At 37.3% G+C, this 71,697-nt stretch overlaps 3 protein-coding genes across 3 annotated transcripts in view; all 3 read right to left on the bottom strand.

The window, feature by feature from the left end:
• Window positions 1-12,363: 12,363 nt before the first annotated feature.
• LOC107749984 (uncharacterized protein KIAA1107-like) lies at window positions 12,364-42,158 on the bottom strand. Its single transcript, XM_016565229.1, has 20 exons — window positions 42,001-42,158; window positions 40,430-40,588; window positions 37,823-38,002; window positions 37,522-37,655; window positions 37,217-37,334; window positions 32,331-32,420; window positions 31,357-31,437; window positions 31,123-31,236; window positions 29,124-29,213; window positions 26,000-26,102; window positions 25,228-25,410; window positions 24,984-25,148; window positions 23,069-23,198; window positions 22,011-22,072; window positions 20,118-20,703; window positions 19,166-19,253; window positions 18,945-19,057; window positions 16,986-18,857; window positions 12,705-13,649; window positions 12,364-12,441 (listed from the first exon to the last, which is right to left on the bottom strand). The coding sequence occupies exons 2-19, from the start codon at window positions 40,531-40,533 to the stop codon at window positions 13,114-13,116; spliced, it is 4,749 nt and encodes a 1,582-aa protein (XP_016420715.1). The 5' UTR covers window positions 40,534-40,588; window positions 42,001-42,158; the 3' UTR covers window positions 12,364-12,441; window positions 12,705-13,113.
• Window positions 42,159-46,605: 4,447 nt separating this feature from the next.
• On the bottom strand, window positions 46,606-58,293 carry LOC107749983 (epoxide hydrolase 4-like). The gene is made up of 7 exons (XM_016565228.1): window positions 57,771-58,293; window positions 55,273-55,358; window positions 54,133-54,290; window positions 51,193-51,321; window positions 50,138-50,241; window positions 48,714-48,862; window positions 46,606-47,497 (listed from the first exon to the last, which is right to left on the bottom strand). The coding sequence occupies exons 1-7, from the start codon at window positions 58,011-58,013 to the stop codon at window positions 47,254-47,256; spliced, it is 1,113 nt and encodes a 370-aa protein (XP_016420714.1). The 5' UTR covers window positions 58,014-58,293; the 3' UTR covers window positions 46,606-47,253.
• Window positions 58,294-62,256: 3,963 nt separating this feature from the next.
• The window catches only part of LOC107749988 (bromodomain testis-specific protein-like), a 21,336-nt gene continuing 11,895 nt past the window's right edge, over window positions 62,257-71,697 (bottom strand). The window contains exons 6-22 of the mRNA XM_016565233.1: window positions 71,569-71,697; window positions 71,352-71,480; window positions 71,055-71,264; window positions 70,402-70,577; window positions 69,872-70,146; window positions 69,331-69,420; window positions 69,114-69,242; window positions 67,683-67,744; window positions 67,372-67,534; window positions 67,027-67,152; window positions 66,820-66,924; window positions 66,474-66,562; window positions 63,839-63,950; window positions 63,676-63,743; window positions 63,397-63,590; window positions 62,936-63,119; window positions 62,257-62,265 (exon numbers count right to left, since the gene is read on the bottom strand). The exon at window positions 71,569-71,697 is cut by the window's right edge and continues 237 nt beyond it. Of these exons, the coding sequence (XP_016420719.1) occupies window positions 62,257-62,265; window positions 62,936-63,119; window positions 63,397-63,590; window positions 63,676-63,743; window positions 63,839-63,950; window positions 66,474-66,562; window positions 66,820-66,924; window positions 67,027-67,152; window positions 67,372-67,534; window positions 67,683-67,744; window positions 69,114-69,242; window positions 69,331-69,420; window positions 69,872-70,146; window positions 70,402-70,577; window positions 71,055-71,264; window positions 71,352-71,480; window positions 71,569-71,697 (2,250 nt within the window). The remainder of the gene's footprint in view (window positions 62,266-62,935; window positions 63,120-63,396; window positions 63,591-63,675; window positions 63,744-63,838; window positions 63,951-66,473; window positions 66,563-66,819; window positions 66,925-67,026; window positions 67,153-67,371; window positions 67,535-67,682; window positions 67,745-69,113; window positions 69,243-69,330; window positions 69,421-69,871; window positions 70,147-70,401; window positions 70,578-71,054; window positions 71,265-71,351; window positions 71,481-71,568) is intronic.

The raw sequence follows: 71,697 nt of genomic DNA, 5'->3' as shown, positions 1-71,697 counted from the left end.
CTCCTGCATTTTCATTTCCTGTTGCTGATTTCTGGGATCTTACGGTACAGCCATACAAATGCCACCAGACTTCATGGCAGGAGAATAGTGCTATGCCACGTCTCACTCACACGACTGCCATTCAGACATGTGCGAACAGATAATGTGCTTCAATCAGCTAGTACTAGAAAAGGAAAGCACACTAAATTTTCATCGATTTAGGTAATTGATTCTCTTTTTTTGAGGTATCCTGACAAACAAAATAGGATTGTACTTGCTCTTTGAAGGGGTCATATGATGCCCATTTTCCACAAGTTGATATGGTTCTTTAGGGTCTTAATGAAAAGTCTGTAACATAGTTTGGTTAAAATTTCTCAATGAAAAGCGAGGTGTGCTCTGATTGGCCAGCTATCAAGTGCATTGTGATTGGCCGAATTCCTGAATTCACAATTCGGGCTTGCGGCAACCACATGTGATGACCCCGGGCTGGACTCCGCTGCCCGCTGGACTCCGGCGATCCACAGCGCGAAGTTGATGTATTTCCTCAGCGACCAGCACGGATCAGCTCCAGGCATGACGAAGCGGACATCGTCCTCTTTTGGAAGGCCAAACAAAGTAGTTTCGCTTTCACAACAAAACACACAGCGTCTTCACGACATGGCAGCAGCAACAATACTACAGCGAGAATAAAAGTTACGCCTTCTTTCTTTGCCTGAACATTTGGGCGGCGTTATGCAAATCTTCCCACATCGTGACATAGACATGTGGGGGCATGTTAGAACGAGCCGTTTTAGGTAGGTGTGGTTGACTCTTAACTTTTATAAAGAATATCTCTTTGGATTAGAGACTTTAGTCTTTGCAACTTTACAGATCTTCTTTATGCACCAAGAGCTTGTAACACTCCAAAGAGAAAGGAAAAATTTAAATCGCATCATATGACCCCTTTAAAACATCTGTGAATAATATTACAATGCATTGCAGTCTGTTTACAACAAAGCAAACCATACTAACTTAATGTAAACAGTTATCAAATGGGCTGGGAAAAGGATGCTCATATGACAGATATGAGCATCGATGCTAATTTGTTTCGATGCTAATCTGAAAGACACAAGTCCTGTGCTCCTAGGAGAGCACAAAATCTCTTTTCTTGGACTGCTATGGAACAATTGTGAGTCTAATTTGAAGAAAACATGTAACAATAGCCTGATTGTGATCATATGAAGTCACATAACCAAAATGCCTTGTGTCTAAAATTTATAGTTGTCTTGGGTGTTTAGAAATAACCACACGGCAGTCATTCTGTGTTCTGACTATAAGTAGAAATTACAAAGTCATACAACAAACATGCTCATATACTGGCCACAAAGAGCATTTCAACACTTAAGCCCCCACTTATGTATAACGTCATCACATTACATTAAAAAAATTAACCAAGTGGCATTTGCAAACAAATGATTATGCTTCTCTGATCAAACTATTCTTAGCCATTTTTTGCAATGACATCTAACAGGCTTAAAGTCATTTTAGTGGATGTATGAAGCAAGACACAGGTGAAGGTTAAAATGCTTTGCTGTTAAAAAAAAAAAAAGATAGTTTCCACAGAATACACATAAGAAGCATGTAAGATATTTCAAGTTACAAAATAGAGCATACACTTAATCTGAGTCCTTTAGATTCACATTAAATGATGTTGCATATCAGATATACTTTAGTGCTCTCCTCCACTGAAAATGCAGTCTTTCACAATGAGTAAATTTCTTGCATGTTTCCTGTGTGATTTTCAACATGTATCAGCGTGAATGTGGTGTCTGGTGCTGCTGATAGTACATGGAGGTTTTGAATGAGTGAAGAGGTGGTTCTAAGCAGTCTAGGTTTTTTTTGTATCTCTCATTCCTTCATTGTTTCCAGGTCCTCCTCTGAATGTTTAATCTCATTCTCTTAAAGCCAAAAGACAAGGTCATTTACGCATTTTTTCCTCCTCTGCAATACATTCAAATCCTGATCTTAATCCACATGGCAAGACCACGTGCAAAAACAAGTACTCTTAACATTATTATTACTATGATGACCATACAACATTTTAAGGAGAACATTATGAGTGTAACATTTAAAAAAAAAAAAAAGGTTAAACCCATGTTTTTTGTTTTTTGAAGTTGGGTTTAACGCATAAAGTTAGATTTGCAAATGGAACAAAAAACAATTATCCAAACAAATGTTAAACATCAGATCAAAACCTTTAATGATAAGCAAATTCTAAAATATTAACAAATTTATAGACAGAGTTCCTAAACATATTTTTCTGAGACAATATGCCACATTGCAAATCTAACAGATAAGGTGTATCAGTAAGAAGAAAATGGTCTAAGAGAGTGAGAATATTAAGTCAATTAAGTATTAAGTGCAAGAATCCAAGTCATTCTTAGAAACTATAAGATGGGAATGATAACAGATGAAAAACCTCCTTGACTTCAGTGGAAAAGGCCAAACTGAACACTGCCGCCCTGCTGGCCAACATGAATATATGCAATGAGAACAACAGCAAGGTTTGGACTGAAGTAAAGAGCCATTCTCACATGGTAATAAATAAATAAAGAAATACATAAAGAAATGTTTAGGTTTATCTTTGTAAAACCGTTACCTGAGAATGATCCAAGTTACTATGCCCATCCAGCTATTACAGATGCCAGTATACTGTAACTTTCCATTCTCTGAGCAGTGACCTGAGAGGTTTTATAATGTAATTAGAGAGTTTGGTTTGACTAAAGCACCTAGGATTCTAGTACACATTAAGAATATATTTGATGAAATTCACTCACACAGGCCATATGGATAGATTTCTGTACTATTGATGCTTATCAGCCAACAGATACATTGCTATTCTAAGATTCATAATAACCTGCCAGAGGGAAGAAACCTGAAATAGGCATAATGCAATTTGTGCTGTACTAAAGATTCAATCAAAATTTATGTAGCCCAGAAGATTATAGTAGTTTGGATTCACCAGTCCAGTGTTCTCACTGCCCTGTAAATGACCTCGACAGTTTGAGCCCATCTGAGCACAAATCATATGCAAATTTTCAACAATTAAAAGACTAAATAAATAAATCATAACTGTTGAGTCTTGTTGAGAACTTGAAATCATTTAATTTTATTCTTGTCTTAAGCATAAAACATTTTTTATGTATTTAAAACACTGACGTTATATATGTTTAAACAAAAAATGTCAATTGGGTATAAGAACAATTATCTTAAAGATGTATTTGCTAAAAACAAGTCTTAAAGTACAATTTTAAGATTATATATTTTGAGAATGTTTAGATATTTTTATTGGAAAATGATTTTTAAATACAGTGTAATATCCTACCATAAATACATGACATATAACAAGATTCATAATAACCTGCCAGAGGGAAGAAACCTGAAATAGGCATAATGCAATTTGTGCTGTACTAAAGATTCAATCAAAATTTATGTAGCCCAGAAGATTATAGTAGTTTGGATTCACCAGTCCAGTGTTCTCACTGCCCTGTAAATGACCTCGACAGTTTGAGCCCATCTGAGCACAAATCATATGCAAATTTTCAACAATTAAAAGACTAAATAAATAAATCATAACTGTTGAGTCTTGTTGAGAACTTGAAATCATTTAATTTTATTCTTGTCTTAAGCATAAAACATTTTTTATGTATTTAAAACACTGACGTTATATATGTTTAAACAAAAAATGTCAATTGGGTATAAGAACAATTATCTTAAAGATGTATTTGCTAAAAACAAGTCTTAAAGTAAAATTTTAAGATTATATATTTTGAGAATGTTTAGATATTTTTATTGGAAAATGATTTTTAAATACAGTGTAATATTCTACCATAAATACATGACATATAACAAATTAAGAATTTGTTTCCCATTTTAAATAACATGTACAATATTTAACTGAAACAAGAGAATGAATTAATCAAATGTGGCCACAAATTAATAAGTTGTGGGAACAAATTCCAAATGTGTGGCCACAATATTTATTTTTTCTTCTGCATGTCATGTGTGGACCTAAATGTATTTTTAGTATGTATAGGAAATGTTTAGGGTCATATTGAACTGTGTAATAAAGTAATCATGGCTTAAAGGTAGACTATTTTTGTTTATGTTACCCTGAGCACTATGGGAATCTACTTTGATGTATACTGACACCTTGTGGTGTGGATGTATGCAAAAGCAACAGTTTTCAGTTACCAACACCATTGTAGAAATGCACTTTTCAATGTCAGCCTGCTTCTTTTCAAAGCCAAGATTAATTTAGTCCACAAGCAAAGGTGTTCTATCTCAATATGTTGGCCCACATGAGGTCACCCTCTTTACACATTCAGAAAAAAAGGTACAAAAGCTGTCACTAGGACGGTATCTTTTCAAAATGTACACTTTTGTACTCTTTTTTTTTTTACCCCTAAAATATACATATTAGTGCATTAGAGGTATATAGTAATACCTAAATAATACATACTAGTACCTTTTAAAAGGGTACAGCCCCAGTGACAGATTTTGTACCTTTGCCACTGATGACTGAAGCAATGACTGGCAACTTCAGTAGACTTTAAACATATTTAATAGGGGTAAAATACTGTACATAAGGCGAACTGAGGACAGATCAGTGGTGTTATACCTCGCTAGCAAGGCTGGCATGAGGACGCAAAGTCTGAGAGAACTACACTCAAAGCGTAAGATCTGAAAAGCAGATTGAGAATTGAATCTTATTCTAAAGCTCCCGAAAGCAACATGAAAAAGTGATCTTTAGGATCTGGGGAGGATATCCACAACTGAAATGGATATAATGTTTCTGTTTTCTTTTCATAAAGTACAACCTGGAGGACATATCAATATTTGAATGAACAAAATCATAGAGTGCCCACACACACACATTCTTCAAAGTTCACCTGCATTAGTGAATGGGTGATTAATATTAATGTTGTTATCATCATGTAGAAGTTCACAGGAATAATCATTATAATAAATTAAATAATAAAAGCAGATGAACCTATGAATATAAGGGAATAAAGCATCCATATCATGAAATGTTGGACCTTGCAGATACCAAACAACTCACATACAAGTCATTGCACAGTCTGTGGCCTTACAAAACAAATCCTGTGAAGAAAAATAAACCAAACTAAACACTTGCCTGAAGCCATCATGCATAAATTGGCACAATAAATGTGTCAGATGTGACAGGGTGTGAAATTTATTTTACAAGTTAACAAGGTATTCAATGGATGTCTATATACTTGTCTATATATAATTGAAAATTATGGTTTAAGGCTGCATTACGCTAACAACAGGAAATAAAAACAGGATGCTTCCAGAGACATCAGAGTTCTCATCAACCAAAATGGTAGAACTGCTTCTATCTTTGGAGAGTAAAAACATGCCTTGTAAAGAATTGTGGCATGCTTTAATCATTTAACATAGATATTACAACAGCATCTGGCTGCACAGGACTGTATATGAGCCAATGTGAAAAATGTCATCATTCTGGATGTGCAGTCTAATATATATTTCAGATGAACAATGCTTAAAAGTCCTTATGATGAGATGAATGGATGTGGTAGTTCTGCTGCGAGCGTCGCAGTATGTTGCGCAGCTCCTGCAGGTGGTCAAGCGTGCCCACGAGCTCACCGCGAACCGTCTTCATCTGACTCTCCAGCAGCTGTGTGCGGTGGAGGGAGTTACGACGGTCTCGCTTGCTGCGCTGGACCTTCTGCTCCAGATCAGACACTAAGACCAGAGCATATAGACAAATGACTCTCAACATTCATTCTTCATTCATAACGATTCATTTGTCAACAATTCAACAATTGTCACAAAACCATGAAATATAGCCTTATATATATATATATATATATAAAATGTGTTACCTTTAAAAAGACGTAACGACCTTTTTAACTATACACACTCCTAAAAATAAAGGTTTCAAAAGTTTCACAGATGCCAGAAGTACCTTTTTTTTGTTCCACAATGAACCTCAGTGAACAGTGAAAAAATGAAAATAAATACATAAATAGAACCTATGTTTCCCCACTATAAAGATCCATTTGTGGAATGTACATAAGAAGTAAAATAATATTAGAAATCAGACAACTTAGAACTGCTGAGTCTTAAAGAGAACGTTTTGAATTCATTATCCATTTGTGTTTTTTTCTTTTTTTTAACACAGAAAATTTTTTTTATAAAAAAAATAAAATAAAGTGTTTAAAACACTGACGTTTTATGTTTAAAATGAGAAAACATTCAATTGGGCAAGAACAATAAGTCTTGTAGAGAACGTTTTGAATTCATTACCCATTTGTGTGTTTGTCTTTTTTTAAACACAGAAAAAATACAAAATAAAAAAGTTTTTAAAACACTGAAGTTTTATGTTTAAAATAAAAAAAACAAACAAAAAACAACAAGTCAATTGAAGAACAATAAGCTTAATTCCAGATATATTCTCTGTAAACAAGTCATATAATTGTTGAAGTAACATATAATATAAAAATAAAATAGATACATACAATTTCCAACAAAAAAATAATATTTAATAATTTCATAATTAGGTTACATTGTAAGTTTTCCTTTTTTCATCAAGTTTTTCTTTTCTATTATAGATTTTATCTGAAAGAGAAAGACTATTAAGTCTTGTCATTTTGGTTACCAAATATTTCTTGTTTTAAAGTCTAGATTTTTTATTTTGTATTTTTTTACTGTAAAACAAGCAAGAAGTATAAGTAAATTGCAGATCATTATTGTGAATTGGTAATGCAGATTACCAAACATTAAATCTGAAGATTCAGATACAGACCCAAAGTGTCGCCACAGGCGTTACTTTCTGATTCCGTCTCTGTCTTCTTCTCCAGCAGGCTTTTGGTTTCTTGTAGCATCTTTTCCATATGAACCAGCTGAGAGGCATTGTCTCCGCTGGCCCTGCGGACGAGCAGCCGTTCTCTCTCTCTCTCACTCAACTCTTTCTTACACTTACTCATCTTCTCAAAAGCACACGGTCAAACACTTGACAATGCTAGCAGAAAGAAGATGACTCCAGATGGCTTAAAACTGAATTTTGACCATCCAAACCCTGATTTTCCTGCTACTTTGAAAACAAAATATTACAAGAAAGACAAATCTGTGAAGTTCAACCAAACACTACCTTGTCATTCTGTTTCCTGTAATAGTCTCCCATTGTGTTTTTTTTCTAATGCTTGCCTATTTCCCCTGTCTTTTAGTTAATCTAAACAAGTATTCTGTATCAACCGAAGCAGTTCTATAACTGTAAATAGTCTCTCTGCTAGAAAGGAGAAGATGGTCGTCTTTTATACTTGTTATCGAGAGCAAACTCAGCCTGCAGGCAAACAAACAAAGAGTGAATAGAGAGCTATGGCAGTCATGAGACCAGCCTGATTCACAGCCATCAGCAACGTGGCCTTTTACACTTCGCCACGCACTAATGGACAATACAGCCAGGCATTCTGCGTAACTCAACATTAAAAACAGTTTAGTCAATACCAAGATGTTCCTGCTAAATGTGATTTTTACACAACAGTGCAGGTGTGTCTCTCACATGGCTTATGGAGATCTGAACACACATAAGGATCTGCCTGAGGGCATCACGGCGCAGAGCACAGCAGCTCTTCACGTCAATAGGAATAAAAATAAATGTCTTAACCATAGGCTATTTATTAAAGAAGCCCTAGCTCTGTCAGGAGCACTTCCTTCCCTGTTCGATCTCTTATTGAGGACAGTTTAGTCAGTCTTGTGATGAGTCACGAACACTTTGTTGGTAGCATGAATGCTCAGCAGGAGACAGAGGATGGGTGTCCTTCTCACATGCTGGCACAAGAGTTTCCATATCTGGGACAGCATCACCTATAGGCTTAATGCAGGCGACTGATGAATAATGCAGTTTAATAAGCATGATTCAGGGATCAGATTATGGAGCTCTGCTATACTTTTGGTAATGTGAACATGAAGGTTATATTTACTTACTGTGGTGACAGTAGGGATGTAATGATTAACGATTAACCGCGAGCCGGTTGAAAATCGATTAAAATATGTGACGATTCAAATCGGTTGAGATGCTGAACAAATCGCGATTCATTTAGGGGTAGTTTATGAATCCATGTCTGAGGGGAACTTGCTGTCTTTAGAAAAGTTTAGATGCAGGGCTCTACAGTGCGACCATTTCAGTTGCATTTGCGACTGAAAACTACTGCGTGCTACTATTAAATTTTTAGGAGCACCAGTGCGACTGACCCGATCATCATCATACTTGTGATTGCGCTCAGGGGAGCTCCAATGGTTTCTACTGTTTTTGCAGCGTTGAGTAATGTATCACAGACTAAAATTTCAATTTAGTTTTGTTATTTACATTTACATTATATTTAAATTTTGTTATTTAGCAAACAATTTTATCCAAAGCAACTAACAAATGAGGACAATAGAAGCAATCAAAACCAACAAAAGAGCAATAATATGCAAGTGCTTTATTAGTATATTATTATAGTGTTATATTTTAATTTCACAAAGAAATGTGCAGCATTTTGTCCAAGCAATAATAAAAGGACACATTTAATTTATAAATTTTCTTAAATTTCATTTTGTAAAAAAAAAAATAATAAAAAAAAATCGTGAATCGAATCGATTCGTGAAATCAAAATCGTGAATCGAATCGAATCGTGAGTTGAGTGAATCGTTACATCCCTATTAGACAGCATTGTTATTGTTAACTAACTAAATATAATTTTTTGGTAATAAAATAAAACTTTAAATGAAAAAATCCAATCAAAATTAGACATGTTGCCTTGGCAGCTAACTAAAACAAAACAGCTGAAGTTTAAGTCGAAACTAAAACTGAATTAAAGCTATACAGAATCATTAACAAATAAAACTGACAAAAGCAAATATCAAAATGACCAAAACTCAAATTAAAATGAAAACTGAAAATATTTAAATAAAAGCTAATTAAAATATGAATAAATACTATAATAATATATAATACTAAAATAAGATTGCAAGTAGATATTTGACATTTCTGTTTTAAAATTTCAACATAGTGTGAACAATGTTGGGTTTCACGTGTGTGATCTCATTTATTTAAAAACAACAACAATTTTTATATTAAATAGGTTTATTTTATACAAATAAATAAATGAATAATTAAGTATTTTTATTGCAGATTAAATATTTGATATTTACTTAACATACATTATCATACAAATGTATTAATTACAAAATATGCACATTTAGTAATAGTCAAAATATTTTAGCCCTGCCAGAACTGTAGGTTATTCTGGGTTTTTCTGATATGTATAGCATTTATGTAGGCGATGTGTGCTTGTGGCTTACAGTTATGTGACTGAAACACACATGGACATAAATGTATCTCCTAATATGATCAAATATCATACTAATTTACATAAAATAACATACTTTATGATCACATTAATATTGATGTTCATAAGCAAACAAAATGTTGAGAGAGCGAACCAACAAAACACTTTATTCATTTCGTTACACCCACTGAACCCACACTTGACTCTTCAGCTGAACACTGGGAGCATTATAACATCACAAATGAGATCTACTGATTAAAAAAGACTAATTTTGACTCAGGGCCTCAGGCTTGTGCTTCCTTGTAAAAAGCTGCTTTTATTTACTTTGATCATCTTGTTATATTAGGTTAGTTAAAACAGACATACAAGGCAAAATATGTTGAGATGTAAACCTGTAGAAAAAGAAATCAAAACAAATATATAATCTTGGGAGTTTTAAATTGACGTCATGTGTCCAATATGACAGTTTCTTCATTGCATCCCACACACTTAATTTCTCATCATTGTCAACATCACAGCTGAAATATCGTTCTCTGGGAGAACTTGGAGGATTTATGGGCTGGTTTATTATTTTGGCATTTGGCAACTTTATGAAGGACTTTGTGTGGCTATTTCTCTCACAGGAAATGAGGAATAAATAAGGATGTCCACTTTTCTGCAGCTGCTGCAGGCCTGACCTTCAGCCCATCTGCTTGAAATTCCTCCTGACAGCAAAACAATGTGGACTCCAGAAACTTCACTTGCAATTAAAAAGACAAATGAGTTTAGCTGAACGGCAGCAGGTGTCGCAGTCCTGAAGGGGATTACTTAGTTTTACACGAGAACAGATGAGCCGAAGATTATGTAACTTGTACTAACAGACTCCTCAGTTACTCCTTGTTACGTTTGTTAATGACCCTTGTCATATTAGAGAGGTGTCATTATATTACATTCAAAATGTACGTTTTTTTTCTCTCAAAAGAAAATAATAGATAAAAAGCTAATGGATGACATTTCTGTTCTAATTGCATATAATCAGTAGTACAATATTCCAGCATTTTACACTGAAACCCACTGTGTAAACGATTCCACTGATAATCATTATTAAGCTTTTCTCATCAAGAAGAGCATTTTTACCATCGTGGATAAAGGTATATCTTTTACTGAAAAAGTACCTTGCAAAATTACATGGGAAAGTCTCAATGGATCTCCTAACATAACATTCCGAGCCATTACACTACATTTTGGTTAAGCACATGGATTTTTTTCCATAACCAGAGCATTTTTTTTCCAAATGGTTTGTCACAGTCTGCCATTCTTGTGGTTTCCCTCTTTAACTGTGAGGAGCAAATATCTCCACTAGATGGAGACAAAGATAGAAAAGACCACCACAAGCTAATCACAGGTTCATTTTAACCTTAATTATAAAATAAACACCGATTCCAACATTAAACAGAAATTTCTGGGGGAGTCCTTAGTCGAAAAAGCGCCATTGAAATTAATAAGAATGCTAGCTTTCTATGAGTATTACAGACCTCCTTTGTAGAGCTGTCGTCTATTTCTATGTAAGGTGCACCGGTCCAGTTTCTCCAGCAGTGTTTGGCTTAGAAGCAAGTTCGAGCAGATCCAGACAAAAGCACATTAACACAAATTCGGTAGGAGACATTCCAGCAACTCTTACTCTCCTTGTCACGCTGACCTGATTATGCTGGGAGTAATTAGCTGTATAGTGGCAGATCCTGTTTAATGTTTTGTTTATTGTCAGCCGGCCCAGATTTTTGTGGTTTGGCACCTCCTGTAACAAATGAAGTGAATTAGAACCGCACAGTTTCCAACACTCATTTCAAGGATTATGTAGAAAAAGGATACAGAATCAGAACTGTTGATATGGAAAACCTTATAGTTTGTTGTAGACTTCCTGGAGAAGCAGGGTTTTGAGGACGAAGTGCTGGCCTGCTCAGCTCTACATAGTGTGTTTGTGTGTGCTTAATTCTTCTTCTTAAGACACTTTACTTTTACTTTGCAAGGGCACAGATGAATGATTTTCCCTTCGGTGCTTCCTGTCAGCCTCGGCACTGGAGAACAGACTAATTTATAGCATGGGCAACCTTTCTTCTGTCCTTAAAAGTCTAGTGTCCTTATTTAACTGTTCAGAAGATACAGAAATACATACGCCTTCAATTATCAAAAAAATCTATCTATCTATCTATCCTTAAAATAAAAATCGTACAGAGAGGCATCTAGAATGGAAGTGAATGGGGTCAGTCCATAAATGTTAAAATACGGTTTCAACCATAATTGTTACCATAATTTTAGTTTGGGAAAAAATATCACTACCGTTTCTGTGTAAAGTTATATCCAATTTTACAAATTTGCTGCCTAAAATGACCGCATAATTCAAAAGAACAGTTTTTCAACTTCTACAAATAATACATGTGCAAAATACAGTTGCAAGAAAAAGTATGTGAACCCATTTGAATTGGTTGGTTTTCTGCATTAGTATCATTACTGATCTTCTAGTATAGACAAACACAATGTGCTTATGCTTACAACAGACAAACAACAATTATAATATTTCATGTCTTTACTGAACACATTCATAGTGATGTGGAAAAGATAAGTGAACTTTACTTTAGTAAGTAAACTTTTTGTTCTTGAGTCCATTGTTTGTTCTAAGCAGTTAAACTGCCCAGTGTTCTTCAGAAAAATCCTTCAGATCCTGCACATTGTTTTGCTTCCAGCTTATTCTGCATATTTAAACAACAGTAACTAAGATTTTAAGATCTTTTTTTTTTTTTCAAACTGAGGACAACCGATGGACTAATAATACACAACTATTACAAAGGTTGAAAAAAGTGTAAACTTTTTGAACATGAAGATCAGGTCGAATTGTACTTATTTTGTCTTCTTTGAAATGTAAGAATCTTCTGTAGCTTCTGAAAAAATGATGTTTAAAGAAAATTAGAAAAAAAGTTATAGAAAAACAGAAATTCCAGTACTTTTTCTTGCCATTCCAAAATAACATCAGTGCTTTTATAAAATCATTAGATTTGCATTTCTGCATTTTAATCCTCTAAAACTCGGCCTTATTTACTGTACTTCCATTCTAAGTGCCTGCAATAACCTTTAGTTAAAATATTTTTAAAAAGGACAGCAAAATTCAAACAACACAGCTTTTATTGTCTTAAATACAACAATGGATGCATACCAGAATAACTTACTAAAAGTTATAGAAAAACAGAAATTCCAGTACTTTTTCTTGCCATTCCAAAATAACATCAGTGCTTTTATAAAATCATTAGATTTGCATTTCTGCATTTTAATCCTCTAAAACTCGGCCTTATTTACTGTACTTCTAAGTTAATTCTAAATATTTTTAAAAAGGACAGCAAAATTCAAACAACACAGCTTTTATTGTCTTAAATACAACAATGGATGTAAACCAGAACAACTTACTCTCTACACTCTGTTCAAAACGTTTTAGAAGCGTCATCATTCAGAGACAAAAAGAGCAACAAGAAAATGCATTTTTGGTATTCTACAAAGATTCAAGCAACACCCATCAAGTAAACAATAGAGCTTCGAAAACTGCCCACATGCAAAACAACTGCAAAGAGGTCATTGTTACAGTCCTTGATATAGTACCTTGTACAATGAGAACAAAATGACATGTGACTTCGGTCAACTTAAGCTTCAACTGATCAGTCTTTCTCCCCAAAATAAATAAGCACAGAAAGGATGCAGTAATCCAAAGAGTCCCATCAAAACATTGGCTGTATTCCAGTCCAGGAGGCCATCAGTGATGTGTCTCCAACTCCACGATGGTCCACTCGCCCTGTGGAGATGCAGCGTCCTCTGGAGAGAAGCTGGTCACAGTGATGCTGGTGGTGGAGTCCTCCAGTGGAGAAATAAGCTCGGCCCAGCGCTTAAATGTGTCCTTTTCGTGATACAAGTAGTCCTGTTCATTCAAACAGTCTCGAGACAAGGACAGCGTCTGCTTGATCAGATACTGTGCAAGGTTTAAATCCTCTGGGACTGAGTTTATGATGCCCAGATTAGATTCTTGGTCAGACAGTAGCTGTCGAAGCAGACTCCAGTCTTTCTCTGCAAACTTACTGTCTTCGCTGTCCACTTCCTCTTTAACGTCCTCTGTCTCTACTCCTTTACCCTCCTGACGTGACTCCTCCTGTTGGGGATCATTGCTTCTGTCAGCATCCATGCTTTGTTCGAGGGCTTCTCCCAGGTCCATCTCGTAAATGGGGGACAGGGCTTTAGATGGCCGCCGGTCATGTGTGCAGGTTTGATCCAATGTGTCACAACCATCAAATTCCCCTAAAAATAATTGACAATACTGCACAATGACCAAGTGTTTTATCCTTACGTGGGCTTTTTTAATTTTCTTGAAGACATGCGTTGTTTCTAGCTCCACACGATGTACAAAATCACCCCTAGTGCAACTGTGTCCTACGTGATGCAGTTAAGCTTGAAATAAGACTAGATGAAAAAAATATATACTTTGTCTTAGGCAGTTTTCACTTTTCATTGTCATTAATCAAGATCTGATTCAATGATACATGCATTACAATTAAGCAGATGTGCAAATCCAAAGTTTTCCATAGGTCAACTCTTGACTTTCCATGGCCTATCCATGGAGCAACTTCTGAATTTAGGATAAGGATGGACAGCTGCCATAAAGGTGATGCACAGAAGAAAGCCTACACTGAATGTGTCTCTCTTGTTCACAAGTGCTGTAACAGTAAAATGCATGTTTTGCCAGCCACTGTATCTCCAGCATAACTTAAGTTTGGTTCACATACAAAAGATATGAATTCTCTAGTTCTAATCAAACTGAGCATTTGTTGTCCTTAAATATACACATCGAAATGCAAGCAAGCACTTAACGCTTTTTAGTTTATACTTCTTAACTTAAAGATACACTGAAACTATGAAGGACACACTGGCAGAAGAGTGCTTATTGCTTTACTTATCAAGATATGGTTCTTATAAAGATAAAACTCCCCAAAAAACATTAACAGTGATCAGAATCATGATACAAGTGTGAAAAAAGAGAGACATGAGGAGGACCTTGAGATTGTTTATCTAGAAACACAACATACAGAAGAAAAATACTAATTCTACAGACATACACTGAATTAAATGAAATCTGCAACATAAAAATCTGGAGTTGAGAAAAAGTTACCTACTACAGAACTACGGATGGTGTGATATATTGTGAATGAGAAATAAAACGAATTAAAAAAACACACACAAAAATGGATACAAACATGGAATTTCATAAATGAACAAAATCAATATTGAAACCTAGTATTGGCATGCAAGATTTCCTGGTTTGGGTGACTTAACAGACAGTCTTGAAAAATAAGACCGCAACAGACTCAACATTGATATTGAGTATAAAAAACATCTAGGTTGTTCTAACACATTCAAAGCATCATGGTCTCTGCAGAAGGTGTGGTCCGTTATGTGCAGTATTAAAAGGAAGCTTAGCTCACTGTATATTTGTGCATATACACTGTGCACACAATTATTAGGCAAGTTGTATTTTTGAGGATTAATTTAGTTATTGTACAACTACAGTGCTCTTGGTCAATCCAAAATGTTAACAAACCCTCAAACCTGAACATTTAAGTAGTAAAAGTGAAGTTTTGGCGTTCTTAAGAGAATATCTACATGTACACCGTTATTAGGCAACTATTAGTGTGCAGAATTATTATGCAACTAAATGAAAAGCAAAGATCTCACTTGTTTATTTTCACCTGTTAAAGTGAGAATAATAAACAAACTCAAATTTACAAATAAACATTTCTGAAATTTCAAAAAGAAAACCTCAGTGACCAATATAGCCACCCTTCTTTTCGATAACAGTCACAAGCCTTCCATTCACGGAGTCAGTCAGTTTCTTGATCTGGTCAGAATCAACTTTGTGTGCAGCCGCAACCACAGCCTCCCAGACACTGTTCAGAGAGGTGTACTGTTTACCTTCACTGTAAATTTCCTGCTTAAGAAGGGCCCAAAAGTTCTCAATAGGGTTTAAGTCAGGTGAAGAAGGGGGCCATGTCATTAGTTTTTCATCTTTAAGGCCTTTACTGGCCAGCCACGCAGTGGAGTACTTTGATGCATGTGATGGAGCGTTGTCTTGCATAAAAATCAAAGTCTTCTTGAAAGATGCAGACTTTTTCCTGTACCACTGCTTGAAGAAAGTGTCTTCTAAAAATTGGCAGTAGGTCTGAGAGTTGATTTTGAGTCCATTTTCAACCCGAAAAGGTCCAACTAGCTCATCTTTAATAATACCTGCCCATACCAGTACCCCACCTCCACCTTGCTGGCGTCTGAGTCGAAGTGGAGCTCTGTGTCCGTTACTGATCCAACCACGGGCCCATCCATCTGGTCCGTCAAGAGTCACTCTCATCTCATCGGTCCACAAAACCTTTGAAAAATCTGTCTTCAGATATTTCTTGGCCCATTCTTGACGTTTCAACTTATGTGTCTTGTTCAGAGGTGGTCGGGTTTCAGCCTTTCTTACCTTGGCCATGTCTCTGAGAACTGAACACCTCCTACTTCTTGACACTCCAGGTAGGTTGCAGTTGTGGAATATGGCAGCACTGGAGGATAATGGGTTCCTGGTAGCTTCATGTTTGATTCTTCTCAAATCTTTGGCGGTTAATTTGCGTCTTTTCTTCTCGACACGTTTCTTGCGACCCTGTTGACTATTTGCTACAAAACGTTTGATGGTTCTGTGATCACGCCCCAATATCTTAGATATTTCAAGAGTGCTGCATCCCTGTGAAAGACTTTTTACAATTTTTGACTTTTCAGAGTCAGTTAAATCTCTTTTTTGGCCCATTTTTCCTGAGGAGAAGAATCTGCCTAATAATTATGCACACCTTGATATAGGGTGTTGATCTCCTTAGGCCACACCCTCCCTCGTTACATACATACACATCACCTGATATGCATTAAATCCAATAAGCATTCAAGTTTATACAGCTTGGACTTGGAAATTATGGATAAAATGATGATATGGTCAAAATCATCACTTGCCTAATAATTGTGCACACAGTGTATATATATATTTTTTTTCTATGTATATATTTGCTGGCCAAGTCACATGGAGCTTGTCTTTTGCATAAAGATCACTTATGGAAGAGTCAACATATAAATGACTTGGCCTATGAGGAAGAAGCTTATTATTTAGTATGGATAATGACAAACAAAAACGACTGAGTACTTAAGTGCACTGGTACAACTGTGACTGCCCAGCCATGCCACATAACAGATGGTCTGACTCAGCATACTTCACCACACGCAGATAGATATTTTACTGTAAATATTAAGCTTGTAAACTTGTTAGTTGAGTTATTTAGGGCATAGCGCCTCAGAGAAGGCAATTTATTTGTGTGTATAGCTTATTGAAATATTAGATTGCAAAGGATAGACATCTAAATAAGAGAATTAAAGGAAGGGGGAAAGGAGGCAGTAGTGTGCTACTATCTAAATCAACGAGCTATCAAGATTTAGCCCATTGAAGATGATTGAGGTCAAAGGAATTGTCTGAATATTTAAGTTGAATGGGTCAGGATAGGAGACTGTGAGTAAATGTTTCTGAGGCTGCGGTCAGGGGAGATGGGCTCTAATGTTATACATTACCTGCTGGAGAGTGTGCGGGTGAGCTCGCAGTCAGCTGCGGCTCAGGTAAGTCTAGCCCCAAGTCAGCTTTTCTGCTGTCTATATGTTTGGACTGGAGATTGTCATACTGTCCCACCAGCCGGAGGTCCAGGTGACTAGGGCGCTCCTGAGCAGGAATGTCTCTGGTGTCTTTGTCTTGCACAGGGGCATCTGATTGATTACATGCACAATTCTCCTGTGGAGATCCCTGGATCTCTGTCAGGAATACTGCAGGTTTGGGCTCCTGTTCATTTTCCTGGTGGTTGGAGATATGGTTGGCCCTCACTGTGCTTGTGGACTGCTGGGAGCGGTAGTCTGTCTGAGAATTGTGAGGTTCACCATCAAAGACATCACCATGTGCAAAGGAATCACTTGACTGGTGTGTCGGAGTCTGGGCACCTCCTTCTTCACATCCAAGTTCCTCGCACTCATCCACCGAGAGTAAAACAGAGCGACGGAAGTTAGAAGCTGACTGGTACTCTGGTTGCTCATTCTCTTGTTCCGCAGGATCTTCAAATGCAAGATTGACAATACCTTGAAACTGTGGAGGTGGCTCGGCAATTGGGGGAGCCATTCCCCTCTGTAACACCTCAACTTCTGATCTTTCATCTTCAGTCTCCTCCTCTTCTTCCTCTTCCTCTTCTTCTTCAGAGGAGAAAAGTTGGTGGTCCTGCATGCCCTTAAAGTTTTTTAATGTAGTATCCATTTCACAAGGTTCCTCCTCCACTGGCAACTCATCCTTTCTAATCCAAGAACGTGGCCTTTGACGCCCTACCTCTTCTTCACTTGTAGTTTCTGCCTCTCGTCCTCTGAGCCGTACCTCCACACGTAGTCCAGCCCCACTCTCGTACATCTTGAGCTCCTCAGGTGTGCTGGTGTCACTGCTGCTGCGACCCAGGAAGTCAGGGCAACGCATGGTCCCACACTTTGAAGCGCCACACTCATGGGAACAGCAGTCGTCATCTTGCGAGCCACCAGCATCATAATCCTCTGACCGTGGCTTTATGTCATCAGAAGAAGTAGTGGCACTGCCAGTCTCTGACTCTGGGCTAACTTGGGGATGAAGCCCATTCCATGAGTCCTCTAGGGGTGTCTCAATGCTCCCTAGACTGCAAGGTGTATCAGGAGGGAGGTCTGAGTCCTTTGAGGAGTTCATGGAATTGAGGACTTGTTCTGGTCCAGTGACATGGGGTGGAATGCCATGGTCTGTGGCCAGTTTACTTAGGCTTATCTCACTCTGCCCAGAAGTACATGTATGCATGTCCGGAGTTACTGACTGAGTCTTCACTTCTGTGCTTCTTAATTTACTCACTAGATCACTGCTTTTCTCCATATCTTGAACCTTAGCGGAAGTTGCTGATATACCCTCAGGAACCGTTTCTTGCTGGTCTAGTACAGCTGGGCTGACTAGTGAATGCTGCTCCAGGGAAGAAGGAACTTTGGAACTCTCCAGACAAGATGTGACCAGTTCCTTGCTTCTTGTCTTACCTTCGGTAGAATCTGGATTCAACTGCTGAGTGACCTTTTTAAAGTCTGAATGTTTAGGGCTGGATACTGAATCTTTCACAGCAGTGCCTGGCTTTTTAGAGCCAGCAGGAGTTTTGACGGCCCCTGAGGATTTTAGAGATGATTTTGTTGGAAGTGTTTCTGGAGCCTTCTGTTTAGGTCCTGTTTTGTTTGGGGCAGAAGGCGACTGCCTGGAGGAAGACGTGGAAGCTTTGACACTGGGCCTTGACTCAGGGATGGCCTTTGTGGTCTTCTTTGTAGTTGCAGGTTTAGATGTATCTTTCTCTACCTCTTTTCTTGGGGAAGCAGGCTTTCTAGAGCTAAGGGCTGAACCAGGTCTGGATGAAGCTGTTTAAAAGAGGAAACAGACTTGAACTCATTATTGTTAATAACAAATTACTTTTAGATCCATTCTGAAGCTTGAGTATTTCTTACCAAGGTTCTCTGACACGGTGCTTTTGCTCTTTGGATCTGAGCGGGATGCAGGAACTCCAGGTACTGCACGACTGGTTGTGGTAGGTTTAGTCTTGGTTGATTTATTAGTGGGGCTATAAACACAATGAAGGATCAAAGGACTATCAACTGGAAGAAAGTGGAGAAAGTAAAAACAGTAGTGCAAGTGTGAGGATCACAGCCTGGTTGTTAACATAACTCACCTGCTAGTCTTGTCAGTGTCTGGTTTTTGAGCAGGTTTGGTCAGAGGAGATTTTGTTGTTGCCTTGGCTTGAAGTTTTGACCCGAGACCTACAATATAAAAGGATTATTAAGTCACTTATTAAGTAAAACCACACAACATTTTTATAAATTACATTGCATGTTGACAATACAGAATGTAGTTATTTAAAAACAATTTTAAGATAATCATTTAAAACATTTTTTTTAAACGTATAGCCCATTAATCTAATTAAACAGAGCACTATCCATCACAATCCTGGTCTCAACATGGTCTGCACATAAAAAATAAATAAATTGTGATATTTTTGTACCTTATTGTAAACTGGTATTTGTCCTGCAGAAACTCTGTGCTATCTAAACCTACATTCCTTAAGAACTGTGAGCAAGGTAACTGGCATGTACAATTTTAGTAGTGCTAAGCAGCTTAGTGATGAGCTAAAACCTACTCTGCTGAGCAAAGACTCTCTGAGTCACAGAGAAGTCAGTACCAGGCAAACACCAGCTAATGAGCAGGGAAAAGGGAAGGGATACTGTGTCTATATTTTTACCTCTGGATTTCAAGATTCAGAATTTTCTCTCCCTCTCAACTGCAGTACATTCCTTCTCTCTCTAGCCTTCCTTTCCTGTTCTAATTTTCTAACTTTTATTGAAACTCAGAAGCACAGATCATACTATTAATTAACTTTTACTTACAGGGACAAAAGAGTAAACCTGAGGGGGTAATCTCTAATATCAGGAGCTATCATGGGAACTGAGGATAGCTTCTTGACTTCCAAGAACTTACAGCTGTTTTCAGATCGGAATTTCTGCTCAAACTGTTTCACTGCCTCTGGCTTTGCTGGATACCTCCACTCACAGTAAAACAAGGACTAGCTTGAGATGTAGTAGAGTTTAAATTTCTCTAAAGGTAATTATGAATCAAGGTAAATTCACCTGTTGGTGTACTGTGGCCATTCTTGCGAGGACTCCCAGCGCTGTTGTCTGGTGAGGTGCTGCCAGAGTTAGATGGAGTATTCTGAGCATTGCTGGCTGATTCCTGAGGCAGATCTTTCCCTGACATTGTGTTCTTCTGCACTTTTCCTCCTCTAGTCTGGCCTGCCGAGAGATCAGACCCAGCAGGGGAAGACTTTGGCCTTGCTCCTGGGTTTGGCTTCTTGTCCATCACCGTCTTCCCTGTGGGTGAACCACGGGCACCTGAAGCAGTGGAATTCTCCCGTTGAGCACCACCACCAGTGCCATTCAACACTGGTTTAACAGTAGATGTAGTCTTGGTTTTAGCTGGCGTTTGAGTTGGCTTAACCTTATCATTTTTACTTCTGAGTGAGGCGTTGTTACTAGCTTTTGTTTTGCCAGAAGGAGCCGTGTGAGCTGTTGGCCCCAGAGCATCAGACTTCATGGTGCCTGATGCAGCAGCTACAGATCTTGCAGGGGAAGCACGTGGACCCTGTGATACCTTAATAAGAGGATGAGTAGGGCTATCACATGGAGATGAAGTGCCCGAGAGGCATTTTGTAGGTTTCTGTTGCAGAAGGGAGAGAGATGGAGAGCACAAAAGACTATGATGGCTTTGCTCATTGTTAATCAGATCAGCAACCCATTTGACACAGTAATCTCAGATGTATAAGACCATAGAGCACAAAACCATGATCTTTGGATTAAAGGCTAAAAAGCACATTCTTCTTCTTCTTCAAAGCACGTGGACCCTGTGATACCTTAATAAGAGGATGAGTAGGGCTATCACATGGAGATGAAGTGCCCGAGAGGCATTTTGTAGGTTTCTGTTGCAGAAGGGAGAGAGATGGAGAGCACAAAAGACTATGATGGCTTTGCTCATTGTTAATCAGATCAGCAACCCATTTGACACAGTAATCTCAGATGTATAAGACCATAGAGCACAAAACCATGATCTTTGGATTAAAGGCTAAAAAGCACATTCTTCTTCTTCTTCAAAAAAAGGACAGCTGTTTCCTTAGCCCACGGTCTCTGTATCCATATCACTTTGGTCATATATACATATTGTTTATTTAAAGCTCAATAATGAGGTGTTTTTTCTTTGTCAAGCCAGTAGTCCCTGTCTATATTTTGGCACCGAAACACATGCATATTTATACTTTCTATGGGCTTCTTATCAGGCCGTCCTTATTGTTGAGCCCTGACAACAGCATCTTCAAATCTCATAGTGACAACTGTAATACAGCTGATATGATTCTGTCATCTTTAAAGAACAGAACTCTTGTAAAGACTAAAAAAGCAAACAAATATGTAAATTTTCTTTAAGAAAATATTTCTCACAGGGAATCCAGCTATGTTTTCAGGATCAGTAATTCTGCAGCACCTTCTCTGAATCAACCTTAACGTTGTTGTGATGAGACAGCTCTCATTTAACAGCCATTTAATTTCAGTTCAATCAGCTTGTCTTTCAGTAAAAGAAAACGTTATAAAATCAGAACTTACAGTTCTAACAGAGCCTATGCCAGTAAATCACTTTATTTCTAGTGGTCAACCGATATTGAGTTTTTTAATAGCTGATGCTGATATAGATATCTAGAAAGCAGATTGGCTGAAAAAATGCAGATAGATACACTTTACAATTTAATGAAAGCAAACAGAACTGTTGAATTTACAGTAAAAGAATGTATTTTAATTTGACAATATTTACTCAATATAATCATAATAAGTAAAAAAAAAAATTACTTCTGTTTATTTGTGATGCAGACAATCTCAAAATGACCAAATATTGCCTAATTAATCAACCTGGGCCAAAATATCTGTATGTATCCCATCATTTTTCAGTTTTACCAAAATAAGCAACAGAATAAAAATTACCCGAGAGCTGGTGAGCACAGGTTTTTTCCCAAGCCGTCTACAGTCTCCTTTATCAAGAGCAGCTGAGAGGGTTGGTGGAGGGAGGAAGAAAATAAAGACTAATTTTAGATTACAGACAGCTTCAGTCTAATTAGAACATCCACTCCTGCATAATCAACATTTGCCAAACATTTCCTCAATCAGACACGCAAATACTTGCAGACTTGCAATCAGTCACAACCCCAATCAGTAAAAGTGGCAGCGAAGCTCTGCAGAGAACCACTGATGTCCTACTCCTTCACCTCAGATAGAGACAGCGCAGATCTAGCCTTTGATCATCTCACAGCTTATCCAGAGCATTCTTTAAAACATCAGAAAAAAACAAAGACCTAGGCTTCGTTCCCAGCAATACAACTGAGCTCTGATTTCACTGTTGTCATCCACAAAATCAATCCAAATCATGGATCAAATAGCTCCTGTAAAGGAATGCAGCTGGAGTGTTTGTGTTTGCTGTTGAACGATGAATGCTTTGCATATGAGCCACCGCATTTGCATTCCTTTACATATGCGAGGGAATCTTTAGAAAGCACGATCTTGACACCTAAAGCAATGCATAATTTATGCACTAGCATATATGTTTCCACCTGCAGAATAGAACAACACAAAATCCACTGTATCTCATTGTGGACCCCATTCTCCAACCCCCCCTTGGAAATGCTTAATGTTTTGATGTGACTGTATTCTAGCTCTCAATGTTCAAAGCATCACTGGGTCATATTAAAGGACTGTTGTTGAAGGACTGACAGGAGCTGGAGGTTATCTCTCACCAGCACTGGCTACCCAATATCCATGCAAAGGAGGGCTCTTCATCACTGCACTGGACCACTAAAAAAAAATTCTGACTGCTGCATAGTTTTGAACACCAAGCTTCTATTGAAAGCTGTTCATTTCTTATGATCTTCTCTCTTATCCTCCTCTATTTTATACTTTACCTTCTTCCCACATTATTTACGTTTAATTTCCATTCCCCTTTCTTTTGCTATTGCTACATTCTTACCTTTTCTCCTTCCTCTCCTTACCTGCGAGTATTTTTTCTCGATATCTGGGTTGTAGTGCGTCCCATCCTTGTGTGTGCCGCACTGCAAAGAAGGACTGAAGCAGGAAGGTCCAGAGCTTCGTGCGCAGCGAACACAGCTCACGCCTGAATGGCTACCGGAGGGACAGAATGAGTGAGAGAGGGTGAGCGAGTCAGAGAAAAAGAGAGAGAGAAGGAGGGAGGGTGGATACAATAGCAGGAGAACAGGAGCGAATCAGCAGCTGCTTCAAAGGCTGGTTGTCTTGGCAACCGATCGTCGTTGCCTCCCTCCACCCTTAACAGGATCCAGCTAAATGGATGATGTCAGTAGCAGAGGCTTGTGTTCCCGCCTTCTGCACCGAATGTTCATTAAAAAAAAAGAACCTCTGTATTTTTTCAGATTCTGCCTCAGCCTTTCCATCCGCAGTTTATTTCTCCCACGTCCCTCCCTGCCTTCCTCTATAATGGACATGGAACCAGATTAGACATGGCCACACCCACGACTCTTGGTCTTTCTCAGACTAATCCATTCTGCCATTTCCCCTGGGATGTGAATGAACTCACAAAGAGACAGGAAGCGACAGAGATGGCCAGAGAGAAATATAGAAAAATAGAAAATGAAGATAAGTACGAGAGGTGGAGTTGTTTACCATGAACTTTTCTATTTGTAGTGTCACTTTACTGTAATCCGGCCTGGCCATGTACATTACATTAAGCGAGTTTAGATCCCAGGATCAAATGAAGCGCTTTGTACACGTGCCATTAAATACAGAGAATGTGCTCAGCAGATCGTTGCTGCAGTTATGCACTACTTGATGAAGCACAGAAAATCTATCCATCAATTATTGTAATAACTACTGTACACCACTGATGCAGTTAACATGTTAAAATCAACATGAAATCATGATGTACCTTTTAAATGCATGTGGTTTTCAATTCTTTATGAAAATGTAATGACAAAGTCTGAAATGGTTGTTCTTTTTAGCTGTTGTCACTAATCCTACTTTTACAACTGTTTTCCCTTAACCACTATTCTGGTATGACCAGTGCACAGTAGTGCCACCATGCTTTGAATATCCTGTTTCAATTGGAAAAGTAAAAACATGTACTGTAAATACAGAATGCTCCACCTTTCAATATGCAAATCGATACAAGATGAAATTGAATTATGTATTCCTCAGATTTACTTTATATTTACCAAAACAGAACAGACAGTTCTGATCTGGATTGCTTAATAAAATAATGTTTAAATGAAAACCTGTATAAACATGTAATAAAATCATGCATTCGGGGCTGTGCTGTATTTTTAATATAGTTAAGGTTGAAGGAATTGCAGGTATTCCACTGCAGGTTGTGCCTAATCTCTGACAAACGACAGACCGGAAGTCATTTACTTCCAGTGGAGAGTAGTATGGGAGATTAAAATTTGTTTGATGATCTGAATCTTTTAAGTGTGACAAATAGGCAAACAATTAAAAAAACAGGAACAGGGCAAAAACTTTTTCACACCACTGTATATATATATATATCTGAGCATACAGAAATCTCAGATCAGATTTGCAGCTACACCACAGGTGACTGTCCGACTGCATGTGATGCTTTCAAATCAAAATATGATTGCAATGAGAAAATAATCAATACTTTTGCACTAAAACTGTATTTTTTTAAACACTATTTCTACAGAATTATGTAAAATGAATTATTTCTGTAAAAATAATTATATTCAAAATAATTATTTTATAATAAATACACAATTATTTATGAAGACCTACTATGCTTTTCTTTCAAACATATTAGCTGTTCATTGTTTTGTGTGGATATACAACAGCCATCTTGCTTGGCTCAATAAAAATAAATGATTAATTTACTAAATGATCTGAGTTGTAATTAAATTCTGGCTTGTAGTGTTCTTTGTTTACCTCCTGGTTGGCTTGGTCTTCTGTGATAACATCTACCTCATTCGGGTCACCGCTCAGCCGGTTCACAGCAGTGAACAGGTCACAGCAGTTCTCCACAGTAACGCCCTCCCGCACAGCTACGCACACCTTCCTCAGGAGAGTGGGGTCACGTGTGAACTCCTCTCTCTGAAACAGTACATGCCTGATTGTCATAGCTGACAAAACATTTTATATCATATGCCAAAACATCATTAATTGGTCGTACCCTTCGGAGATCGTGGAAGGCAGCAGTGTGTGTGACCTGGGGCAGGTGTGTGACAGTCATCTGCAGACACTGTTCTTGCAGTTCACTAGCCAGACTCAGCACCTGCTTGGCCCATTTCACCTCCGGCAGGCTGCCAATCAGCTGCTCGCTGCCACACAGCACAGATACTACACTCTGCACCGTCTGAAACACATCACAATGTTACACACATACTCTACTACACCATCTGAAAAACATCTTCATAGACACACTGTCTCATTCATAGAATACATCTTCCCTGCTTCTCATGCTGGTTGCACTGTTGGTGACTGCAAATTTCCTAGTGTAATCCAATATGCTTCAGCAGTGGTTTACATCAAGGTTGGAAATCAGGAGAGGGAAAACCCAGTGTTATACAACTACACTTGGCTGACTGCAGCTGCTGAAGTTCTGGGTCTGTGTGTGTGCGTGAGAGAATTTTAGGGGACTGCCAGACTATGGGTTAAGTGAATGAGCTGTTTGTGGCTTTAACACACACACACACACACACACACACACAAATCCACTCAATCAAGACCTCTAATTGCTCTTTAGTCAATAGCCATCCTCAAAACAGAGGCCACAGCTCATCTCATCAATGTCTTATTGTACTAGGATACAGACAGAAGCAGAAGGACAGTAAGGAATGAAAGGAAACATGGGTTGTTGTCTATGCTGTTTCTCACTAGAAAAATGTCAAAGGGAAGTCCCCACCACAAGAGAAAACAAATATGTGTCTGTGAGTATTACACACCATGTTTTTGGTGACATTATTAAGGCAATCTCTCTGTAGCTCTGGAGGGAGGAGGGCAAAATTTCTTTCTGACCAGCACTTCACAAAGTGCTCAGCTACCCATCTGTGGATTGAAATAAACATCAAGAGCGTAAGCTTTTATCTTAATTTTTAATTACAAATAAGTAAAATGTAAAACTTCCTGCACAATTCCTGCTAAGCTACAAAATTAGCTTTTGCCACGGTAACTTAAAAGACAGTTTAAAAACTGTCTTTTAAGTTACAGTGAAATGAAACAGTTCAGCCAAAAAAAATAAAAATAAAAAATCCTTCATAATTTACCCACTTTTGTGTCATTCCAAACCTGTAGTTTTTTTTTGTTTGTTTTTTTTCACGAAAGGAGATGTTTTGAAGAATGACCAGTTTACTCCATAAAATCCAGTATGGTACAGTATTTATAATTTATTCTATCAGACTTCAAAAAGCAAAAAACTGTACCATAAAATTGTAAACGTTATAAGTAAAACTTCATGTTCCTCACATAAAAGCTATTGTACATCCTTAGAAGACTTGGAATATAGTGGACTAGTCATATGAAGTATTTTTGCAGCACTTTTATTGTTTTATAGTCTTTTTTCTCTTTTTTGAATCTTGTCAGCATTAATATGTCAATATAAAAAAATTTGTTACAATTTTCAAGCCAGACATCTGGGTTCAAACAAGAGAAGAAAAACATTTCAAACAGCATGTGAAAATGATGATAGAACAGCTTAGGCTGGGCGAAACAACCAAAATCTTAAAGGGATAGTAGAAAATGTTGTCATCATTTCCTCACCCTCATGTTGTTCCAAACTTGTATAGGTTTCTTTCTTATGTTGAACATAATAGAAGTTATTTTGAAGAATGCTGGTAATCAAAGAGTTGATGGTCCCCATTGACTTCCATAGTATTTCTTTCCCTGCTATGGAAGTCAATGGGGACCAACAACTGTTTGGTTCTTCAAAATATCTTCTTTTGTGTTCAGCACAAGAAAGAAACATACAGTACTGGTTTGGAACGACATGAGGGTGAGTAAATGATGACACAATTTGCATAACTATTCCTTTAAATCCTGATATGCATAATTTCAATCATGACTGTGATGATAAATTACTAAACAAACTATGTATATATCCAACTTTACACATACACTTACTTATAAAGCATTATATACTAATAGCAAATCTCAACTGGTTGATAATTTATGTCAGTGTCAAATTTAAACTGCTCTAACCTTCTAAATGTGGACTATATGAGGCATTTAGGTATGAATGAAGCTGCTTTGAAACTACTGTATGTGTATTGTGAAAAGCTCTATACAAATAAAAAGTTCTTTCTGGAAGAGTTATCCCAGTGATCTAGGTTAGTAACACTAGGGCAGTAGGTTCAGCAGGCACTGGACTGGCACTGAACTGAAAGCAGCAGTGCTGCGCTGATCTTACACCATCAGATCATTGATGCTGTACTGAGAGCCTCTCATCCTGATGCGTGACTCTTCACCCTCCTACCCACGGCGGAGGCAGCACCAAAACATCACAGAAACAACACACGCACACAGTCTCTCTCTTTCTATCTCTGAGGCACTGGAAAAATCCCGACCTACATTCACACGCCTCTCTGAGCTGCTTTACCACAGTGCACGGAGTTTACAGCAAAGACAATTCAATGACAGAGCTGACTAATTAAGTAATGGTGATGATACGAAATGATTAAAGGTCAGTTTCATTCATTTTTCTTCTGCGGTCCAAGTTGTCAGTCAAAGAATCTTGGGACATATACATGTCTTAATATTTCTATCTATTTACCCCTACAAAATTAAGAGTAAAATCAAAGAGGAATGACTTTATTAGGATTTTTTTGTTTTTTTTTTGCATGGCCACCACAATCTAAAGATGGAAAGAATTTTTCATTTAAATCAGTCTTTTTGTACTGCCTAGGGCCTAGAGGCCCTTTTATACCCACTGTGAAACAAACAAATTGTTGACGACTGGTCTAATCACACCAAGAGCAAAGCCAATATCGTTCTGTATAATAGGGGTGAAAACATTTTTCAATTGATCTGCCAACCGGGTAACAGAAACAGCTCTGCTAGAGAAATATAGGATGCTAGACAAGCAAACCAGCTCAAGAATCTTGTCTAATATCAGACATAAGCCATAAAAACATTTACATACTTTTCTGAAGAAACCCCACAAAAAAATAAAATAAAATGAAATAAAAAGACGTGTAAAAGTCCACTAGGTTTCAAAGGACTGCAGGCTAACTTCTTAGCAACTAAAGGCCTTTCTCACATTGGCTAATGTTAATGTTTATGAGTCCATCATCAGGAGAACACTGAACAACCATGGGGTCCATGGCAGTAGCAAGGAGAAAACCACTGCTCTCCAAAAAGAACATTGCTGCCTGAGTTGAATTACTGAAATAAATGAACTTTTCCACAACATTCTAATTTATTGAGATGCACCTGTATATATATATATATGTGTGTGTGTGTGTGTGTGTGTGTGTGTGTGTGTATACATTTTTGCTGGTTTGCAAATGTTTTGAGGCATTGCGAAGAACAGATCTGGTATTGTACGAGCAAGTCAAGAGAACTTGATTTGGATTTGTCTACACTCTAAAAAATTCTGGGTTGTTTCAACCCAACTTTGGGTCAAATATGGACTAACCCAACTTTTGGGTTAAAAATGTCATTTAAAAATTTAACCCAACAGCTGGGTTAGTCCATCTTTGACCTTTGACCATTATACTCTTTTGGTAGGCAAATTCTAATCTCCACTTCAATTTTTTTGGCTTAACAATTGTGTCAAACATTAACATTTGATGTGAAAATGGGTTTGTTTTAAATGTTTAATAAATATCTGCAAAACCGATTGCATCCACATTTGGACAGAAGCATAACCTCAGAAATAAAAAGCATTTTGAAACCTGTATTATTTATTGATTTATTTAGTCATTTATTATTTAGTGATTCAATTGCACTGTACAGTGCACTGCATATGACCCTTAATGGAGCAGTACAATCAGAAAAGAAGGGAGGGAAGAGGGATTTTAAAAACCATTATTTAAAGCAGTAGCATCCACAGAAGTGCAGAAAATGCCTCACCTCACACAGGAGTAGTAGAGATCCTGCAGGCCTATAGAGTGGGTAATGGCGAGGCACTTTAGGATAGAACAATATTTGGCCGAGATACAACTATTAGAAAATCTGGAATCTGATGGTGCAAAAAAATCAAAATATTGAGAAATTCGCCTTTAAAGTTGTCCAAATGAAGTTCGTAGCGACGCATATTACTAATCAAAAATTTATTTTTGATACATGGTGGAAAATGTACAAAATATTTACTACACAAGTTGCAGGGGCTCATAAAAGAATGCATTGTTCTACATTTACACTCTTAAAAATAAAGGTGCTTCAAAAGGTTCTTCAAGCGATGCAATTGAAGAACCATTTTTGGTTCCACAAAGAACCATTCAGTCAAAGGTTCTTTAAAGAACCATCTCTTTCTTACCTTTTTATAATTTGAAGAACCTTCTTTTGCCACAAAGAACCTTTTGTGAAACAGAAAGGTTCTTCAGATGTTAAAGGTTCTTTATGGAACCATTTAGACAAAAAGGTTCTTCTATGGCATGGTGAAACACCTTTATTTTTAAGAGTGTAGCAGGCAGAAATATACAATTTGAAAAATAGAATCAAAAGCATTAAAGTCTGGACCACTGAATTATGGACATAATTATAGAATTAGTTGTTAACTAAGACTATGTTCATAAAGTGTGAGCAATGTTGTTTTGTTATTGACTTCTTCTAATTTTACTATTTATATATTAGATTGTGTTTGCAAGTGTTTTGATGGAGTTTGCAAAATACAATATTTGTTTGTGCGAGTGAGACGAAAAAAACCTCTGCTGAATAAACGTATGCTATGCGTGTTAATAGGAAATTGCCAAAATGTAATTTTGGGGGGGAAAAAAGAATGCATTATTTAATATAAAATTAAGTGGAATAAATGCGTTTTCAATAAAATGCTGTTTATCAAAGAATCCTAACAAAAAATGTCAACAAAAATGTTTCACATTCCACAAAAATATTAAGCAGCACAACATTGACAACAATAGGAAATGTTTCTTGAGCACCAAATCAGCAAGTATGATTTCTGAAGAATCAAGTGACACTGAAGACTAGAGTAATGGCTGCTGAAAATTCACCTTTACCATCACAGAAATAAAATACATTTTAAAATATACTGAAGTAGAACAGTTATTTTAAATTGTAAAGGCATTTTATAATAAAATAATTTTTACTTTATTTTTTTTAATCAAATAACTGCAGCATTGCTGAAAATAAGAGATTTCTTTCAAAAAACATAAAAAAAATCTTAGCATCCCCAAATCTTTAAATAGTTTATCAAAAGTATTATGCATTTCTGTAGGGGGAAAACTAAATTCTTAGCATACCTTTAAATCAAGTCTTTCCAACACTTAAAGGGTAAAATTATTTTGAAAGAGTAGAGGGAGTAAATGCATCCCTCTTCCATCTCTGTGTAGGATGGCTGAAAAGTACACAAACTAGCCTTGTCTTAAAGTATTCTTGAAAGGTGGGAGTGAGAATGAAAGACTCAGAAGCAAACAAAACTGCTCTTCACGAATTACGAGAAGGCTGTCAAACACTATGCTTCTTGACTTGCGCTGCCTCCCACTACTGCTTTTGTACCAGAGATCTTACAATCATGACAGTCTGCACTTGCTGTGTAAACATGGTGTGAGTCTGCTGCAGTGCTTCTATTCTAAGAGAAGAAGAAAAATGGCAAAATACGGCTGAAGAAAGAGATGATACACCCATATCAGACAACTTAAATGAGAGGAATCCTCGTCTGGAGCCACAACACAGGGATAAGGCCATTTTGGCTGACAAATTAAATGCTCTACAAAAGCTGAACCAATGCCCAGACTTTACTCGCTCACAAATACAAATCACATAATGTGTCCCTAAAGGCTAATAAACGACAAGATGATAGTACTACTGGCGCTACCTGACAACAGACTCACTGCTTAAAAAGACTATTTACACTCCTCACCTTTAATGGACTGAATGTGTGTGCCGTGACCCCATCCTCTCTCTTACCTTGGGGAAAAAGCGGCAATAGTCCCGAGTCAGAACCATCTCGGCCACGTCTTTCAGCTCCTCCAGGCCCAGCATGTCTGCTGCTAACACAACCTGACTGAAATCAAACACAAACAAACATACGTCTTGACATTCCTGCGAAATCTGACTAAAGCCATTGCATTTTTTGCATTTACCACATTGGAAGAAAGGAAATGTCACTACAGAGGGTGTTTACCTGACATTTGTTCCTGGTGGGAAGTCTAGGATGGCACCGTACATGAAATGAAGCAGAATTTCCATTTCATCTGGACCCAGACTGATTTTAAAAAAAAAACATTTAGATCATGACATTTTACAAGCTCTACAAAAAAACATTTCACAATGAGGTCTCATTTGTTAACATTAATTAATGCATTTCCTAATATATTTTTTATTACATTTATCTACCTTTGTCCTTTGTTAATGTTACATAGTAAAAAAATGAGTAGTTTGTAGTTAACTTGCGTATAAAAACCTTATTATAAAATAAATATCTTGTGTGTTTTCTTTTTTCAAAATGTCCTGTTAAAGACCCCATTTAATTATTTGCACAACACAGTTTTCAGTTCTGTGTTGACATTTACTATTGAAAAAGGAAGTTGGGGTGGACATATTTAGTTTATGTCACAGCCTGGCAAAACCAAGATTCAACCTTTGAGGATTTCTGGCCACCACCTACATCTTCACCTACACTTGTAGACCAGCCAGAATCAGAGATCAGATCAAGCTCTTCTGAAGAAGAAAACAGACTGAGCAATGAATAATTGATAGCTGGTAGGCTGGAAGATCCTCATCAGGTAGAAGATCTGTCTGAGAACTCGTGCTGAACTCTGGAACATGTGAGGTCACACACATGACCTCTCAACTTAACTGGTTTTGTGAATATAAATGTTATCAACTGTTGTAAAAGTGGCCTGCAGTATCACATTTATGATATATGGTGAGCAAAAAAATCTTTTATAGGTGCCCTGAACCTCAAGAGTTCCTTGTAAGAGAAACTGGTAAAAGAGGAACCGACAAGAGCTACATAGAGTTGTTAAAATACCTGGTTGGCTGTACAGTACTTTTACACATACTTTACCTTCTAAGCATGACAGAGTATTTGATATTTATATTTATACTATATTGCAGTAATTTATCCCATTTTGATGGGTGTCCTGCATAACCTACCCCTGCAGAGTGATACACTGGCACAAACTCTCCATCCAGCTGCCACACAACATCGCTCTGAAATACTCTGAGCGTGCACACAGAATGGCCCTGTGGGAAAGGAGAAACACACATACACACAGACAACATCAGCTTCCCATATCACTCACACACGCTTCACACCACTTTACCCTGGCTTGGTATTTGTAAAGCAGCCCTGGAAGATGTATGTGCATGTGTGTATTATTCATTGACTGATATGCTTGGGCATGTAGAAAAAAGCCTAGTAAATAAAGAAGACCTCATAAAATTGGGGAAGGGAGATGTAATGGTTTATTTCAGTATTATTTTAGAAGATGACGACGACTGTGGCTCCGTCTCAAAACCTAGAGAGCTGATTAACTAGGTTTTAAACATTGTCCTTATATATATATATACACACAGAGTTTTGGCATGAAACTCTAGATGGCACAGTCCGATAGGTCTAACTCAATCTGACCTAATGACATCTTTATCACATGGCACAGCTGATGCACAGCTATCTTGTATCGGTAGCCAATGGTAGCCAAGTCATATACATGTATGTTTGGCTATTATACCACTATTATGGCACTGACAAATCCGACTCTCTAACCAATGTTTTCCACCCTTACTAGATCTCACAGAATCTCCGGTATACTCTGATGTTCATTTATGTTGTGGTCAACTGAAAAAAAAAAGTCTCACAAACAGAGATATCCTAAACAATATCTACTTTCAAAAACTTTACCAATGATGTCTCAGTCTGATGTTTATCACAGTATGTAATTAGCATCTGCTCTATGCAGAAAGAAGCATACAGACAAGCAGCACAAACACACAATCACACCAGTCAGCACTAGGTAATTGGATACATACATGTATGTGTATATATATATATATATATATATATATATATATAAATGTTTTAAATTTCAAGTAATTTCAATGTGTATTCAAGTACAAATTACATTTACTTTTTTAAAAAATGAATAGACCCAGACAAAAAATTATTTGACATTTACCTATGAAAAATTTCCACATTTTCTTTGAGATCAAGTGTGCATTTTTGGTACTGTTCATGAAGAATAGCATAAACGTTTCATAAAAACTGTTCTAATCTAAGCATGTTTATATGGCAAGAGGCTTGTATTATCAAACTACATTTCCCACTATCCTCTACAGCAGCACAAGAATGATAAAATGCATATATATAATGCATACTTTACACACTTAATGCACATCGTCATCAATTTCGTTCATTTGTCAGACAGCCCTCAGATGTGAACTCCACTCTATTCCTCTTTTACAGCTTGATATCCATTCCAGTGAAATGATAAAACAAAATCCCACTTTTCACACAAATTCGTAGAACTGCTATTGTGGGTTCTATTTACTGGTTACATTAGGGTAGATTAGAAGCCTGAAAGTGTCTCACTCAAAAAATGGACCTGACCAATAGTAATCAAACTGTATAACTGATGATACACACATGTATCCACTGACCTACAAAATTCAGCAACTGTCAAAGGCTGTGGATGACACTGTCAAATTAGATGTCACAAGTTTAGCTGGCTAATTAGATTTATTATTCCCTCTAAAATGTTTTAATGTTGTTTTATGCGAGACAAAAAAATAGCAATTTAAATTTGCTAGAGAAATGATTTTTGGACATTTCTAATTGTAATGTAGTCACTTTAGTTTCAAATTAGAATAATAATAATAAATTATCTGGCATTTTCATTTATTTGTACATGGTCTATTTAATAGTCATAAGCTAGTCATGCATAAAAGTTAAACACTTTAACTGGGTAATAAGATTTACTGCTCTCTCTAAAATATTTTAATGTTATTTTATGTAAAAAAAAAATAGCAATTCAATATTCAAAAGAATTTATTTAAATGATTTTTAAACATTTTTAATTGTAAGGTTATCATTTCATTTTTTTAAATAGAAAAATGCATATTAATTAATCTACTTAAAAGAGTCATTTTAAATTATTTGTACATGGTCCATTTAATATTCATAAGCTAGTCATGCGTGATGAGCACATCAGCACAAACCAACCCAAAACTGTCTCCACTAATTATTTAACACACAATTATGCTTATGTACCTGCTTTATAATGAATTACAGCTGATTCTATGGCATTTCATTCTGAATGTGTGTGTCTGTAAGAGGCACATACTGTTTGTGTGTGTGATAAAAGATGATCCTCATCTCCTGGGAGATGTATGGACAGATGAGGGAGGGTTGATGAAAGTGAATAAGAGATGAGACGGGGATTAGCAGTGCTGTTTCAGTGTGTGTATCCTGCAGTGAGACTGACAGATCTGCAGCAGTCACCTCAAGCCTGACATACTGATCAGGACTGCAGACGTCTTTCTCCATCCAAACAACCCAAACCCGCAGAGATGCTGCTACCGGCTGATGATGATGAGGGAGAGCCTGTTGCTATAGTAACAGGTCATGGCAACTGCTCTAACCTCTGCAGCACCAAACAAAGGTGCTAACAAGACACTCAATGACAGGAAACTACACAGATATGACAGTCAGAACATGACCTGTGTTGCACGCTCATATCATTAGAGATTAATTACTACAGATTAGTGTGTATGCAAAATGTGATGTTTTGTATATTGGTTTTCAGTGCTAGATTAGAACAAGTTAGTAAATACGGTTTCCTTCTGATTAGCTTCGCCTTTACTGCATCATGAAGGAGTAAACTGTAATTCTGCCACCCTCTGGAAATTTATGATTTATCAACATTACCTTGCTTCACTGAAGTCAGACAATCTAGCACTGACTAGGTATTGACTGATATTAGAGATTTTGTATTTTCGGTATCGGTATCAAGCTATATTGCATATACATTTACTGATAAACTGTGCATGCTAATTTTACCTACACTGTTATGATTAGATCTACACTAAAAGCGCGATAATAATAATAATTTTAAAAATTATTTAAAAGAATCTGATCAACTTGAATGAAAATGAATATTTATTTTTGATACATTATATTATAATGTGAGTTGAGTTTGGAGAGGGACTTGTTTGGCTAAAAAAAATGGTAGACCATGTTTTGGGTGTTTGGCAAACTTGTTTGTGTGCCCTTTTCATTTGGTGCTGCTAGTTTTTTGTTCAGTTTTTGTAACAGTTCATCAATTTTTGGATGTTTCCATTAACAATAATAACCTTGTTATGAAGTGTCTTATTGTGAGTGTTGAATCTCAGCATAAAGCACTGGGTTTGAGAGAAGAGCCACAGTTGAGTGGTTAATTCTCAGGGAAAAAAAGCTTCTACTAAGCAGTGAAAGAGAATGTCACAGCTGATGAAATGATAAACTTGCCATCAGTAAACCTCCATGTAACACGGGCCAAATGTCTAAGACCACTAAATTGAATTTGAATTCTTTAATTTTTTTCCCCCTTACAAATGCTAACATAAGCATGACAATATTAGAAAGGTTGCATTTTCACATGTATTTCAGAACTTATGTCCGGCATCATTTGCTTAATGACAGCAACACTTGAGCTCAGGAACGAAGTAATGCATAGACTTCCATGGGCTGAAGCTCAGGGGCCCACGCTGGGGATGATGCACCATGCTGCAATAATTACTTTTATATATAGGAATTTACAGCAGTAACAACTGCATTCTATAACCAAACTCACATCCGTACATTTTCAAGACTAACAAGCTCTGTTGTGTGAACAGAACCGGACAACAAGTTTTCTGTAACATCATACAGTGCGAGAGAGCCACTCTTTGCTGAACGCGGGTAGAGTAACTTACAAAGGTGTGGATATAATCGGAGTGTCATCTGAAGATTTTAGATCAAGTCACTGTCCACCGGAGCGGTTTCAGTGAGTTTTGTGGTCTGTGTGCAACTCAAATACTCCGCTCTCACTCTGTTGTCAGTTAATGTGACGCACAAACTTAAGCCTCGACTTTTGTCAATTCAAATGTGATAAGATTTTAGAGTATCATTTTACTTGAATCACTATCACTATGATTACAGTTTATAGATCCTATTGCACATTCATTAAGACAGAATTTGAGACGCTAATCTCTATCGAACGTGACATTCTCCAAAAATTGGATTTTGCTGATGTTATCAAGGACTTTTCAGACGGAAAAACAAGGAAGGAAAGTCATGTAATTTGAATTTATTCATATTTTAGCACAAATTAAAATGTCTATGAGGCCTAGTGGCATTTTTACTTGGGGTTGGGAGGCCTACTGCAACGCTGTAACCCAAGGACCTCTGGTTAACTAAAGGCACCCCTGCTTGAGCTGCATGAACTTGTGTAAAGCCTGAGGATCATGTTATCCAATATGATTTGAGAATGTTTCAAAGAGCATTCTGTGCTTCAACGGAACAAAGAAAATCTGTCCTTTTTTACACTGTATAAAGTTACAATGTAATTGATTACTTCATGATTTTATGCCATAGGTTTGTTTTAAATTTTCCAAAATAAATACTAGATTTACAAGCAAATGACTACATTTATGCAAAAGCTGGTCAAGATGATTTTACCTGTGTGCTGAAAAGACTTTATCTGCCACCCGGATGCTGATGTCAGACATATCAGCCCTCTGATACAGAGCCAAAAGATCTGCCCCAAGCCCTGATGCTGGCCCTAAATGCTCTAAACCTGACAAACAAACAGAAATTAAGCAGAATGAGTAACAAGGCCACAACATGTAACGCTGGCTCTTACTATTCACAAACAGACATTAGCACTAATGCAGCTCCAGTGGGCAGAACTGATCAATAAAGAACAATACGATTTCTGGATCAAATCAGTGAAGAAAAAAAGATAAATACTAGATTTACAAGCAAATGACTACATTTATGCAAAAGCTGGTCAAGATGATTTTACCTGTGTGCTGAAAAGACTTTATCTGCCACCCGGATGCTGATGTCAGACATATCAGCCCTCTGATACAGAGCCAAAAGATCTGCCCCAAGCCCTGATGCTGGCCCTAAATGCTCTAAACCTGACAAACAAACAGAAATTAAGCAGAATGAGTAACAAGGCCACAACATGTAACGCTGGCTCTTACTATTCACAAACAGACATTAGCACTAATGCAGCTCCAGTGGGCAGAACTGATCAATAAAGAACAATACGATTTCTGGATCAAATCAGTGAAGAAAAAAAGTATCCGGAAAAGTTGTCCTTACCTGGGTCAGAGCTGACCTGAGAGTCAACATCATGGCCGTCTACAGCAGTGCCGTTCACTACCAGCGAGTGGCCGTTGTGTATATTTAAGGTGCTATTCTCCTTCACCAGGCACTTGTCTTCTGTGTACACCTTTCTGTTACAGAAAGCGCAACATATAATTTGTTACCAAACATGTATAGCACAAGTCTTTTACAGACTGGTACAGGACTGATCTATGGTTTTGTTTTACATTTTTAAAGGATCAAAAACAACTTTAATGCTATTTATTATAGTAATAGCCCAGAAAATGCCATTATGTACTGTATAAAGTCCTTGAGGGCTGTAGGTTCAATCCCCTGCAGGTGGATGACAGGTGTAGTTGCTTCGGTTCCCTGCAGGAGGTGAGGAGCTCGGGCCAGCAGCACCGCCCTGTGGGCCTTCAGCCGAAGAGCAGAACCCACACACAGAGTGACGTCAGTCTCCTGCTCCTCCTGCAGCAGCCTGTTGGAGAAAGAGATCTTCATCAAAATAATATAAAAAAAAAAACAAATGCAGCAGTTCTGTTACTTTTGAGAAACAAACAAACAAATTGCTCAGCACCCCTTGCTATTTTGCTGCAATCGGCAAAACACTGCTGAGAGATTTTCTGGTGCTACATTACGGATTTTTTATATTAAAAATACGTGTCAATACACAAGTAAACTAGGCAAAAATAATGTAGCCTAATGGTTGAAAATCTGGGTTGAAAACAAAAATACTTCATCTAACACCACCTAACTACAATTTCACTAGAACTGTTATGTAAACACACATACATTTCTATTCTAAGGTTCTATAGTGTAATGCAAGCCTGTTTTTTTTCCCTGAGTTTAAAATATGAAAAAGTCACACTATGATATATAAAGTTATGAAATAAAGTCTAAATTATAAGAAATAAAAAAATAATAAAGTCACTCTGTGAGAAATCACAATTGTGAGATATAAAGCCGCAATTACCTTTTAATTATTTTTTGTACTCTTAGGCATACACAGGCTTCTGTAGTACTTCAGCATAAAAAGGTGTAAAAAGAAAAAGGAAGAAGGAAAAAGAAAGAAAACAAATAACAAAGACTAACCAGTGGTATTGGTAGTATTCTAAGGGAGCTTGAAAAAGTTAATTAATATTTCTTTTTTAACTATGATATGTCACTGACATTATATCTTATTTTAAACTTTATATCTCAGTTGCCCATTTTATATTTTACTGACACAGGCTTTCATTGTGTAGTAACAGGCTGACTTACTACACATTAAAAAACCATTAAGAGAACGCCATAACTATTACTAAGTATCACATATACTAAGGTATTAAATCCTTTTCCTTCAACTTCACATCCACATCAACATCATTGTCAGCATCATTTTGGCATCTTCTGCTGCAGTGCGACGCATTTAGGTGACCCAGAATCCTAAGTAGCCCTAGGCCTTTGTGCTGGGTGTTGATGTGACTGCAGTCTATGAAATAAAGTCTAAATTATAAGAAATAAAAAAATAATAAAGTCACTCTGTGAGAAATCACAATTGTGAGATATAAAGCCGCAATTACCTTTTAATTATTTTTTGTACTCTTAGGCATACACAGGCTTCTGTAGTACTTCAGCATAAAAAGGTGTAAAAAGAAAAAGGAAGAAGGAAAAAGAAAGAAAACAAATAACAAAGACTAACCAGTGGTATTGGTAGTATTCTAAGGGAGCTTGAAAAAGTTAATTAATATTTCTTTTTTAACTATGATATGTCACTGACATTATATCTTATTTTAAACTTTATATCTCAGTTGCCCATTTTATATTTTACTGACACAGGCTTTCATTGTGTAGTAACAGGCTGACTTACTACACATTAAAAAACCATTAAGAGAACGCCATAACTATTACTAAGTATCACATATACTAAGGTATTAAATCCTTTTCCTTCAACTTCACATCCACATCCACATCATTGTCAGCATCATTTTGGCATCTTCTGCTGCAGTGCGACGCATTTAGGTGACCCAGAATCCTAAGTAGCCCTAGCCTTTGTGCTGGGTGTTGATGTGACTGCAGTCCTCTCTCCTCCGATGTATGCATGCAGAGATGAAGAAGTGGAAAAGGGAATTGCATTTCCATCCAAACTAAAAATGCTGTTCCATCAGTAGTAATTACAGCACCAAGTGTGATGCCACAAGCTTACAGATGGCAGAAGACTACAGTGCACTTTTGGAATGATTTTGGAAATCACTATGAAAACAAGACTAAGACTAGTGGTGCATGGAACAGTCTTCATCTCTCAAAGGAACAATAGTAGGGGTGTACCAATATTACAATTCAGGCCAATACTGATCATTTAGTTGATATTAATTGTATTATTATGGGCAGCAACTAATAAATGGAGAATATTACAATTCAAATACTAAATCTAAAAAGAGAGGAAACAAGCATGCAAAATTACATATCCAATATCAATCAATCAATCAATCAAATATCAGATGTGTGGTACTGGCAAATTGTGCACCCATAAACAATGAGTCTATTTTTCCTTAAATGCTGTCTTTTTTAATGCTACACTAGTGAACGGAATTATTTATTTAAAAAATGTCCTAATAAAAAAAAAATCTCTCTCTCTCTCTATATATATATATATTATTTTTTGTAAATATAGAAATGTCTTTTTTTTTATTCCACACTTTTAATTGGTAGATGTACACATAAAGCAAATGATTAGAGTTTGCATATGAAATCACTGAAGGGAGTGGCATGAGCTGTGCAAACACTAGAGCAGGTTAGTGTGATTTGACTACACTGGTTGCTAAGAGTGCATCATATAACAACACTGATATTCCAGGCTCTGACCACTTCAGACAAGTTTTGAAAAAGAATAACCAAGGTCTTTCATGTTAAAGGTGATAATTACCGGTTCAGATCTCTTGACAGAGCATTTGCCAGTCGCTTCTTCAGCTGGTTTCTGCATTTGCGCTCTTTAGCTTGGAACTCCCGAGCAGCCTCAGTGGACGACATGTTATTGCCAAACTGCTGAGCCCATACGTCAGCACATTTCTGTGATGATAAACATCTGATGAGAGAAACAGGAAACATAATTCAGTCTTTAAACCGCAACCTTACTATATTTACTCTACAACAATAAATGATGATGATGATGATGATCACAAATTCACTACTTAATGATGCTTTTGTCAAAAGTGTCCTAAAGTACATTTATAACAATAAAAAAAAAAAAACAGTCTATGTGGTCAATCAATCTGGGATTTGTTTTATTTGCTTATTTATTTTGTCATTGTTTAGTTTTAGTTTAGAAGGGTTATATAAAAATCCTACTCCATAGGGGACAAAATATATTTCCCATGTGAAATGTACACCAATATATATCCACTGGGAAGAAATCTATAATATAAATGATATTTTAATGATTTATTATTTGTGTGTACAATTAAGTTTTTATGTCCTAAAGAAATGCTATCCTCAATATTTTTCATCACATGTAATATTTTTCCAAATAATGTTGATGTTAATATAGAAATGAAAAATGAGGAGAGTAGCACATCTTAGTCAGATTATTATTACTATCATACATAATATCAAAAGTCAGCAGTATATTGTACCAAAATCCACTTGGATGTTGATGAAGGCTATGATTAGATATTAATTCTGGACGTGATATGGAAAAAACCTTTAACAGATGAAATATAATTTGAAGACGTTAACTTTTCAATATATTATTTTCACTCTCACTTTCTTTCTCTGTCTATAGTAGGCCTATACAACAGACACAATTTAGTTAATATTTATAGGAAACAATATTTAAAATTCCTTCAAAAAGGTGTATGAACCACTGACCGGGCTTTTAGAGCTGACACACTTCTGTTAAATGGGGTTTGAACGCCACTTACCCAGTCAGATCTTTGACCACTAGACAACTAAAGTTGGTTAATCTAAGAGTAGACTATGCATTTTAATAATAAAGTAAATTATTTATTGTTAAAGGGTAGACTAATCTGTCTTATTTGCTCTTAAGAGACAAATAAAAGTCTTGCTAATATTATAAAGCTTAGATGATCTGATCTCCATTAAGGTTTCTCACTGTTAGCATTATTAGCATTCACACCTTTGAGTTACCATTTCAGAGAGCTATCAAAACAAGCCTGCTTAAGTAAACCAATCGTAAAATAATTATTACACAAAATCACTCCAAATATCCCCCGCTGTTGTGCTAAATGTTTAAACAAAGGGTGTGACTGTGTATTCATTGATTCGGGATGCTAGCCATTAGCCTTTAAACTGTCATTAACCAAAAAGAGATAATATTTATATTATTCTTACCTATAAGTTTATCTACAATTATCTACAAAAAGAGGAATATTTATATCGCCCTGCTGATGGTAAACCAGACCACTGAGGCACAATGACATTTCAAAAGCATCAGTGAGTCTGTCGTGTTGTCAATGACAACTGGATGAGGACACTTACCTCGCGCACTATCACACCGAAAACCGCGTCATTCTCAAAGTCAAACATCCACATCTGCACTTAAATGTCCACAAACGATTCTGATAGAGAAAGTGAATTTTAGCAGTCTACGCGAAACTGACAGCTAAACACAACCTTCGCAGTTTACATGGGGAGTGTTGTCTGGGAGTTGGGAGTATTTCTACCTTTGTTTTGCTGCCCTCATGCGGTGCAAGTGTGAATTGCATGACATGCAAAGTAGGTGAAGGTTGTCAAGTTAGATTTGTGCCCAATGTAGTTGAACGAAAGTTTTCAAGCAACAAACCAAATTATAAACTGAGAAATTTAAAAAACTCTCTGCATGAATGAATGAAAGAATGAATGTCAAATCTAGACTTAGTTTTACAGGTAGCCTATTTTATTTTCTATGTTTCAAAGTGTGCTTTGTTTTCATTCTAGCCTGTGAAGATGCTTTTGTCAGCTTCTGTACTTTCATAAGCAACTGCCAAGATATTTTTTTCCAAAACAAATGATTGTTAGGACTAAAAGACCCGAGAGCAACCATTAACCCTCATTTTAGACCCAAAAAAATGTTTTGAATTTTTTTTTTTAAATCGCTCATCGGAATGGTACGAAACTTCATCGGAATGGCACTTATGTGAACTAGTCCTACGTTTTATCTCAAATTCAAGATTTTATTGATCTCAAAATCAATAAAATCACTGCAGTACAATTCTATAGAGTATCTAGGTCAATAATTATCAAACAAATATTGAACTTTACACTTTGTTAAGCTACAACAGGGTCACTTTTAAAGGTATGTGGCCATTATACCCAAAAACCTATAAATCCTAAATGAAAACTCAAAACTTCATGAATCTATATGAGCATAAGCGACAGATGATTCTAAACAAGCATGCAACATTTTATGGAAATTCGACCATAGGTGGCGCTATAACGGTCATAAATGTTAAAAATCATCATGTTTCTATGGTAAATTACCTGGATTTGCCAAAAATGTTTTTTATTTTTAAATCATTAATTTAGGTGGTAAGAGCCATGTTAACACAATGTCTTTTTCCTTATGTGCTTAAATGCCTTAAGTGCTTGAACATTGGTAATGTGCTATATATATATTTTTTTTCCACAATGTGGAACAAATCTGCCTCAATTCAATGGGTTTTAAATACTTTTGCTCTATTTTTAACTTAAATACGGCATTAAATAAAACAATATATAATTTTAAAATATATTTCTTAGTCCATAATTGATGAATATTAATTAGTAACATGACATACACTCAAAAGGCAAAATATTAAAAAAACATTATTGAAGTGAAATATAGTATATTCATTTCACAAAAATAAAATAATACGAATATGGCCTCCGGTCAGTTTTGACTGCAAACAACACAAGTGTGACTCCCAAATGAACAATACCTGAGGGTTAAACAACATGTGAACTGTGGACCACTTTTGTTAAATGAGGATGTTGTTTTCTGCTTTTGATGTCAGTGATTTCATACAAATGCTCAGTAGCTGAAGATAGTGAACATAATGCTTTTGTTAAAAACATCCAGCTTTAACAAATGTAAACCTTCATTACCTTCTGGATGCCAATATAAGAACATGGCCCTTTGTTGTGCCTTGCTTTTCTAGATAACTGTTTTCAGTTGTAATGTTTGAATTGTATTTTAATATTAAAAATTTGAAATGTTTAAATGCACAGGTTTGTGGGTTTATCCTGACAGTTCTCTTGACTCTAGAAGGACGAGATTTTAGAAATGTAGGCTATACATTTTATATACTGCTGACATTCGCTCATTTCGCTGTGACAGTGTTTGTTACCTGCTATTGATGGTTAATCTAGGCTTATGTGATATAAAAAATGGGGAGTGTTTATTTTTTGTTTGTTTGTTTGATAAGCTATTGTTCTGAGTGACTAAAGTTTTTGGATTGATAGATGCTCCATTTTGCCTTTTTTAGTGTTGGGGGATACAGTTTTACCTATTTGAAATAATATCAGGGGCTAAAACTGTAGTGAATTTTGGTCTGTCAGAAATCTGTTTGAATATAAGCTGATATGATATAAGCTGTATGCCATACTATACAGTATATGATCCGCCACCGCTTAGCAGTGCGAAAAACACTCTCTGGAACAATGGAACAAACTCAGTATCCTTAAGCAGAAGATGCAAAAGCTTCTCCCTCAAGCTTCTTTTCCACAGGGAGCACACAAGCACATCAGGACCCCACAGGGAGTGCCCATTTGTTCCCCACAGGGAGTGCCCAAGCCTGCCTTGTTTCCACATGGCACACTCGTTCCTGTCCTTAGGCCCCAGGGAGCACCCGTGCCCACCTCCTTTCCACATGTAGGCAGCACCTGTGCCGCCTCTTTTTCCACAGACAGCACCCGTGCCCTGTAGGAGCAAAGGAGCTTAAGTTTGTCCTTCCTATCTTTTGTTTTTTACTTATTTAGCTTAATTTTTTTTTTAACTAAATACTGCCTTTAACTAAGCTAGTCCTATGTTTTGCAAGAAATCCTTTTATATTATATTTCAAAATGGCTGAAGTCATATGTCTTTACATTTTGTACTAGTTAAAACAACATTTGTCACACTCTTCAATCTGTGCTGCTGCTTTGTGCCTTTAAGCTGATTTCAACATTTAGTGGAAGAGTGAGGCTGTTTCCTGAAACCTAACAAAAAAAGTGTAATGTGAGCAGAACAGAGTCCCTATTTCATCTAATGTCTTTATTCAGTATTCCAAAGTAACTGATAGAAGACCATATTTTATTTTCTGCACAAGACAGAAATTATTAAATTGTATTAAACAATTTAAAGGACACATATTATGCCCCTTTTTACAATATGTAATATACGTCTCAGGTGTCCCCAGAATGTATCTGTGAAGTTTCAGCAAATACCCCACAGATCTTTTATTATATCATTTTGAAAATGCCTATTATAAGTGGAATCAGAAACACGCTGTATTAGAGCATGTCTCTTTAAATGCAAATGAGCTGCTGCTCCCCGCCCCCTTTTCCAGAATAGAGCAGGGCCATTACAGATTGCACCTGCTAAAAACATCTGTTTTGGTTATGATTATCATGTTTATCGCTGAAATCATGCGTTTTAAACCATATTAGTTTAAACTTCTGATATACGGTTTTCTGAGAGCACACATCCCAAGCACACGGACAGAAAGCGGCTGTCACAGGCATGTGAGTACCAAACTAGAGCTGGTACACCGTTGTTGTCGCTTGCGAAATCATGATGGCACCATGGGTGTAAACTTACAGATTAAGGGGCGGTAATATTATAATGAGATCCCTTTGCAACATCACTAGGGAAGCGAAATCAGACTCGCTCGTTTTTTCAGATGCTTGCAGAAAAAAAAGGCTTACCAAAACAAAGTTACTGGGGGTTAATCTTTTTCACATTTCCTTGGTTGGTAGATGCACCGGGGACCGGGGACCTGATTATAACACTTAAATCCTGGAAAAGTCAGATTTTCATGATGTCACATTTATTAATTTTTTTCTTGTACATTGCGAGAAAGGTTTAAAAATACTGTATATATAAAGTGGGTCACTGAAAAATAAATAAATTTATTTAGTATGGAGTCATGAATGTGGAAGAACAATTATACAATCTCACAATGAATAGTTCACACCTACGACAGTTTGATTTATAATAGCAATCAAAAATAATAATATAGAAAAGTGAAATTGTGTAATTTATACATTTAGTAGATACTTTTATTTAGTAGAGACTGTGGTGGAATTTGATTAAACACAGAATTATTGGCTGCTAACTCGGTGTTGCACATAGAGTAGTGTTTATTGCATTACCCTAATGACTTGGATTTAAAAAGGAGGGCTGTGTTGGGTAAACCAATAACACTTTACAACAAGGTCCCATTAATTAACTTTAGTTAATGCATTTACTAACATTAAATAATAATGAGCAATGCATTTGTTACAGTTTTTTTTTTTAAATCTTTGTTATTGATTATAAAAATACAACTGTTTATTGTTAATTTATGTTGGCACAGGTCCATTAAATATAAATATTAACAGTTGCAAATATAGTTTTAATAATGTATTAATAAATGCTGATATTAAAATGAGCTAAGATGAATAAATTCCAAAATATTAAAGTATTTTCCATTGTTGGTTAGTTAATTAACTAATGTAGTTAACTTATTTTAACAAATAGAACCTTATTTTAAAGTGTTACCAGTAATCACATTACAAAACTGAGTGTGAAAGGTTTTTTTAAACATAAAATTTAATTTACATGAATTTAATTCTGTGTGAAGATATTTACTGACCTCGTCCCAATGTTAAAATAAGATAATAAAATAATTTCCTCCCTTTTTCCATTACTTTATTTGTAATGAAAATTTGCCATTTCATCTTTATTCAGACTTAAAATGTTCCACGTATCTTAAAATTTGCAAGCATCTTATTAAATACATGTTATCAATAACTGTTGTTTAAAAAATGTTTTAACTTTATACTAACTTTGCAGAACATTCTTGTATATGAACAGAGAGAGCAACAGTAACAGAGAGAGCAAATTCAAGTCAGTGACTTTCCGCTATTATTTATTTGCTTAGAAAATCAAAATGGTGCAGAGCTGGTTCTACTGTCTTAGATGCAGTGTTTAGGAGAAGATACAAAAAAAGTGTACAATATTGAAACATCACTTTGTTTTATCATACAGGACGATCAAAATAATGACATTCTCAAATGTTTAAGCCAAATATAGTCAAAGATACAAAAAAGAATATCTTCTACTAAGACAACACTACCTGATAGAGAGGTGGAGGGGTTTAGGACTCCCATAAGACTGTGTTACAGAGAGTGCAGAGAGTAGCAAATCCGATGATACAAACGACTGACAGCTCCGTCTCAAAAAGACATGGCACATCTTTTATGCTGCAAAATGGTATGTCGAAAGGCACCACACAATACAATTTACTCACAAGATATTTTGCAACACACTTTTAAACACTGTCACCAAGAAACCTTAAGGCGAATGTCATGTGCAAACTTGAGAAAAATAGATTAAACACACTACTCTCTATGCAACCCCTCCGATTAAAATGTGCTTTTGTTCTTTTTCCGCTTCACTGAAGTTTGATTTGTTTCTATATCTTAGATGTATCAAATTTAAAACAATGATTGCATTAATCATTACATTGGTTTGTTTTCACAGGCATTTCCCTGGTCCCCTCTTCAGGTGAGCTCAGAGGGAGAAGGACCCCATTATAAGTTCCTGTAGTTTTTCCGGCCTTCTCCCTCCTTAATGAAAGTCCATATGAGTGTGTTGACGATGTCGGGCTGATCTTGTTGAAGCCAGTGACTGGCTCCAGAGATGATGTTGAGACGGAAATGGTTTCTGATGTACAGGCGGCAGGCCTCGGCCATGTCCTGCTCCAGAAAGGCGTCTCGCTCTCCCCACAGCAGCAATACAGGAGACTTCACCTCACTCTGACTCAGTGGGAGGGCACTGCGGAATACAAATAATACTAAAATTAGGGCTGTCAGCTCATTCTAAATTTCTCAAATAATTGCACATATTGTTTGCTGAAAAAATCTTGCCGATGAAAATATTATATTATTGCAGTAGATGAGTAAAACATTGAATAGACATTGGAAAAATTGACCAATATGTGTTTATTTTCATATTAATGAACATTATACTTTAGGTGACCTATAGTTTACAGTTAGGATTTATTTATTGTGAACTGAGCCGTTCTGAGACACTGAAAACACCAGATCATGAGCTGCTAGCGTGAAAAACACACTGAACACACTGAAAAAGAAAAACTGTAAAAGAACACACTGCCACGCAGTGTTGGGGAAAGCTACTTTTAAATATAATGCATTACAATATTGCGTTACTGCGTGATATGGACTTATGTGTTCCTAGTTTGTGTAGAAACTGTTATGTCAGCGCCTTCCTACACACACCCACCTGCCCACCTACACACACCCACTCGTGCACACACACACACACACACACACACACACAGTCAGCGCAGCTCTGCCCTGAGACATAATCAAAGAGTGCTTCAGGAGCAGATGGAGGGCTCAGTCATGCATGCACGTCTCACATGCTTCCTAACACATGCATTCCGCAAGCAAATTAAAGTAGAGTATTTACACCAGGGTGTCCACAATTGTTTAGGGTATATAAAAAATTAACTGAAACATCCATTTTGATCGTTTAGTACTCTCAGAGACAACCAGCAGTGGATTTGATGCTGATATGAACCTATTTTGAAAGAATATCTTTACAGCATAGACAGTGAAATAACGGCTGTTCATGCACAGCTCAGAGAGCATGAAATCAATCTTTCTCCATCTTGACAGGGACATATGCACTTATGAATTTAGTTCTCATTTAGTCTAAGTCATGATGTTATAGATTTCTTTGATGTTATGTCCATAACATTTTGAAATGCATATCACATTTTTTCTTTATAAGCAATAAAACAAATCTGTTGTAAGCATTACTGCTGCAATAGCTGAGGCAAGAACATCAGCTACTTCTCAAAAAGTTGCTAAATATATAATATTAAATAAACATAAATATCCATTTCAGACACTAGAGGGCGATATTTTCTGTAAAATGAGCTAAGCAGCTTTTTTGGCATTCAAGACACCTACAAAGCTGTATGAAAAAAAAAATACACAGATTTTTAAATGAGACACACAGGTACCTGAAGACATTTCTGAAGTAGTTGAGGGCCCCAGTGAGGGCCCCTGGCTGTGAGAGGGCATGCAGGTATGCTTCGAGGTCTTCTGTGGTGAGCCACCGGCCCTTACAACTGATACCTGTGCTGCGGCTGGTAAATAGACTCTTCAGCGCCTGTAAATCCACATGAAAAAGCAGAATGAGCTTGAAGAATTCAGTCCTATTATATATTAGATGTCTTTAACTACTATTTAACTACTATGTCTAAATAAATACATTCATTGTTAGGTACAAGATGCAATGTAATCAAGATGTAACTGAAGGATACAGATGTGGTTACATGCAGGCATTTTTAAAACATAAAACATGCACACAATAAGTGCACTGTATCAAATGAATAATTTAAATATAAGTATATAAGACACTTTATATAAAGTGGGTTCCATAATTCAATCTGGCCACATCAGAATAGAACTAAAAAGAAAAACATTAATTTTATACATGCTGTGCAAAATAAAAATGTTTAATTTTACAAAGGTAGCTGAGCAAAAAGGTTGAAATATTTTACTTGTCATAAATATCCTCTTCATATTATACTAGACAACGTCATACTGGATTATTTAAATATGTATTTCAGCAATGGTACTTTCTATAGCTGGGCAATTAGAATGCATAATATGCATAAAATAATCAGCACACTAAAACTAGTGTCTATCCAGAGCTGATTCATAATGACTAAGCTATGTGTGCTGAAGACAGATGGATAATCTTGGCCTACTGATTCACTCTGTATTCATAATTCTTACACAAACAAATTCACATGCTGGACCCAAAAGCTGGTCAGTTATGTAAAATGATGGGTAATTAAAAAAAAGAGAGAATGATGTTATCATTCCCTATTCTAGTAATTCTCAGTTCATACGTACTGTATGTACATTCATGTCTTTAATTCCTTACGTAGGTAACAAAAGTATATACATTGTTGGTAAGATTTTTAAATGATTTTAAAAGTAGTCTCATATGCCCACCAAAGCTGCAATTATTTGATCAAAAATACAGTAAAAACAGTAACATTTTGTAATATTATTACTATTTAAAATAACTATTTTCTATGTTAATAGGTTTTAAAATGTAATTAATTCCTGTTATGGCAAAGCTGAATTTATAGCAGCCATTACTCCAATTTTCAGAAATCATTCTAATATGCTGATATGGTGCTCAAGAAACATTTCTTTTTATTATCATGTGTGTGTTGCTTAATGTTTTTATGGAAATCAAGATTTTAATGATGTTAAATGAATAGAAAATTCAAAAGAACAATTTATTTAAAAAATGTTTTTGTAACAATAAGCCTTTACTGTCACTTTTGATCAATTTCTTGCATCTTTACTGAATAAAAGGTCTAATTTCTTTTTTTTTTTAAAAGGTAGTATATTGAGTCAAGCTCACCTTGAAATCATTGATGGAGAGCATTAGCTCTGGGAAATATGGCAACTGGAAAAAAAAGTAGTAACTTGACTTGAGCATCTGACTGGGGTGATGAAGGGCATAATCTGGACAGAGAAGAGAGAAAGCAAAAGGAAACTTAACCCAACATTGTACAGTGTGGCTCTAGGGTAACAAACCCATTTGCTTCACTTTTAAGCACATAACTCACATATAAATTGGCAATAAAATGGTTAATAATGAAGGGATAAAGATTTTTTGGTCACACTACTGTACATCCTGGCAGTCGTTTTAAAATCATTTAAAAGCTGGCATGACACTCTGTGTGGACGACACACATTTTTGCTCTGGAGAACTGCCCTCAGAAAAGCTAATTTTATTGATTTTTCAGCCATCAAAAACATGATTCACTTTTGTTAAGTCAATAAACCTAACTGTAAAACATTGATAGTCTTATACATTATCTGCATGTTAATAAATGTGTTTGTTGCCTATAAGAAAATGTGCAACACTGGATAGGACATGGTTGCAGTGAATATAGAGAATGTCTACTTTCCTTGTATTACTATACACAGGAAACAGTTTTTTCCCTTCCCAATCTTAGTTTTATTATCAGTGCTGTTTCTAGGCAACATACCTTTTTGATTTCAGTAATGAGATCCATGTTATGTAAGAAAATGGAATCAAATCATGTTTCATAACATATGCAATAGAGGGTTAAAACTGAAGACAGCCCATTAAGTGGGGATAAATTTCAAAAGAACAAGAAAAGCAAAAGGTGTAGCCGTGTTCGTGTCACTCTCGTCAGGTACTGAGTGTTATTATAAGAGGGTCCCGTGTCTCTGCCAGAAGCCTGCCTGTACAGTAATTACCTCCTCCTCCAGGCTGGAGCGCACGAGACAGATGGAGAGCAAAGCCCCATGATTCCCTGGGCCTAACCACAATATTTCATTGTGAATGATGCAGATCATATTAATGATCCCTAAAACCAAAACAGAGTCTCTGGGGCAGGCATGATAGAACAGAAGGTCTGGTTGTCAGATGTTTAGGGCACTTACCAGTGAACACACAGGGGTGAGGGCTGTTCAGCACTATGAGTTTTGTCACCATTTCAGGGTAGTGAATTGCACAGAGCCACGCGATGATGCCACCCCAGTCATGCCCCACGAGAAAACATCTGTTGTATCCTGAGGAGAGGATCAGAAGGAGGAAGCTGGCATGTTTGTGTTTGTTGTGGTGTTGTGTATGCCACATAATTAATAGGGAAAGTGAGAGACAAGACAGGAAATTGTAGCAAAATCAGAGGGAAAAGGATCGAGATATGACGCAAGCCAAATTCAAACTCATATTTTCCAAATAAGCACCATAGCACAATGTGTCTAACCACTAGGCCACAGTTCCAACATTCTCTTTCCTCACCAACATTTAAAAAAAAAAAGCTGCCAGTTGATGATCATTATTTTATTCACGATTAATCGCATCCAAAATAAAAGATTTTGTTTACATAATATATGTATGTGCTCTGTGTATATTTAGCATGTATATATAAATACACACACATACAGTATATATTTTGAAAATATTTGCATTTATATATATTTATAAATTCATATACTTATATTTTATTATATATAAATACATATATTTAACATATTAACATAACATTTTCTTAAATATATACATGCATGTGTTTGTATTTATATATACATATTAAATATACACAGTACACACACATATTATGTAAACAAACGTGGTTGTAGAAAGCGCACGAAGGAGTAACCAAAATAGACTTTAATTCCACTTTAACACAAAGAACAGGAGAGCTAAATAGCATCAACGCACGTGTACCATTAAATCAACATTAGTCCAGGGGCCTGTACCATGAAGCCGGATTAGCTGGCTAGCCAGGTAAGTTTCAGTTTAGTTTGCACCAATCCTGGGTTTTAGGTACCATGAATGTGGCTTGGCTTTTAGCTGCGTTCATTGCCATAGTAATGGGGCAGGTTATGTTCTGCGTTAGAGATCTCAAACTGAAATTGGACCAATCAGATGTGAGCAAAGTAACACATGTCTGACACAAAAAAGTCACTCCCCCAGTTTAACTTGCTCCAAATTAAAGGTCACTAGTACTAAAAAAATGTCTGGCTTTAATGATAATTACTTAGAGTTATTTTATATGATTTATATAATTATATGATTTATATTAGTAATCCATTACACACAAGCAATTTTAGTTTAACAGTTATTATAAATCATTTATTTTCAATGAATGTTAATATATACAGATCGTATGTAATATAAATAAGCTGTAGAATCAATTGATAATGCTTTAAAAATGACTATGTGACCTTACATGTTCTAACGAGTCTCTATCGCTGTATATAACAAGTTTCACTTGTGACTGCACTGATAAAACAAGAGAATTTCTTTTATTTGTCCTCTTTCATGGACAAGTGCTTCAGTGTAAATGCATTTAAATTCATCATATTCTTCAATCTCTTAACCTTTAGCAAAACCGTTAACCTTTAACCAAGGCTCACGATTGGCTGTTCGCCAGTGATGTCACACATTCATGTGCTCCACAAACTTAGGATCAAAGCCTGAGTTGACAAAGAAAGTTGATGATCAGCATCATGGTACCAACAAAGCCAGATTGGAGTGGTTTGGTTTTGTCAACTCAAAACTAATCCTGTAACTCTGAATTTGTTCATCTTACCCTCATGGTACAGGCCCCAGGACAAAGAACAGACAGAAACTGAAGGCTTATAAAGACAGGGAAACAAAGGAGCAAACGAGATGATCAATCAACACAGGTGAACAGAATGAAGGTGATTAACTAATAATGAGAACAGGAACCAAACCAAATAAGGACAAACAGGAACATACACATGACACATGGCCTCTTTTTATGAATTTATTTCCTCGTATTAGTCCAAACATGGCCATGTTTTAACTAAATTAAAACGAGGGAATTAATATTATAGCTACATTGTACCACTATTTACCTAAGATAAATGATTAAAACACAAATTACTTTTTTCCCGCATGTCATGTGCAGAGCTCCATAATTTTCTATTTAAATGTCAAAAATTTTAATTCACATTCAACATTCAGTTTTAAGATGGAACTGTGGCATAGTAGTTAGACACATTTGGACAATACGACTTTGAGTTTAGCTTGCATCATTTTCCAATCATATTAATAAACAAATGATTAATTCATGGCCACTTTATCTTGTCCCTGCATTTCATGTTCAGGGCTCCATACAAAATAGAATATGTTACAGAAATCCAATTAAGTACGCTTCGAAATCAGAACTATTTCTGTTTAATCCCAAGTATTAATTTTATTCAACAATATATAACAGAAAATAATTATATTATGTTGAGCCTTGCATTTTACTGCACAATAACTACTGTTTACACTGTGGTTTGAGTGTAAGTAGTCTTCTTTTGCAATAATAATATCATGCTGCAGTTCATTTAGTGTCATATCAAGGACTGACTCAGGATGAATGACACCATTGCTGTGAGCCAGGGCGGAAGTTTCCACCGTCTGCAATAGAGTGATTCCAATGTCAAGGAACTGAGACCCTGGAGCAAGACATCATCATGAATCCTAATAACGTGTCATTGACGGCCTGTCACAATACACCGCCAGCCGCTTACACACATGCCACTCCGTGCAAGCAGACAGATGAGTTTAACTACAACATGATATACACTGTTCATCTACACTTGTCCTTGAGTCACATTGTAGCATAGCTCAACTAGTGATTGTGTCACATTTGAAATCTAGAGGCAGACAATTAAGACTTCATTTTAACTGACAATCTAAAAAGCCAAGGGCATCTGTGAATGGGTCACCTTCACATTACAGACTATTGGGAAGAGTGCTACATTAGCATTCACCACTACAACAGCCTTATCAAAACCTCTAGACAGGCTGGAATGTGAAATGGAAATAGGGCTGAGGTAATGGAGGCAGTCTGTTCTTACCCAGATACTCCACAATGTCCTTGATGTCAGTGACAAGGTAGTCCAGTCTGTAGCTCTCAGTTGAGGAGGGCAGGTCAGACTCCCCGTAGCCTCGCATATCCACAGCAACAACACGGAACTCGCTCTTAAATTCCCTCAGCTGGTGACGCCAGGAGAACCTGGCAAAACAAGGGGTAGATCTTTGATAAATATTTAGTATGAATTCTACAGGTATCTACAATAATCGTACAAATTTGAATGATTTGCACTGCTACATATTTTAGAAAAAAATCAGATTGTGCCACTGATTAGTGCTTTAACTAAAAAGGCATAACCAGTTTTATGGAGTACCCAATAGTTTGACATGTAAAATTTAGTTGAATTGTATTAGTAAACTCTGCCACAGTGGTAGCATTCCATAGCAATTGTCTTTAAAGAATGAGAAGAAAGAGAGAGAAAGAAAGCTGAGGAAAAGCAGAAGGAAGCCTTTCTATGATTCTGATGAGTCAGTGCAGCAAAGGTTCTAAGGACCCAATATGTGAGAATATAGATGAGCGTTATATTAGCACACACACACACACACACACACGTACACACACACACACAAACCCTATTCTAACCTCCACATTTCTCTATTGCTCAGCAGCAGAGAGAAATCTTTGACTTGCACTTTTTGAATGCACCAAACTAAAGTGGAGCAGAAGTCAGAAGAAAAGGGCGTCCTCCAGGTCTCCTCTACTCGTCCAAGAGTTCATCACTGATTCTGGAGCAGTAGATTTGCCAGTGAAGCAGAAAGGAGCCGTGCCACATTAATTAGGCACAGTCCTGTCCTGATCGCAGTTCAGCAGTCTGGCAGCTCACTGAAACGACAGCTTCACTGGTCCCAAGACAGTCCGAATGTCATGACTGTACTCCATATCACATTTCAGGACTGTTTAATACATTATACCGCCCGTTTTACATTTCATAACAATAATACACACAGCTCTGACTCTGACTGAAGAGTTGTGTTGATAGGGAAGGTTTGAGTCTCAAATATGATCTATGACTCCATGTGTATAATATGGACTGATTCCACAACAACATATTTCCGATCTGTGCCTGGCAGCATCCCAGTAGAGAAGTGTTTCCCTTGTGTGTGCGAGTGTGTTTGAGTCTCACCAAAACTCGGGGAATCCATGCAGAAACAGCATAAGTGGCTTTCCTCGTTCTCCAGCAGCAACATAGTGAAATCTGAGTCCAGACTCCTAAAACCATAGAGACCAGAGGCAGTTATTCTTCACCATAAACAGAGGATATGATAAAAGCAGTACGTTCTCTTTAATCACACAGGCCTGTCCATCCTGATGTAAAATCCATTCTCACATCACTCTCTGCTTGATAGAGCTATAAAATGCACCAGAGAGGGGGAGTCGTGTCCGCAGGTTTCAGCTAATATTAAAGCAATATCTTCCATTGACATTTATGGGAAAATTCATACCCTGTTAAATGACAGCCTGCATCAAATTGCATGTGATAGTATCCTCGGGTTGTCTGGCTATTTCAAGAACATTGTTTGCAATGCAAAATTTTCCTTTTGAATACAAACAAGTTGTATTCCAGAGTTTTTATAACAAATCCCTCAATCCAGCAGTTGCAGAGACTTTTACAATATTTTTCTTTAGAAACGTTTGTATACCCCACGTTACAAAAGTTATATAACAAAACTTAAAGTGGTTGTTTTCTAAGATTTCAAAGGACCCCAGGTGAAAAACAAGTGCACTTCCATAATGTACTTAAAGTGCTTTATTTTCACGCACTAATTTTGTACTTAATATACTAAAAATGATTCATTAGTACTTCTTAAGATAAACTTAAAGGGGTCATATGATGCGATTTCAAGTTTTCCTTTCTCTTTGGAGTGTTACAAGCTGATTGTGCATAGATAAGATCCCTGAAGTTGCAAAGACTAAAGTCTCAAAACCAAAGAGATATTCTTTATCAAAGTTAAGACTCTGCCACGCCCCCCTAAAACGAGCCGTTTTAACACGCCCCCACATATCTACCTCACTATGCGGAAATATTTGCATAATGCGCCCAAATGATCACGCAAAGAAAGAAGGCGTGGTTTCAAGTAACCGCAGTTAGTGTTGAAGCAACATGTCAGGGAGACGCTGGGGGCTTTGTAGAAAACGAAGCGTTTGAGAGAGGCGGGGCATAGAGGACTGTACAGTATGTACAGTATTTGAAAAATAATGTGTTTTTTGAACATTAAAGCATGTCAACATATTCTGTTACACCAAATACACAAAATAATGATCTTTAAAAAAGCATCATATGGCCCCTTTAAGATCGTCTCAGTGTACTCAACTGTGCTATTTTGGGACACCATGAATATGAAAAATTCGCTTTTAACATACTATCTCTGTATTTAAAAAATGGATTTAGTTACCACTTGTAGTACACTTGAAACATCTTTCATACACTAGTACACTCAAATGTACAACAAGTGGTGACTAAATAAATTTTTTAATGGAAGTGTACTTTTTTTCACCTGGGATGCTACGTTTTTAGAAAAAGTGCAGATTCAGAGTACCTAATGTGTGAACGGTTAGTTCAAAGCTCTGCAGGTATATATATACTCATCACATCTATCCTGAGACTGCCTAAGCTGTTTTCAGCACCACTCCAGTGGACAGCGAAGTCCAGGCAATGACTATGATTTTGTGGGAAACTGATCACTCTGCTTGTGCTCAGATGATGCTCAGTGATGGAAACTGCTTGCTTCTGGGAGCAACCCCATGGGAAATAAAAATCACAAATTAGATCTCTGTAAAGGGATAGTTCCCTTAAGAAAAAACATAGCCCAAACATGAAAACTGTATTACCCTCATGTTGTTTCAAATCTGTATGACTTTCTTTCTTCTGCTGAACAAAGTAAGACATTTTAAAGAATGCTGGCAAGCAAAAGTTGTGAGTTACTTCTGGATTACATTCCTCCAAAAAAACTAAAAAACAAAAACAAACACCGAGACATTTCCTTAAATATCTTTAGGGCTTTCCCTTTCCTATAAAGCATTGTGCTATGCTACCAAGGTCATGGGTTCAATTCCCAGGGAAAGCAATGTAAGTCGCTTTGAATAAAAACATCTGCCAAAAGCATAAATGTAAATCTTCTTTTACATACATAAAGAAAGAAAGAAAGAAAGAAAGAAAGAAAACGTTTGGAAAGACACCAGGATGAGTAAAATTGACAGAATGACCAATCCATTTAATCTTTCTCTTAGACACCAATGAGGCTAAAAGGAGTATAAATTGATAGCCTACTTTTGCTTGATCTTCTGCTTCTAGTGAAACACCAGGTGATTTAATGCATCTCATCAACAATATCTCAAACTGTGCTCAGGTTTGGCAAGATACCAAACCTGAAAACATGATCTCAATGCACTAATATTTGTCATCAAATTCTATCCAGATGAAATTATGTGGGCTACCCGCATTTATGTTTATAGTTACTCAGCAATCGTCTCATTTATTTCTCCTAAGGAAACATCCGAGGCAAACTTCATATTTCAAAGAAAAAAAACGAAAGAGCAATATCTGAGCATTAAAAAAAGCAAAGTTATATTTATGTAGGATATACATGCTTTCATTTACTGTCAACCATCCATCCATTTTACCTTGATTTTAACATAACAGTGGGTTCCCAAGGACGTGTCATTCAGGCATGCAGGGGGTGTCTCACGAACCGTCCACTGAAAGGTTGTTGATGGTCGTAGGATTATATTCCAGCCAAGTTTGAGCAGCGCTACGCCCGTGCATAGCGCGCAATATCCATAGATGAGAGCCCAGTATCCCATAACTCTGATCTTCAGCGTCAGCCCGACTGTCAACAACAGCAAGTTATGAAGCAGTCTCGCCATCTTTACATTACTGCGGGAATACGCTTGTTGATCACGGCTTTTGTTGATTTGTTTACTCAACTGCCTGTGTTTCAAAAACGACGCGCATCTTAATAGCCCCGTCGGACCTTCAACGAGCGCATCCTGACCGGGGAGGATCCCTGTGTAGACGCCACAGAGTCACGCTTACGTATGACAGAAGAGATGCTCAGTCCCAAAGGTGTTCGCACCTCGGACTGAACCATTACAGCCCACCTACACCGACAAAACTAGAAGGCTCCCATTATAGTCCAGGCAGCTTTCTGGGGCTGGGCCCACCTCGTACTCGCAGACCGTCCACGCGCAGAGTTCTGGACTCTCGCGAACGCTGCCGGTAATAACTGCGTCGATCACGGGAGGGCTCGGGTTTCTGTCGCGATCGCAGTGTAGATGAGGTGTAGCTGTTATTGGATATTTTACCCTGGATACAACAATAAAATATACTGTGCCTCATGGTGCATTAAAATTATGATTTCCCGAGACCAGTGAGACCCTAAGCTCCGCCTAGAGCATATCGATATTCATAATGTACAGATTTATTAACTCATAGCTGGGAAACATAAATGATCATTAAAGACAAGGGGATTCAAATAACTTTTGGACGGAGGCATGTACATTTTATTAATTACAGCTCGATGATTATTTAAATAAATAGGATGACGAGGCTGCATATGGTGTCACTTAACATTCATTTTGAAATTTCTCAATTATATTTCAAAAATGAATATACCAACGTTTGTGATTTCATCTAATAGAATGTTTTGAATGAAACAAACCACCTAATGGCACAAAACATCACAGAATGGACGATAACTTAAGTTTCAGACAAACTTAAGTTCACTCATGTTCAAAAAGAATATAGCCTTGAAAACTAAAACGATTTTTATTTAACATTTCATCCATATACAATACCGTTCAGAAGTTTGGGTGGGCAAGATTTTAAAGTTTTTAATACAGTCTCTTACTAAGGCTGCATTTATATGATTAAAATATAGTAAAAACAGCAATATTGTGAAATATACAATTTATACAAATAACTCTTCTCTGTTTTAATATATTGTAATACGTAATTTATTCCTGTGATGGCAAAGCTAAAATTTCTGTAGTCTTCGGTGTCACATGATCCTTCGGAAATTATAATATGCTGATTTGGTGCTAAAAAATATTTCATGCCAAATTTTGAAGACTTAACATGATTCTTAACATGAAAAACACTGATTTGAAATATAAATTTTTGTAACACGAGTTACAGTAATGCCTTCAATGTAATTTTTGATCAATTTAATGTGCTAAATAAAAGCATTAATTTATTTAAAAACACCTTAAAGTTTAGTGTATACAGTGGTGTAAAAAAGTGTTGGCCCCCTTCCTGATTTCTTATGAAGAAAAACAAAATGAAGACTTTGGAGTGGCCTAGTCAAAGTCCTGACCTGAATCCTATTGAGATGCTGTGGCATGACCTTAAACAGGCGGTTCATGCTCTAAAACCCTCCAATGTGGCTGAATTACAACAATTCTGCATAGATGAGTGGACCAAAATTCCTCCACAGCGCTGTAACAGACTCATTGCAAGTTATCGCAAACGCTTGATTGCAGTTGTTGCTGCTAAGGGTGGCCCAACCAGTTATTAGGTTTAGGGGGCAAACACTTTTTCACACAGGGCCATGAAGGTTTTTATTATCAAGGCAAACAAAATCCAAAACTACATTTAAAAACTGCATGTTGTGTTCACTTGTGTTACCTTTTACTAATATTTAAATTTGTTTGATGATCTGAAACATTAACGTGTGACAAACATGCAAAAAAATAAGAAATCAGGAAGGGGGCCAACACTTTTTCACACCACTGTATATGATGGTGACATTCATATGTACTGTGTAACAAAAATGACCCGTTCAGCTTAATTGAAAGTGACCACAACACAGTTTACTGAAAATACTTTTATTGATTTAACTTTTAGAATGTGATTTCTTTGAAATAATGTATTGTTCTTCCACTCAATAGCATGTGACACCTCAGCATGGTGGTGTATTGAATAAAGTGCTTGTGATGAGAACTGCCACACAACCATTATAGTCAGAATTCAGTGCAGTACAATCACCAGATCACACCTTGGAATCAACACGGCTCTGGAGAACCCACTGGCTTTAGGCACAGAGAACTGCCTATCATCTCCAAGAGAGAAACTTTATGGCACTGCACTTCCAAATAGATACAAATAGAAATACAGGAAGTGCAATAACTCCTCTAAATAAGTCTGATTCTTCATAGGCGGACACTTGGGGAAAAAAAATGGCGGTCCTGTAACAAAATGCTAAATATTTATACACACATGCTTAGGTTACATTTCTGACACTACAGAAACATATATTTTTTTGATTTATATAAATTAAACGGGACAAGTTTAACGCAGTCAGCATATTTTCTGTTTAAATTGCTGCTTTACGTCAAATACATGAAATACCAGATAGTAGGATAAACAGGGACGGGGCCCTGCACAGGAATATCCCTTACAGTTCTGACAACAGCTAGCGCAAGAAGACCAGCTATGCAATATTCATACAGCAGAAGAGTCGATGGAATGTGTCAAAGAATCCGATTGCAACAATAATCAAGAAGTAAACATTCTTCAGCATTTAAAAAACAAAACACGCTAAGGAACACAAAAACTGCTGTGAAACGACAGACATGTTTCTCTTTCCAAACTGCCACAGACAATCGGCAGCGGCTGCCCTCGACTAAGGATTTTTCTGGTCGACTAGTAGTCGTTCATTTTAAGCATTAGTCGACTAATCGCACGTTTATTAATAAACCATTTAAATCATTATAATGAGCCTTTAATTGCATAGATAGCCTAATAAGCGCTCAAGCGCACGCATAAAGCCTGCCACAGCGCACCGCAGAAGCTATGATTATGAATGCGTCAAGGAAAAACAGTAAGGAGACTGCATTAACATTTTAATAATTTGATAAACTAGTGCTTTCTTTGTTTTCGGTTTAAGAGATGAAGTCGGCAACACTCACTCTTCATCTCCGTAGTGGACACGCCTGTTTGCATGTTTCATACGGATTACATGATCTGAGAATATTTGTTTTCATTTGAATTGGTTCATTTGAAAGTAGACATTTCACTCTCTCTCTCTATATAAATTTTTAATGTCTGTAAGGCAAAGATATACACACAGTTTCGTGCTCAAGTTCACAGAGACTGAGACGCCAGAAAGCGCATCCTGTTTGCTTTCATTATTTTACAAAAGCACAATGTTTTGTTGTTATTGTGAGTGCATACAAATAAACAGTTTTTACAGCAAGTTCACGGAGACCGAGACGGCAGAAAGCGCATCCTGTTTACTTTCATTATTTTACAAAAGCACAATGTTTTGTTGTTATTGTGAGTGCATACAAATAAACAGTTTTTACAGATTTGAAAGATGTATTACTCTTATCCGTGTGACCAAAAATGACAGAGTAGCCTATTTTAGGAATACGTGATCGCACCGGCGCCTCCATCTGTCCTGCAGTGAGAGCTACTGTTCAGCTTACACTGGTAAGAATAATAACAGTAACAATGTTTACTGTTGTTATTAATAAAACCACAATGTATATTATTTGTTATTAATGCTAATAAACAGCATAACATGCCAGAAAGCGCATCCTGTTTGCTTTCATTATTTTACAAAAGCACAATGTTTTGTTGTTATTGTGTGTGCATAATTTTTACAGATTTGAAAGATGTATTACTCTTATCCGTGTGACCAAAAATGACAGAGTAGCCTATTTTAGGAATACGTGATCGCACCGGCGCCTCCATCTGTCCTGCAGTGAGAGCTACTGTTCAGCTTACACTCTCCGCACAGACACTTGAACAGCACACATTTCTCTAGGTTAACATTAGATTGAGCGGCCATGTAAAGTTGCTAATACTTACACATTTCAGATGATAAGCCATATTTGAGGTCAATGAATGATAGGCGAGCGTTTGCCCGGTGTATAGGTCCTACTGTATTACCATAGACTAGCCGTTAGCGATCTGTTGGTCATGAACTGCGTGACTTCGCCTGTGGATCTTTTTATTTATTTTCTGCGACTAGGCGACTAATGAAATTTTGGTCGACTAAGCCTCTTCTGGTCGACTAACGATTAGTCGACTATTAGGGGGCAGCCCTAATAATTATTTAATAAAAATAAGTAACAATGTATGTGGTTATTATAAATCTAGAAGAACTTACAGAACCTAATTGGATAAACAGTTTTTAAATGCATTGGGATTGTTCACCCAAAGCATGTAAATGAAAATTCTGTCAATTACTCACCCTCATCGTTCCAAACCTGTAACATCTTCAGAACACAAATTTAGATATTGACCCTGCAAAGACAGCAACGGAACTACCACGTTCAAGGCCCAGAAAGGACATAAAAATAGTCCATGTGACAGTGGTTCAACTGTAATGTTACGAAGCTATGAGAATACTTTTTGTGCATAAAGGAAAAAATAACGACTTTATTCAACAATTTCTTCTCATCCACCAGTCTTCGACACGCATTCATGAGAGTCCCACGGCGCAAGTCATTATTTTAGTTTTCTTTGCGTACAAAAAGTATTCTCGTAGCTTCATAAAATAACGGTTAAACCACTGATGTCACACGGACTATTTTAACATTGTCCTTACTACCTTTCTGGGTCTTGAACGTGTCAGTTGCGTTGCTGTCTATGCAGGGTCAGAAAGTTTGGGATTTCATCAAAAAAATCTTAATTTGTGTTTGGAAGATGAACGAAGGTCTTACGGGTTTGGAACGACATGAGGGTGAGAAATGACAGAATTTTCATTTTTGGGTGAACTATCCCTTTAAATATCAACATTTTGAAGTTACTTTCTACAATACTTGGTGTGCAAAGTACTTACAGCCTCTCTCCTGCGGCGCTCCTGCTCTCTCTTGCGGGCCATCTCTCGTTCTCTGTCTACAGAGCTCTGTGGAAGAGAGGAGGGCTCAGGGGATTTGGGGGTATCCAAGATGGCTGCAATCAGAGGCAGCTCTGCTGACTCCAGCGGGCAGTCTAGCTTGGTTATTTGAAGCTGCTGCGTCAGACTAGAAATCATTAAAAGGCCACACTGTTAGCTAGATCAGCGAGCACAGTTGTATAATAATCAAATGTGGGCAATGGGGATATGACTGCAAATTAATAACAGAATAGAAACTTAGAATGCATTTGTCAAACTCGCTAGGTTTTGAAACCGAGCCATGGGAAGCTGTGGTCAGCTGGAATCATGTCTCCAGCCATGCAGAGATTGAAACTCCTCCAAAATGAAACTTACATAACACAGCTTTATACACTGTTGCCTTAAAAATAAGATTCTGTTTATACCCGCTTTTGTCTGTGCTGCTCTTCTCTCGACCAGCTTCCATCTGCAGTTTACGAGCTCTCTCTCGTTCCTCTTTCTCCATGGCAACTTTGCGAAACTGCTGGAAACTTTCCTTGGATGATTTGATTGGGCAAGGAGTTTGAGTAGCCATCTTCCCCAAGCTTGTCCAGGAGTCAGCATGCTTTAGGACAATATCCTTAAACACACGTGAACAGGTCCAGGTTATCGGAGAGAACATCAAAGAGTGCATTTTCCATTTCCTACCCATAAAGCATTGGTACCTTTTTAGGCAGGTTGGATTTGGCATCTTGAATAGGCTTGCATAGCTCACTGCCATCGTACTTAGCTCCTAGAAAACGTGAAGAATCCATTTCAAGAAAATTTCAAGAAACCATTGAGAAAAAGGAGAGGACTCCAGAGGAAAACGGCAGGAGAAATGCTGACCGTGCATTTTGTGCAGCTGAACGGAGGGCTCTTCCAGTGTCTCTGGGCAGCTCTGCTCATCCCTCATGTTGGTTAATGGACTCTCATGCAGAGGTGACAACAATTTACATTGCTGCAGAGAGAAAGCAAGTACAAAAAGTGATTTGTGTGTCACCAACAGCAACCAGGCCGAACACCATCCATCTGGATCCAAACCCTGAACTTTATATTATTTTTTTAAGGAGTTTAACAAACAAGAAGTTAACATTGAGTGAGTTTAGACACAATATTGTCTTTTTTTCCGTTTCTTCAATGAAAACCGTTCCACAAAAAAAGGTGAAGAAGAACAAATGTGCATCTCGAAGCAACACTGCAGTGTTTAGTTGTTGAATGAATGTTTTGAAGGAATCATTTGATTCAATGATGCATCCATAAAGACAGGCACTTGCTTTGTTTCTAAATGAATCAGCTTTTGTCTGTGCTGGTCTTCTCCGATCAGCTGCCACCTGCAGTTTACAAGCTCTCTCTCATTCCTCTTTCTCCATGGAGAAGTTGACCCATTATGATCAGTGATGCCACCCACACTGGATGTTGCGTGGCGTGAAAAATCCCCGACAGTAAACAGATGCCTCGTTCTATTTATGATGTACTCACACAAAGTTTAAATGATTTGCAACGGTCGCTTTGTCACGTTCGGTTTAGACACAATGAGTCAGTCTGCAGATTTGAGTTGACAGATTTCATCAGGGTTGCCAGGTTTTCACAACAAAACCCGCCTAATTGCTACTCAAAACTAGTCCAATTGCATTTCGAGGGGGGTTCCCCGGTAAAAATCACATTCTGGGGGGTAAAATACACGTTTATTTGATGGGGTTCCCCTGGTAAAATTCACATATTGGGGGCTAAATATTACGGTCAAGGATGCAAACTCATCATAGGAGAAAAAGGTGACAAAGACACGCATGACTCAGTTGTCGTCCACTACACGAGATGAAAAGATTGAATTTTGTGTCCCGATGACCATTGCTGTTTATGAATCCCCACAACACCTTACGTTAGGGGAGCTCCGATTGATCAGCTACCGATCATTACGGCTGATAATCACGTTGGGATGATTGATCGGCGGTCTCTAAAAAGGCCGATCTCAAAAAAACGATCTCAAGCTGATGACGCTGCCATGAGAGGTTTGGCATGACATGCAGCGGCACCGTCTCAGTCTCTGTCCGGCGCGGGTGAAAATTATAATGCTGAAAGTGAGGTACTCACCTTCATATTTCTTCATTAGATAACTTATAAAGTAATTTGAAAACATTGTGCGAGACGTAATTTCACAAACAGCGAGAGTGAATGACCCGAGGCAGTGTCACATAGTCACTAAAGTTGATAAATTGCATTACTTTTTAATTCTTGCCAGTGTTTAACCATTCAGTGCTCGAGCGCTCTCCTGGAGACCGTGCGCTCATGCACACTCGCACTCGCAGTGCACACACATAATGCCAGGTTCACATTACTCCCTTTGCAGTGCTATGTCAACGGATTAATAAAGCGCGCACACTGCACACCGTTGCTGTCCGGCAGTGCGTTTCACGTGCAGTGCGTCTGCAGCAGTACAGAGATGGTTTCCGCACGGAGTCTATTTTTGCTGTGCTGCAAGCGCTGAATTAAAGTAACGTGCAGTGTGAATGCTTTAATCCGTTAACATGAGCGCGGAAAAAATACGCACCACATACCACACACTGCAAACAGTAATGTGAACCTGGCATTATGTGTGAGTGCTGCAAGTGTGCATGAGCGCACGGTCTACAGGAAAGCGCCCGAGCGCTGAATGGTTAAACACTGGCAAGAATTAAAAAGTAAATGAAATTCAGGCCCTGAATAAATGTCTAAAAATCCTGATTGGAGTATCACTATAAATAGTTATAAATGATAAAAAGAAGGCTTTAAAAAGATCGTTATCGGTGATCGTTATCGGCAGATACTGCTTTCTGTGATCGGCGATCGGCCTCAAAAATCCTGATCGGAGCACCCCAACCTTACATCAAGCAGATCGTGCCAAAATCGTGCTAAAATCACAGTTTGAACTGGGCTTTAGTGATATATAGTGCTAGTTTATCAGGAAGTGACGATTTTGTTCTCTTTGACACATTGGATGGAAACGGCGCTTTATTCGTAAATGTATTATGTGATATTCCAGTTTTCCGCATAAGTTAAATTTGAATCTTTGGATGAAAAGTCTCCATCCAGTCGGAGGATATCAAACCTGTTTGATATGTTGAGCTGATTTTAGAACACATATCGTTTTTTCACACCTCCTAGGAACAAGTTACACGTTTTCCTCGTGAGTTTGTGATCAGAACAAATTTAACGTCTGGTAGTGTAATCCTCAGTTGTTTAGTGTATAATGGCCAGTTTTTCCTATGTGACTGAGTACAAAGTCAGTAAGAGTATGATGCCTAGTTTTTAAAACCGGTTCAAATTTTAATTTTGTAGTGTATTACAGCCTTAAATTGTGTAGTGTACTTTTAAGAAAGTGTTTGCAACAAACTATTCTAACAATCTATTTTAACTGACAACTTAATGGAATAAATTGAACAAGTTAGTCGTTTTGTATAGTTTTTCTCCATACAAAGACAAGTTTAGCAGAAATATAAATTACCTCAAACTGAGAGCTGGAGGTAGGCTGGCATCCTGTGACAGGCATGGCTGCAGGAGGTGAGGTCAGTGGTGACAGAAGAGGAGGAACACCTGCAAGATTGAGGGGAGGAAGAGAAAGAGAGATGGAGTTTACTTTGAATTGGTATCCTGTTTTACACAAGCATTAAAGCAGCACTATAAATGAGAGACAGCAATGACATGCAACTAACTCAAAACAAACCACCAGTTATGATGAACATACAATGTCAACCAACAATGGAAGGGAAAAGTTGCAGATGCACAATGTTAACAGAGCGAGGAACGGAGATCAGCGGGCGGCGGAGGTGACGCATCAAGCGACCTCTTACCTTCCTGCTCAGATTTAAGTGGAGGCTTCTCTGCAGCAGCAGGTGATGGGGGGCCAACCTGAGAGACCTGCAGGTCGAGTGAAGGACTACGGGGGAACGACGAGTCTGAAAGGAGTGAGGTTGGTGTGTGTGGGGAATTCGACCAGTGGGAAGATTTGAGTGGGGTGTTTGTGTTGTCTTTATAGGGGGAGGTGGCAGAAGTGTTACATAAAGGGTTGATGGCCTGGTCTGGAGGTAGGCTGAGCGGTAAAGGGGCAGTCCAGGTTTTACGAGGTAGTGGGGCAGCTTTGCCACTAGGTCTGGATGGCTGAGGAGGCAGCCGGCTGTGTAATGCTGTTGCAGGAGGAGGGTAGAGGGATGGAAAGAAAAGTGTTCAGGTGACAAATCAAAGCTGCCAACAACTATCTGTTCTCCAAATGCAGATTTTTAACGAGTAATAAAAAAAATCATTTTCATTTTTGGAGGTCATTTCATTTGTTTTGTACATCATGATGTGGCCACAGAAAACACATCAACGTGAACAAAAGTATGAACAATGGCACCGAGCCTAACCTGGGATTGCCATGATGATGTCCTCGGCAGGATGCCTTGCTTGTTGTGACGCAAACAGGTCTTTGGAGTCTGCCTCTGAGACTAGTGATGCTGGACGAGACTGGCACGTTATGACTGAGGCAGAAGAAGAGCCCTTTACCTCAGCAACGGCCTGCCGCGATGCCTGTTTGGGGAGGGGGACAAGGGGGCAATATTTCACTCAGGAAAAATCTGGCACTACATGAAGTGAAATGCTCCATGTGCCAAATATTAAAGGAGTGGGAATAGGCCAGTTAATACTGTTGTCTCTTATTGGCTTGTGTGATTTTTACCTTGTTTTTAATTTTGTGGGCATGGCCATGGGCTTTGCTTTGCTTCCTCTTAGCTTTCTGTTCTGTAAGACATGCACAATGCACACTGAGGTCATTTCACTTCAGTCATGACTGCGGGAAAGGCCAACTCCATCTCAAGGGCATTCCTGCTGGTTTACTCAGTTTATATTTTATTACTGGAGTTCAGATAAACTGTGTATGTAATTTAAGTACTATAAAGTGTCAGAATCACTGTAAAAAAAAAAAAAAAAAAAGAAATTCTAATTTCATTACAAGTGGTCAATTTTTTTCCCAAAGTAGTGTGCACAACTTGTGAAAGTGTTTTGTGACGCGAGTAAACAATGTGAATAATAAAGAGAAAAATGATGTGAAATGACAAAGCAAAGCGAAAGAAAACACAACACTTATCTTAACATACAACAGTTGTCTATGAAAATGTGTTTTATTCAAATCTCTGGGTGTTAAACACCAAGCTCAATGGGTAAGCTTTATACCCGTTTAGGTAAATAAAATTCACACATCTACAAAATATGCAACAGACTTTAAGCAGGACAAGTGGTTGCCTCTTATGACAGATTGTTTTGGTCCTACCTTCTATGTTCCAACTATAGTTTACAATCCAAGTACCTCACATACAACATATCGATGTATGCTTTTACAATCTATTGTAGATTACCATTACATATACATCTCTGCATAACCTCAAACAAGTACAAAAGGTGAAATTACAATGTAATGCAACAGGGGAACCACATAGTAATGATTCAAAGCAGCAGTTTAAAACGGACCAGCTGTAACTCTTAACAGGGACAATAGCATATGACCCATAAACTGCTGTGCTCTCAGGTATGTTTGGAGAAGGTCCAAATTGGAAACTGGCATTTCTTCTAAGCCCTTACCACTATTTTTAACTGGAAAGTGCTGTGAGTGTGAGTGTATAAAACAAAGAAAACCCCATACCAAGAGCCAGCTGGTCTTAAACTTGTCTTAAACTACAGCAACAACAAAGTGATTGTGATGAAACAAGAACAAAATATCAAACATTGGAAAACAACAAATAGATAATAGCATCCAACAAAAACTTCAGAAAAAGTGTGAGAGAGAAAAGGAGACAACTTATTATTTTACTAATTTAGAGCCAAAAGTGCACAATTTTCTTTATATTACAAAAATGATAAAAGACAAAAAGTGAACACAAAAAAGGAACAAACTCCATTTTTAATTGGGAAAATAAAAGTTGAACTGTGTCCAGAAGGTGTTAAGATGAAATAAGTGAAATTTTATAATGCTGGGGACGTGTCCGGGTAAGCTTTACAATTTTTGGTTTGATTTCTGCATCAGTGACCAGATTGATAGCAGGGGGGACAGACTGGCCTGAGACACAGTGAGTTAATAATAAAAGGGTTGGTGGGTAGGTGTGAAGCAGCTAACCTGAATCAGAGTCACAGCTATCAGAGGAGCTAGAGTCACTACTACTGCTGTCAGAGCTGGATGAGCTGCTGCTGCTGTCACTCAGACGAGACGGACGGCTCATGTCTTTAAACTCCCCTTCCGCTTCAACTGCACACAGAAGGGGAAACATATAGGTTTATACTGCATTTATATGACTACATAAAAAAAGAATGAACAAATAAATACCTATACTTACTTTTGGCCTTTTTATTATTTGATTCTCCATGTGTGTGTTGCAGCTCTTTGTCCATTTCCTTGATTTTAGACTTCTTCTGGAGCTTCTTTTCTAATAATGTAAAACGATCACAATAAATATAAGATACAAATTCTCCTTTTACACACCAATTTTGTAAGAGTTGTCGAGTATGTATCCAGTTTTTTTTTTTTAGATGATGGCAATTTTAAGCACTAATCGTGTTTAAGTTCTAAATAAATAATAAAAAAATAATATTTAATTAGTCTTTTAGGTAAAGCATACACATGAAAAAAAGAAAGAAAGAAAAAACCTTTATGAACACTTTCACAGTGAAGCAAAAATAATGTACTGCTATACTGCGGGTATTAAATTTTTTCCAGATAATGATGAAGTGTCCCCTGACTTGGCATATGTAGTTGTAGTATGAAAAACATATGCAAATATTTCAGATTTGCATGCCATTCAGTTGTATTACACAGGGTGTGAAAAGCTTTTAGTACTATCTTTCATATATATATATATATATATATAATGTACTTACTCTCAGTTTCTTTCAGTTTCTTTTGGAGGCAAGCGACAACATAGCACTCGAGAGCTCGAAGAGTTGAAGGTTTGAGAGTCTCAAAGTCGATCTCGATCTCCTCAGGGTCTGTGTCCCTGAGCAAGGGTTCTCGCGCCTTGATGATGTTCACTACTTTGCCAAGCTTGTCTCCAGGAAGCTTGTTAATGTCCAAACTCAGTTGCCGTTTCTCCTCATAAGACATGGGTAATGTATTCATCTCTTCCTCGGAGTCATATGCTCTGCTCTCCTTCCGCCTGAGAACAAAGTTGACGGAATTTTGATTTCTTTGAGAATTTGTCTTGACATAAAACATAAAATTCATTAGCCGCTGCAGGGAAATAACGAAAAAAATAACAAAGTCCAGTAAATGGTAAACGTGTTGGTACTACAAACCAGTGTGTGCATAATTAATATAGGGCTAGTACATTAAAATAACCTGACACACCAGTTTGCAATATCAGGCAGAAATGGGCATGATGTGCACCCACAAGCACCACACATTTTCTTACCCTGATGCCTTGCTGTTAGACCTCTTCTGTATTTTTGCCGGTTTCTTCATTTCTTCACCTTTTCGCTTACTGGACTCTCTCTCTTTCTTCCTCTTCTTCTTGGACTTTTCCCTTTTCTTTGGTTTCAAGAGAGGTGTCTGGGTCAGCAACTGCAGCTGCTCTCGTACTGCTTTCAGCTGGTGAGTAAAGACAGAAATGACATTATATAAGGGCACACATATAAATACTGTCAATCTATAGTTCAAAACTTAGCAAGCTATTTTTTCCACTGCCTACTGTACAAATGGGCAGCATCCAAACCCTCACAGCAGGCTGATTTTGAATGCTCATACTGACATAGAAGATTCGACTTAGCAACATGCTTAAGCACATCACCTATTAAGTTTACAGCACAACACTATAATAACACAACATTGTAATTGCACAGACTTAAAAGTCCTCCCAAGTATGTTAATAAAAGAGACCTCTCTCACTTCTTGGCAAAGAACATTCTGGAATTGTTTCCACTGCAAAGAATACATGCAATACTGCCATAAAATTTGCTGAAGGAGGCAGAGTCACCACATTGGGCGTGACTATGATGTTGTGACGGTTTTGGAACAGAGGATGTGTGTATGTTTGAGGGGACTCAAAAGTCTATATACAAGTCTTACCTGTTCCTCCAGGCTGGCAAGCCTCTGCACTCTCTCCTCTTCATCTTCTGTGTCTGAGGAGTTTTCTGATGGAGACGATGATTCGCTGTCACTGCTCTCAGAGCTGGACGGACTGTGTGCTCTCTCCTTCCTTACTCTGTTCTGACTAGAGGATGGTGCTGAATTCCTCGGCTCGTCAGGAATCTTGGAGAAGCGAAACTCAAAAACATCCTGGGTAAAAAATATTCCGCATTTACCCATAGGAAAATAAGACAAACAATGGATTTTAAAAGATGATCAAACCACCTAAAGACACACCTGAAGTTTTCTTGCCATGGCCACTACCTCATGGCCGGGTGGATTGTATTTGTAGCAGTTTGAGAACATGAGCCGCACATCTGAAGCGAATTGCAATGCATCGGTGTACTCACGAGCTTCTATCTTGTTCTATTAGAAAAAAATAAGCCCATTACATACAAAACAATAACAGTGAGCAAAGCTTATCCAGTAATATTAACACAACCATGGTACTCACTTTGATGGTACTCATATCCATAGGTTGGTGAATGATTTCATGATAATCAAGAAGGCCCAGTGCCTTAGCATCTACAGGCTTATAAAAGGGCCAGGCGTAAGCAGAATGCTTTTTGGCAAACATCTCTTT

Source organism: Sinocyclocheilus rhinocerous, unplaced genomic scaffold (assembly GCF_001515625.1).
Source record: "Sinocyclocheilus rhinocerous isolate Xijiao unplaced genomic scaffold, SAMN03320098_v1.1 scaffold212, whole genome shotgun sequence".
Taxonomy (NCBI): domain Eukaryota; kingdom Metazoa; phylum Chordata; class Actinopteri; order Cypriniformes; family Cyprinidae; genus Sinocyclocheilus; species Sinocyclocheilus rhinocerous.
This window is presented reverse-complemented; position numbering and strand designations above follow the sequence as displayed.

What these genes read in the sequence shown, in the direction of transcription:
- LOC107749984 (XM_016565229.1), bottom strand. Translation starts at nt 40,533, where the DNA reads ATGTCGTCCACTGAGGCTGCTCGGGAGTTCCAAGCTAAAGAGCGCAAA. An exon ending in CAGTGTATCACTCTGCAGGG is followed by an intron (nt 31,438 to 32,330) that starts GTAGGTTATGCA and finishes TTTTAAAATCAG; the next exon opens with TCTGGGTCCAGATGAAATGG. An exon ending in CACCGTGTCAGAGAACCTTG is followed by an intron (nt 18,858 to 18,944) that starts GTAAGAAATACT and finishes TCTTTTAAACAG; the next exon opens with CTTCATCCAGACCTGGTTCA.
- LOC107749983 (XM_016565228.1), bottom strand. Translation starts at nt 58,013, where the DNA reads ATGGCGAGACTGCTTCATAACTTGCTGTTGTTGACAGTCGGGCTGACG. An exon ending in GGACATTGTGGAGTATCTGG is followed by an intron (nt 51,322 to 54,132) that starts GTAAGAACAGAC and finishes TCCTCTCCTCAG; the next exon opens with GATACAACAGATGTTTTCTC. An exon ending in TCACCCCTGTGTGTTCACTG is followed by an intron (nt 50,242 to 51,192) that starts GTAAGTGCCCTA and finishes TTCTCTGTCCAG; the next exon opens with ATTATGCCCTTCATCACCCC.